Source organism: Schistocerca nitens, chromosome 5, assembly GCF_023898315.1.
Source record: "Schistocerca nitens isolate TAMUIC-IGC-003100 chromosome 5, iqSchNite1.1, whole genome shotgun sequence".
NCBI lineage: Eukaryota > Metazoa > Arthropoda > Insecta > Orthoptera > Acrididae > Schistocerca > Schistocerca nitens.
Window position 1 is genome coordinate 84,896,396 of NC_064618.1, and position 72,089 is coordinate 84,968,484.

Here is a 72,089-nt window from a genome sequence, read left to right on the forward strand (position 1 = left end):
TCATTGCAACATGCAATAACTGTTATTGTCTCTCCTCTTTCAGCAGAAGTAATGACGTGAACATCTCTGCTTCCTTTTACCGCAACAACCTTCCCATGCTCATTGTTTAACTGTAGACCAGTTTCGTCTACGTTGTAGATACTACCTGGTTTATCCAAAATCCCATTTTCAGTCAATGTTTGTGTTAACGCAACAAAGTAAGAATTGACTTCGTCTCTGTTCATTTCAATCTCTCTGGCTACAGAAAGCCCTTGCGCTTTTCTGATGCTTAAGCCTGCATTGCGTTCTAGAAATGAGAGAAACCAATCATTCCCTGCAAGTTTCTTTTCCTTGTTGAATTTGTTTTTCAGTCCCATCTGATCAGCTAAATTGAAAGCTGTTTGCCTGATGTCTGACGGTTTGGGAGCAAAGCCACATGATTGCAATTTCCTTATATGGGCAACTAATTTCCTTCTTCACCCAAGTATGATGATAGTTCACACCCTGCTTTCTTGAAATTGTGCGTAGCAATTCTTCTCCTTAATGTTCGTTCTGGTATATTTTTCATTCGAGCTGCTTTCGTTTTAGCATAACCTTCCTCTTCGATTAGTTTCACTGCCTCTAATAGATTTTCTGCAGTCGATTTCCTCCTGTCTGTTGTCCTAATGCGTTTTCTCGGCATTTTTCTGTAAAACAAAAACGTATGGACTTGTGGGTGTTGGAGAAAACAATTCCTTTATTCTCACATATATTTAGCAATAACTTAACACTACACACATGAATGAATTGTGTAGACATGAACAGCACGGAATAACTAACAAAAGCTAAGTCAAAGAATAACTATATCACTGCACGTAAATTAACAATTCACGGAATGTTTATGAAGCACTGTACAATTGTAGGGATCGATTGTCAGAAACAGGTGACTACATGACTCCCCCCTTTAATGCTAACGATACCGCAGATTAAATTTCACACGCCGTCCAGCTCTTGTAACTACTTCTTTCTTGAAACCGGGTGGTGCGTCACGCGTGTCAGTGGTTGTGTCAGGGAGTGGTGCAGTAGTCCTCGATGTCGGTCTAGGTGTTGCAGTGACTGGTGTTCGCTGACCGTTGTGGTGTTCGTGGGGTACAGGAACACATCTTGTAGCTTCTCCTGTCTTCTCTGGTTTGTGTTCAGTGGTAGCTGTGGCGTCTGTTGCGTCCAGAAATGCAGGCTTGATACGGTCCACTGCAACTGTGGTGGGTGTACCGTTAATCAAAGTATTGGTATCCCTACTGACTACCGGATATGGTCCGTCATATGGTGGCTGCAGTGGTTTACGCACAGTATCATTGCGTAAGAATACATGCGTGCACTTGTCTAGCTCCGCAGAAACGAACGAGTGTCTTCCAAGCTGGTTTCCCGCTGTGATTGTATCATCTGCCATGCTGTGCAGAGATTCTCCAGGTAGGCGTAACGTTTGTCCATACACCAGTTCTCCTACTGTTGCTTTCAGATTACTTTTGAATGACGTTCGTAGACCCAAAAGTACGATAGGTAGTGTCTCTGTTTAATTCGGTGTTGCGTGACATTTCAGTGCTGCTTTTAATTGTCGATGAAGACACTCAACCATGCCATTTGAGGCCGGCCGCGGTGGTCTCGTGGTTCTAGGCGCGCAGTCCGGAACCGTGCGACTGCTACGGTCGCAGGTTCGAATCCTGCCTCGGGCATGGATGTGTGTGATGTCCTTAGGTTAGTTAGGTTTAAGTAGTTCTAAGTTCTAGGGGACTAATGACCACAGCAGTTGAGTCCCATAGTGCTCAGAGCCATTTGAACCATGCCATTTGATGCGGGGTGGTATGCCGTGGTGCGTATGCGTTTCGTACCTAATAACGTAGCCAATGCTTTGAAAACGTGGGCTTCAAACTGTAGTCCTTGATCAGTTGTAATTCTCAGTGGAACTCAAAACCGGGCAATCCAACAACGAAAAAATGTTTGAGCTATAGTTTCTGCAGTGGTGTCCTTCATTGGAAATGCCTCAGGCCACCTAGTAAATCTGTCAATCACCGTGAGGCAGTAACTGTAGTCTTCCGATGTCGAGAGTGGGTCGATGATGTCAACATGCACATGATCAAAACGATGATTTGGTGGAAGAAATGTGCCTAATGGTGCCCTGACGTGCTATGTGATTTTATTCCTCTGGCACGCCAAGCATTGCTTCACAAATGTTTTACAGTCTGGGTGCATACATGGCCATAGAATTTTTTGTTTGACCAATCTGAGTGTGGCTCTTACTCCTGGGTGTGACAGATTGTGCATTGATGCAATTGCCTGTGTTCTGAATTGCTGTGGCACAAATGGACGTATCTTTCCTCTTGCTACGTCACAGTACAACTCAATGCTTGCTTCAGGAAATGTCACGAGCTGTAGCTTCAATCCTTTCTCTTGTTGCAATCAAATGTGGGTGTTGGAGAAAACAATTCCATTATTCCCACATATATTTAGCAATAACTTAACACTACACACATGAATGAATTGTGTAGACATGAACAGCACTAACTCACAAAAGCTAAGTCAAAGAATAACTATATCACTGCACGTAAATTAACACTTCACGGAATGTTTAAGAAGCACTGTATACTTGTAGGAATCGATTGTTAGAAATAGGTGACTACAGACTTCTATTGGCATTGCAAGCATTGCGGCATCTGTCCCATAGTAATGGTGCGTCATCTGTCCGTTTTCGTAGGGACAGATGCCGCACCCCCATTTTCACCAAAGATGTTGTCGGAAGAAGCCATTACTCCAGCGACATAACCTAAAATATTTCTACTGCACAATCTAAATACAAGTTATAAGCTACTAGGCGCGTATCTACTAGTACATACTATTAAAAAGGAATCGTGGAAAGTTTCCTTGACTTACCTTGGTCTCGAAATGCTATTTTCTTATATTTCTCCTCTATTTTCCGCTCCTGAAGTACAAAAACTTGGGAGTGAACTGATCTCACTAGCGGTTACAACAACAATGAGCGTCGCGCGCACAACAATGTCTGCTGAAATTTCTTGGAAGTGGGGCGGTCTGTCCTCCCGCGTCATCTGTCCCGCTTTTACCTTATGCTTCATCTGCAAACAAAATCTTGCTTGTAAACACCACATCGCCCTGCAGTTTTCGTAGACACCATCCAGAGAACGAATTTGAAAATCATTGCCATTCAGTCATCGACACGTAAGTCGCCAGGGTGGCGTCAACTAAAAGGACTCGCACCAGGCGACCGGTCTGCCTGACGGGAGGCCATAGCCACACGACGTTTCATTTCAGTTGTTGGTGGAGAGAAAGGTGGAAAGGATGAAATACGCTTGAATGAGCAGTGCAGCGATGGGGAACCTAGACCGATTTTGACATTAAACTTATATCATATTAATTGCACAAATTGATTAATAGTTCAATTAATTACCCCCAGCGCCTCATGACGTCATGGGTTATCCCCAACTGTCACATGGGTCCCTTCCCCTCCCCTCCCCCTACCATGGAAAGAGTGGGAAATTGAAATTTTGACGGGAAATTCAAAAAATGAGAGAAATTCAAATTTATTAGTGGGAATATTAAATTTTGTGTGTTCGTCTTGATGTTCAGAGACCGACTGACCTAGTTCACAATACCACCACCAGAGGCTGCTATGGCCCTGCCCCACTCCCCTCTCCCCACCCTTCTCTCCCCTCCCATACCTTGCCCTCCCCCCCCCCCCCCCACCATCCCACCAGCCCCCATCCAGAAATTGGAGGGAAAAGGATACAGTCTGTGCAGGGCTGCTGGATAGGACATGTGTACATCTTCATTGTTTTTTACACAGTGCGGAATACTGTTTATGTAAACAATTTGAGGTGCCATTGATCTATCACTAGATAGTATCTCAAATGGAGACATATAGGTAGTCTTTTTACCTCGCTGCATATGCAAGTGGAATAGGAAAAGTATTGACTGCTAGGGGTACAGGATATCCCCCGCCTCGCACCATATGATGTCTTGCAAAGTAAACTTACAGATGTAAATTAAGTACACTCCTGGAAATGGAAAAAAGAACACATTGACACCGGTGTGTCAGACCCACCATACTTGCTCCGGACACTGCGAGAGGGCTGTACAAGCAATGATCACACGCACGGCACAGCGGACACACCAGGAACCGCGGTGTTGGCCGTCGAATGGCGCTAGCTGCGCAGCATTTGTGCACCGCCGCCGTCAGTGTCAGCCAGTTTGCCGTGGCATACGGAGCTCCATCGCAGTCTTTAACACTGGTAGCATGCCGCGACAGCGTGGACGTGAACCGTATGTGCAGTTGACGGACTTTGAGCGAGGGCGTATAGTGGGCATGCGGGAGGCCGGGTGGACGTACCGCCGAATTGCTCAACACGTGGGGCGTGAGGTCTCCACAGTACATCGATGTTGTCGCCAGTGGTCGGCGGAAGGTGCACGTGCCCGTCGACCTGGGACCGGACCGCAGCGACGCACGGATGCACGCCAAGACCGTAGGATCCTACGCAGTGCCGTAGGGGACCGCACCGCCAGACACTGTTGCTCCTGGGGTATCGGCGAGGACCATTCGCAACCGTCTCCATGAAGCTGGGCTACGGTCCCGCACACCGTTAGGCCGTCTTCCGCTCACGCCCCAACATCGTGCAGCCCGCCTCCAGTGGTGTCGCGACAGGCGTGAATGGAGGGACGAATGGAGACGTGTCGTCTTCAGCGATGAGAGTCGCTTCTGCCTTGGTGCCAATGATGGTCGTATGCGTGTTTGGCGCCGTGCAGGTGAGCGCCACAATCAGGACTGCATACGACCGAGGCACACAGGGCCAACACCCGGCATCATGGTGTGGGGAGCGATCTCCTACACTGGCCGTAAACCACTGGTGATCGTCGAGGGGACACTGAATAGTGCACGGTACATCCAAACCGTCATCGAACCCATCGTTCTACCATTCCTAGACCGGCAAGGGAACTTGCTGTTCCAACAGGACAATGCACGTCCGCATGTATCCCGTGCCACCCAACGTGCTCTAGAAGGTGTAAGTCAACTACCCTGGCCAGCAAGATCTCCGGATCTGTCCCCCATTGAGCATGTTTGGGACTGGATGAAGCGTCGTCTCACGCGGTCTGCACGTCCAGCACGAACGCTGGTCCAACTGAGGCGCCAGGTGGAAATGGCATGGCAAGCCGTTCCACAGGACTACATCCAGCATCTCTACGATCGTCTCCATGGGAGAATAGCAGCCTGCATTGCTGCGAAAGGTGGATATACACTGTACTAGTGCCGACATTGTGCATGCTCTGTTGCCTGTGTCTATGTGCCTGTGGTTCTGTCAGTATGATCATGTGATGTATCTGACCCCAGGAATGTGTCAATAATGTTTCCCCTTCCTGGGACAATGAATTCACGGTGTTCTTATTTCAATTTCCAGGAGTGTATACGTATTAAGATGTCAGTCTATCCTTTTATAAGCACACAAAACTTAAGAAAGACTGTCTCTTGTTTATCTAGGAAAACAAAAGATGGAGCTTACGCTGCTGATTGTCTCTCCGTAGAAACCTCCGTATTAGCCCCTACTTCTCTCACTGCAGTCACTCCGCAAGACGTATGTGAGAGGTGTAATGTTTGCCCACAGTACTTAGAAGAAACGGTATAGAGCTCACCTCTCGACTCCTTCCGTCACAGTATCGCTTACGTGCCGTAGTCTCACGAATCTTCCAGTCTTCCATATGAGCAACTGAATCCACCTGATTTCGACGAGTGAGAGATGTCCCACACCAAGTTACAGACCCCTGCTACTTCTCTCTAAATACCATCATGCTCTGACACCGCTGTACCATTAGTCAGAACCGCACACACTGACTGGGTAGAGAGCTATCACAAAGAGAAAAATGGCACACTAACGTACAGGAGGAAATTCAAAATTATGCAGAATATACATGGACTGCACAAACAACTTTGTAAGCGTAACACCTATAATTCATCCATATCGATTGACTGACTATAAATATCTCTCCTGTACATGACCTATCACCTTTATGGTATTACTATGATTATAAGGGTAGAAAGACAACAGTGTAATGGTGTCTGAGTCTTCGTTCACAGCGCAGTCTCTCTCTCTCCTCGTTATTTTTATTACACACAACTGAATAAATAAAACTACAAACTATAAAAACTTCGCTAATGTCACCTGGTATAGAACTGAAGAAGATTTTAGTCTCTCTCTCTCTTCCGATATGTCTGCACGTCTGCACTTTGACATCGACCAAATGTGGTGACCCCATTAAATTAAGCTTACTTCCTAATATCATGCCGGATCTCCTACTGCCAAGCGTAGTGCAGTAGTAGATCGACGTACCATGGACTCAACAAGTCGTTGGAAGTCCGCTGCAGAAATACTGAGCCAGGCTGCCTCTACGGCCGTCCATGATGGAAAAAGTGTTGCCGGTGCAGGATTTTGTGCACGAACTGACCTCTCAATTATGTCCCATAAACGTTCAGGGGATTCATGTCTGGCGGTCTGGATGGTCAAATCATTTGCTCGAATTGTGCAGAATGTTTTTCAAATCAGTCGCGAAAAATTTTGGTCCGGGGACATGGCTCATTGTCATGGGAACATGGAGTCCATAAATGGGTACAAATGGTCTCCAAGTAGCCGAACATAACCATTTCCAATTAATGAGCGGCTGAGTTGGACCAGAGGACCCTCGCCATTCCATGTAAATACAGCCCACACCACTACGTTCGTCGTATAACCCACATTGGGTCTGCGATTATTTCACGCAGTTTTGCTTGCTTGTTAGCACTGACAACTCTAAGCAAACATCGCTGCTGTCGGTTGTTAAGTGAAGGCCGCCGGCCTCTGCACTGTCCGTGGTGAGAGATAACACCTGAAGTTTCATATTCTCGGCACACTCTGGACGCTGCGTATCTAGGAATACTGAATTCTCTAACGATTTGCGAAATGGAATGTCTCCTGCGTCTAACTCCAACTACTATTGCGCGTTTAGTCTGTTAACTCCCGTCTTGCGGCTTTAATGACGTTGGAAACCTTTCCAATGAATCACCTGAGTGCAAATGACGCCGGCCGGGGTGGCCGAGCGGTTCTGGGCGCTACAGTCTGGAACGGCGTGACCGCTGCGGTCGCAGGTTCGAATCCTGCCTCGGGCATGGATGTGTGTGATGTCCTTAGGTTAGTTAGGTTTAAGTAGTTCTAAGTTCTAGGGGACTGATGACCTCAGAAGTTAAGTCCCATAGTGCTCAGAGCCATTTAGTACAAATGACAACACGCCCAATGCACTGCCCTTTTATTCCTCAAGTACGCAGTACAGCCGCTATCTGTATTTGTTCGTATCACTGTCCCACTACTTTTGTCACCCCACTGTAGTTTATAACAAAAACAGAAAGTAGTTGTTCCGCTGCCTACGTCTTCATAATGTGCAATTATCTGCTTATGGCCCTGAGAAACGGACAACTTAACACAAAAAACAGAGTTTTCCAACCTTAGATTACACCAGCCAGCGCTTTCTCAAGTATGGTTCTCGGTTGCAAAGCGGTTCTTGACAATTTCAAAAATTCTACCCCTCATTAGCTTTCGAGAAAAGCAGCCAACGGTGGACGGACAGGATTCTCTTTTATTTGCCTATTTTATTTGATATTTTAATTCTTTATATTCATTCGTAGTAAGGTTTTCCTCTGCCTGACATCTTAGGGAATCACGCACACTAGGTTTCACTGATGTGCTAGCAGGCATTCGTAAATTATTAATGGAGCTTTCAGACACCAAAGATTTCAGGTGCTCCACAACTGAAGTCTGAGAGAGTCGTTTAATATTACCGGTATTTAAAAAAAAAAAAAAAAAAAAAAAAAAAAAAACAATGTAATATTAAACATTATTGCTTTTGCTGGTGGCAAGCTGCCAAAATGATAAAATGGTGCATAGAAAATTTTTACTTGTGGATAATGAAATAATACATTCCTCCAACCACCATCAGATTCCCATCAGACCGACGAGAACGTTGACCGACGGCATTGTTTAGAGGCCAGTGACCGATTTCAAAATTACGCAGTTTGCGTAATTACATTGCCCGGGTACTGATAGAAACGACCGGTAAAAGAGATTTCAGAGACGCTGAAATAAAATTTTGATAAAGTAAAAGCCGACTAACACTAGTAGCGTTCGCCTGTGGCCACCAAACAATTCGTCGGCAACTCCTTCGCCGCAGCCTGAAAAAGTTCTAAACTGCAGCATAATAATTTGATACGTGGAATCAGAGAAAAAGGAAAGTAGATTGTTAATTTAAACACGGCAATTTTAATTGAATTACCGGAATTATTGAACCAAGAGCGACTCTTACATTTTGTGAAACAGCCATATCGAAAACAAACGAGAGAGCTCACAGCTCCTTCTTTTATATAGTCCAAAAACAAATTACGGCGACTGCCTTCAACTTGCTTTACAGTTTCGATGCATAAACATTTCTCCCGATCTTTCTGTAGCGGAACAGCAAAAAAAATACATTCCTTACTTTCTCCTTACTTTACAGATTTATTTACACAGAAAAAATAAATTTTTAATGTATTTTAGCCATAATTAAAAAAATTGGGGCATATTATATTAATTATTCAAAAAAGCAACATTTCAGTCGTATAATTTTGGAATCTTGATGCGATGTCTACGTTTATTGTTGGAAATAACAGCAATGAAATATCGAAACTCACTTATTTCAGAAACCGTCCGATTTGAGCGGTTTTAACAGTCAGGTTAAAATGGAGATGAAAACAAAAGGTGTAACCGAGAACTAGTGTTTTCAGCGATAAATGCTATCCCTCCCGAAGCGGGATAATGCAACTGCTGACTCACGTCTCGTGTGTGTAACAGAGCCAGCCCAGACTTGCAGCGCCTGGCAGCTGCCCAGTAACGTCACGTACGTGCGCGCTCAGACCAGTTTCACGCGTATGCCGTTCCATTTGGTTCGGTTCAAATGAAACCCTTTCACACGTACACAGTTCTCACACGGTTCGTATTAGGTTTTTTCTTCTGTACACGGGCTCAGTGATCGTGGAGAGAGGTCAAGTTCAGCCATGTTCTTTTTTCTATAGAAGAATAAAAAAACGAAGGAGGAATGCTAGTAGTCATTGAGAGCGCATGTAGCGTTTCTCAATTAAAAAAATAGTAAGAGACAGAGATAAGATATTTTTGTTTGGTTAGATCGATATGAATTAATTAATTAAAATGGAATGTTAACAGATTTTGCCGGCCGAGGTGGCCCAGCGGTTCTAGGCGCTACAGTCTGGAACTGCGCGACCGCTACGGTCGCATGTTCGAATCCTGCCTCGGGCATGGCTGTGTGTGATGTCCTTAGGTTAGTTAGGTTTAAGTAGTTCTAAGTTCTAGGGGGCTGATCACCTCAGAAGTTAAGTCCCATAGTGCTCAGAGCCATTTGAACCAATTTAACAGATTTTATTTCCGCTAATAAACATGACTTTGAAGAAAACAGTGAATGATTAATAAATACTGGTTGAAAGCAATACATGAATGTTTCTAGCTTTGCTGGAGGCTGTGCTATTGAAATGTTAAAACACGGCACAGAAAAATTTTACTCCCTTTTCTAATTAACCTGAACTCTGCCTTCCAGCATTGTCAGTACAACAGACCCGCAAGTGCATTGGTAGACGACGTTGTTTGGAGGCCAGTGATCGATCTGAATATTACGCGGTTGGCGTAATAACGTTGGCTGGATTTTAAGAGAAAAAGATCGGTAGAAAATGATTTCACTCACGTATTGATTATAATCTGATGTATTAAACGGCGAATGACCACTAACAGCTTCGATGCAACCTGAAACTGGTTTAAAAAGCTGCACAATAAAATCACACGTAACATGAATACCAAGATACCAAGGAAAGGGATCTTCAAATGAAATACTGCTACCTAACATTTAATTAATGTAATTATTTAATAAAAACGTAGAAGTGACACGTTGTTGTTGTTGTGGTCTTCAGTCCTGAGACTGGTTTGATGCAGCTCTCAATGCTACTCTATCCTCTGCAAGCTACTACATCTCCCAATACCTACCGCAGCCTACATACTTCTCAATCTGCTTAGTGTATTCATCTCTTGGTCTCCCTCTTCGATTTTTACCCTCCACGTTGCCCTCCAATACTAAACTGGTGATCCCTCGATGCCTCAGAACATGTCCTACCAACCGATCCCTTCTTCTAGTCAAGTTGTGCCACAAGCTCCTCTTCTCCCCAATTCTATTCAATATCTACTCATTACTTAGGTGATCTACCCATCTAATCTTCAGCATTCTTCTGTAGCACCACATTTCGAAATCTTCTATTCTTTTCTTGTCTAAACTATTTATCGTCCACGTTTCACTTCCATACGTGCCTACATTCCATACAAATACTTCCAGAAACGACATCCTGACATTTAAATCTATACTCGATGTTAAAAAATTTTTCTTATTCAGAAACGCTTTCCCTGCCATTGCTAGTCTACATTTTATATCCTCTCTACTTCGACCATCGTCAGTTATTTTGCTCCCCAAATAGCAAAACTCCTTTACTACTTTAAGCGTCTCATTCCGTAATCTAATTCCCGCGGCATCACCTGACTTAATTCGACTACATTCCATTATCCTCGTTTTGCTTTTGTTGATGTTCATCTTATACCCTCCTTTCAAGACACTGTTCATTCCGTTCAACTGTTCTTCCAAGTCCTTTGCTGTCCCTGACAGAATTACAATGTCATCGGCAAACCTCAAAGTTTTTATTTCTTCTCCATAGATTTTAATACCTACTACGAACTTTTCTTTTGTTTCCTTTACTGCTTACTCAATATACAGATTGAATAACATCAGGGATAGGCTACATCCCCCCCCCCCCCCCGATGAACCATGGACCTTGCCGTTGGTGGGGAGGCTTGCGTGCCTCAACGATACAGAAAGCTGTACCGTAGGTGCAACCACGACGGAGGGGTATCTGTTGAGAGGCCAGACAAACGTATGGTCCCTGAAGAGGGGCAGCAGCCTTTTTGTAGTTGCAGGGGCAGCAGTCTGGATGATTGACTGATCTGGCCTTGTAATACTGACCAAAACGGCCTTGCTGTTCTGGTACTGCGAAGGCTGAAAGCAAGGGGAAACTACAGCCGTAATTTTTCCCGAGGGCATGCAGCTTAACTGTATGGTTAAATGATGATGGCGTTCTCTTGGATAAAATATTCCGGAGGTAAAATAGTCCCCCATTCGGATCTCCGGGCGGGGACTACTCAAGAGGATGTCGTTATCAGGAGAAAGAATTTTGTGGACTGGCAAGACAGCCAATCCACGAGGACGGGAGGCCGAAGGGCAAGCGTTTAAGCTCACGCAGGATGGCGTTAGGTCTGGAAAATAACAAGGAATTGAGTCTAGCAAAAAAGGTACATAGCTGCTGGAATACTTAACTTTAATCCATAATTGGCGAACATCGGTCTGACGGTACATGCATCACAAGATAAATAGCAATTGATAATGGCGCCTTGCTAGGTCGTAGCAAATGACGTAGCTGAAGGCTATGCTAACTATCGTCTCGCCAATTGAGAGCGTAATTTGTCAGTGAACCATCGCTAGCAAAGTCGGCTGTACAACTGGGCCGAGTGCTAGAAAGTCTCTCTAGACCTGCCGTGTGGTGGCGCTCGGTCTGCAATCACTGACAGTGGCGACACGCGTGTCCGACGTATACTAACGGACCGCGGCCGATTTAAAGGCTACCACCTAGCAAGTGTGGTGTCTGGCGGTGACACCACATTCCTCCACCGCAAATCGGCGTACGGTTGTGTTATAAGGCTTCCGCAAGCCGTGGGGAGGACCCCATGTTGAAGTATGCGACGAGGTGGGGAGCCTAACAACAGGCGAGGCTGTGCCACCCGCACCCGGCCATTCGGTCCGAGGGGAGCTAGGAAACGCCTGAAAACTTAGTCCAGGGTGCACGCCAACATGCGGTGTATGCGCCCGTAATGCGACAGGAGGGGCCGAAGGGTCGACCTTCATCGGGTCGGGGCACCCGACGGGCGAAGACGTCCTGTGGTCCGGAGCGGGCAAGAAGTCCATGGCGGAGGACAACGGGTCACGGGAAGCGATTGGCGGCGCGTGACCCAGGGAGGCGCCCGGCGGTTGCAGCGACGCGTCCACTTCGGGCGTCGCCGGCGGGAGAACAGGCGGCGGCGGCGGTGGCGGCGCGTCGCAATGGGGCAAAAGGGAAGGCATCGTCGGTAACACCTGGGGCTGAGGCGAGCCAGTAGACGGGTCCCCAGGGCGCTGACCGGACGGCACCGTCGCTGAAAGCAGACGGGGAGCGGCAGAACCCGTGCGACGACAGAGGCGCAGGTGATTGAGATGCCGACGCACCTCACCAGAGGCCCCCAAAACCAGATACATAGCGCGGCCGAGGCAGCGAAGAATGCGCCCTGCGAGCCAACGCCGTGAACCTCGATAGTTGCGATAGTAGACAACGGCGCCTGGAGCAAAAACAGGTGGCTGCCGCTGCACAGGAACCTGATGCGGCGGATGTAGCAAAGACATCAAGGTTCGATGAGGACGACCGTGGAGCAACTCAGCCGGCGAGCGACCATCTCGGCGCTGAGAGCGATACGAAGACAAAAAGGCAATAACGCGTCCTCCCGAGAATGCGACTCTTTCAAATTCAACATCTGGGACTTGAAAGTCCGGACCAATCGTTCAGCGGCACCGTTTTACTGCGGCGAAAACGGCGCGGACGGCAAATGTTGAATACCATTGGCCTTGCAGAATGACTGAAATTCTGCGGACATGAATTGTGGGCCATTGTCGGAAACAATAGTCTGTGGAAGACCTTCAATGCAAAAGATAGTGGATAACGCTTGGATGGTGGCAGGTGACGTCGTGGAAGACATCCGGACAACAAAAGGGAAATTACTGAATGAATCGACCACAACCAACCATCGAGCATTCCAGAATGGACAAGCAAAATCAATGTGTAAGCGTTGCCAAGGGGAAGTGGCTTTTGGCCATGCAAAGAATTTCCGCGGTGGTGCGGATTGTTGTTCGGCACACGCCATGCAAGAAGAGCACATAATCGTAATCGCAGCATCGATTCCGAACCAAGTACAGTGCTGACGAGCAAGTTGTTTCGTTCTCACTATACCCCAATGTCCTTGGTGGAGAAGCTTTAAGACAGAGGACTGTAACGAACGTGGGACCACGAGCCTGGACTGATCATTATCAGAACGCAACAGCAAAACACCACGTCGAACAAAAAGTCTCTCCTTGTGAGCAAAAAGTCGGCGAACCAACGGATCCTCGATCCGTGACTTTGACAAGGGCCATTGCGTAGCAACAAAACGCAGAACGGTAGCAAGGACAGGGTCAGCAGCTGTGGCTGTAGCTACATGACGAAAATCAATCGGAAACGATTCGACCACATCATCGGTTTCCGCATCAATGAACATGCAAGCAAGTTCGGAAGAATCGAATGCTCTATCCTCAGCAAAAGGCAAACGGGACAACGCATCGGCGTTTCCGTGCCTAGCAGTGGACCGATACAAGATATCGTAGCGGTACTGCGAGAGGAAAATAGACCAGCGAATGAATTTCTGCGCTGTACGTGGAGGTACAGGCTTGTTCGGATGAAAAAGCGATGTCAAAGGTTTGTGGTCTGTGATGATGGTAAAGTGACGACCATACAAGAAATCATGAAACTTTGTAACACCAAATACGAGAGCCAAAGCTTCTTTCTCGATCTGTGAATAATTTCTTTGTGCAGACGAGAGCAATTTGGACGCAAAGGCAATAGGGCGATCGTGCGATCCATCTTTGTGCTCAAGCACAGCTCCGATCCCGAAATCCGATGCATTCACCATCAACAAAAGGGGTTTCTGGGGATCGAATGGCGTAAGGCAAGTATTGGAAAGCAACGTCGATTTCAACGCGAAAGGCGCGTTCGCATTCTGTCGTCCAGACGAACGGAACACCTTTACGGCGTAAGCGATGAAGCGGAGCTGAAATGGAAGAGGCATGGCGCACATAGCGATGATAGTAATTAATTTTTCCCAGTACACTCTGTAGCTGCTTCAAATTCTGCGGCGAAGGCAAGTCTTGTATGCCACGGAGGTGCTCTGGACTGGGATGTATGCCTTGGGCATTGAGTACATGGCCCAGATAGGGTAAGTCACGAGCAAAAAACACACATTTGTCCTTCCGCAAGTGAAGACCATTTTGGCGCAAGACATGAAATAATGTTCTGAGATTGGCTAAATGTTCTTCTTCCGTCTTTCCGGAGATCACAATATAGTCCAGATAGTTTGCTGCAGTAGGGACCGACGCACAAACTGTTTGCAGATATTGCTGAAACAATGCAGGGGCGGATGCACACCCGAATGGCAGTCTTTTGAATCGGTACAAACCAAGATGCGTGTTAACCACTAAAACGCGCTGGGATTCGTCGTCCACCGGTATATGCAAGTACGCATCTGCTAGGTACAACTTCGAAAAATATTTACCCGGGCACAGTTTGTCAAAAATATCTTCCGGGCGGGGTCAAGGAAAAGTGGCAGTCACTAGTTGTGGATTCACCGTTGCCTTGAAGTCCACGCAAAGTCTCAATTTTCCGGAAGGCTTTTGCAAAATTACTAAGGGTGATGCCCAGAGAGAAGGCTGCACACATTCAATTACACCTTGTGATTCCAAATGGTGTAATGTTCTTGCAACCTCATCATGCAATGCGTGGGGAACATTGCGCGCTCTGAAAAATTTCGGTTGCGCGTTTACTTTCAGGTCCAAATGTGCTTTGTAGTTCTTAGCGCAACCAAGGCCCGGTGCAAAAAGGTCTGCAAATTCTTCACATAGACGAGAAACACTGGCTGCAGGCACAGTCTGGTTCACTGATAGGACCTGATTTACTATAGACAAGTTAAACAACTGAAATAAATCTAAACCAAACGAGTTCACTGAAGAAGAAGAACGAAGGACGTAAAATGACACAAGTTTTGTTTGTCCTTTGTATGTTGCAAGAAGGCTGCACTGTCCTAACACAGGGATTGCTTGTCCTGAATAACTACTGAGCTTAACATTTGCGGCACGCAACGGAGGTGTGCCCAGCTGCTTGTACGTGTCGTGATTGATCAGTGAAATTGCAGCTCTGGTATCGAGCTGGAATGGGATCACGTTGCCATGAATGTCCAAGTCTACAAAAAGTTTATTGTCCTGCTGATGACAAGAGCGACTGTCTCATGCAACGTGAACTGACACTGATACAGAATCACTTGCGACTTGACGGGATTTCCGGCGATGTCGACGCACACTATTTGTGGGACGAACACAGTCACTGTTAGAGAGAGTGGCACTGGGCGGAGTGGAATGAACTACATGAATTTCCATGGGCGAAGGTTCACGAGCCTGAGCATTCTGGGTTCGATTCCGATTCCGGCGCGAAGCAAAGGGCCTGGAATGGTTGTGAGTGTCCATTCTGAGCTTTTTCTGGCAAACACTTTGAACATGTCCCTTTTTATTACAGAAAAAGCAAATAGCCTGGCGTGACGGGCAATTCTCACGCGAATGTCTAGTAGCACACCGCGGGCGTGATTTTAGCACTGCATTTGCTTGCTTGTGCGGCAGCTGCGCGGATGGGCACGAGGGCTGTTTACCGTTCCGTGCAGCGCGCCCGGCGGCCCGGTGAGTGTGACACATGGCTGGTGAAGTTTGAAATGATTCCTGAGCAAAGTCAAGTGTGTCCTGCCGATCCAATATGTCTATCACTTGTTGAAGGGAGGGATTGACTAGTTTCAAAATTTGTTCCCGTATACGAACATCAGAAACGTTCTGTGCAATTGCATCACGTACCATAGTATCTGAATAAGGGAGTCCACATTCACACTCAAAAGCACAATCCCTAGTAAGGCCTTGCAAGGTTGAACCCACGCCCTATTAGTCTGACATGCCATACGTTTTGTATGAAAGAAGGTATACCTTTTTGCAACTACATTGACTGATTCTTTGAAATAAGCATCTAATGCAGACAAAATTTCTTCGTAGGACAGAGTTGCTACGTCGTGTCGGGGGAAACGATTTCACTATCACACGGTACGTCTGGACGCCTACGGATGCTAACAAAAAAGGCTGCCGCTCATTACCTTGAATTCTGTAGGCGGCGAGATGGAATCCAAATTGGCGTGACCACTCCGTCCAGCTTTCCAGTGCAGCATCAAACGGACGAAAAGGTGGTGCAACAGCGTGTTGTGGCTGCGGTAGCGGTGGAGCGACGGCTGCCGCATCGTTCTGCATTGCACGTTGACCCTGGACGAGCTGTCCAAGGGCATACAATAAGGCCTGCGTCTGCTGATTCTGCAAGCGATAAAATTCGGACAGTACATCTGGAGATTGTGGCGAAGCCATGACAAGTAAAGCAGGGCAATATCAGTATTGGTACAAACGCGAATTGGCTCGTCGCCAAACTGTTGTGACTTGGCAAGACAGCCAAGCCACTATGAGAGGAAGCCGAAAGGCACGCGTTTAAGCTCACGCAGGATGGCATGAGGTCTGGAAAATGACAAGGAATTCAGACTAGCAAAAAAGGTACATAGCTGCTGGAATACTTAACTTTAATCCATAATTGGTGAACATCGGTCTGACGGTACATGCATCACAAGATAAATAGCAATTGATAATGGCGCCTTGCTAGGTCGTAGCAAATGTAGCTGAAGGCTATGCTATCGTCTCGGCAATTGAGAGCGTAATTTGTCAGTGAACCATCGCTAGCAAAGTCGGCTGTACAACTGGGCCGAGTGCTAGGAGGTCTCTCTAGACCTGCCGTGTGGCGGCGCTCGGTCTGCAATTACTGACAGTGGCGACACGCGGGTCCGACGTATACTAACGGACCGCGGCCGATTTAAAGGCTACCACCTAGCAAGTGTGGTGTCTGGCGGTGACACCACAACGAAAACTGGCGTTCTACGGATCGGAGTGTGGAATGTCAGATCCCTTAATCGGGCAGGTAGGTTAGAAAATTTAAAAACTGAAATGGAGAGATTGCAGTTAGATATAGTGGAAATTAGTGAAGTTCGGTGGCAGGAGGAACAAGACTTCTGGTCAGGTGAATAAGGGTTATAACCACAAAATCAAATAGGGGTAATGCAGGAGTAGGTTTAATAATGAATAAAAAAAAGGAGTGCAGGTAAGCTACTACAAACAGCATAGTGAACGTATTATTGTGGCCAAGATAGACACGAAGCCCACGCCTACCACAGTAGTACAAGTTTATATGCCAACTAGCTCTGCAGATGACGAACAAATTGAAGACATGTATGATGAGACAAAAGAAATTATTCAGGTAGTGAAGGGAGACGAAAATTTAATAGTCATGGGGGACTGGAATACGAGAGTAGGAAAAGGGAGAGAAGGAAACATAGTAGGTGAATATGGATTGGGGGTAAGAAATGAAAGAGGAAGCCGCCTGGTAGAATTTTGCGCAGAGCACAACTTAATCATAGCTAACACTTGGTTCAAGAATCATAAAAGAAGGTTGTATACATGGAAGAATCCTGGAGATACTAAAAGGTATCAGATAGATTATATAGATTATATAATGGTAAGACAGAGATTTAGGAACCAGGTTTTAAATTGTAAGACATTTCCAGGGGCAGATGTGGACTCTGACCACAATCTATTGGTTATGAAGTGTAGATTAAAACTGAAGAAACTGAAAAAAATGTGGGAATTTAAGGAGATGGGACCAGGATAAACTGAAAGAACCAGAGGTTGTACAGAGTTTCAGGGAGAGCGTAAGGGAACAACTGACAAGAATGGGGGAAAGAAATACAGTAGAAGAAGAATGGGTAGCTTTCAGCAATGAAAGGCAGCAGAGGATCAAATAGGTAAAAAGACGAGGGCTAGTAGAAATCCTTGGGTAACAGTATAAATATTGAATTTAGTTGATGAAAAGAGAAAATATAAAAATGCAGTAAATGAAGCAGGCAAAAAGGAATACAAACGTCTCAAAAATGAAATCGACAGGAAATGCAAAATGGCTAAGCAGGTATGGCTAGAGGTCTCACTAGGGGTAAGATAGATACTGCCTACAGGAAAATTAAAGAGACCTTTGGGGAAAAGAGAACCACTTGTATGAACATCAGGAGCTCAGATGGAAACCCAGTTCTAAGAAAAGTAGGCTCGAAACGGCTCTGAGCACTATGGGACTCAACAACTTAGGTCATAAGTCCCCTAGAACGTAGAACTACTTAAACCTAACTAACCTAAGGACATCACATACACCCATGCCCGAGGCAGGATTCGAACCTGCGACCGTAGCAGTCCCGCGGTTCCGGACTGCAGCGCCAGAACCGCACGGCCACCGCGGCCGGAGCAAAGAAGGGAAAGCAGAAAGGTGGAACGAGTATATACAGGGTCTATACAAGGGCGATGTGCTTGCGGACAATATTATGGATATGAAAGAGGATGTATATAAAGATGAAATGGGCGATACGATACTGCGTGAAGAGTTTGATAGAGCACTGAAAGATCTGAGTCGAAACAAGGCCCCCGGAGTAGACAACATTCCATTAGAACTACTGACGGCCTTGGGAGAGCCAGTCCTGACAAAACCCTACCATCTGGTGAGCAAGATGTACGAAACAGGCGAAATACTCTCAGACTTCAAGAAGAATATAATAATTCCAATCCCAAACAAAGCAGTTGTTGACAGATGTGAAAATTACCGAGCTATCAGTTTAATAAGTCACAGCTACAAAATACTAACGCGAATTCTTTACAGACGAATGGAAAAACTGATACAAGCCGACGTAGGAGAAGATCAGTCTGGATTCCGTAGAAATGTTGTAACACGTGAGGCAATACTGACCCTACGACTTATCTTAGAAGAAAGATTAAGGAAAGTCAAACCTACGTATCTAGCATTTGTAGACTTAGATAAAGCTTTTGACAATGTTGACTGGAATACTCTCTTTCAAATTCTAAAGGTGGCAGGGGTAAAATACAGGGAGCGAAAGGCCATTTACTAATTGTACAGAAACCACATGGCAGTTATAAGAGTCGAGGGGCACGAAAGCGAAGCAGTGGTTGGGAAGGGAGTGAGACAGGGTTGTAGCCTCTCCCTGATGTTAATCAATCTGTATATTGAGCAAGCAGTAAAGGAAACAAAATAAAAATTTGGAGTAGGTATTAATATCCAGGGAGAAGAAATAAAAACTTTGAGGTACACCGATGACACTGTAATTCTGTCAGAGACGGCAAAGGACTTGGAAGAACAGTTGAACGGAATGGACAGTGTCCTGAAAGGAGGATATAAGATGAACATCAACAAAAGCAAAGCTAGGATAATGGAATGGAGTCGAATTAAGTCGGGTGGTGCTGAGGGAGTTAGACTGGGAAATGAGACATTTAAAGTAGTAAAGGAATATTGCTATTTGGGGAGTCGAAGCAGAGAGGATATAAAATGTAGACTGGCAATGGCAAGGAAAGCGTTTCTGAAGAAGAGAAATTTGTTAGCATCGAATATATATTTGAGTGTCAGGAAGTCTTTGAAAGTATTTGTATGGAGTGTAGCCATGTATAGAAGTGAAACATGGACGATAAATAGTTTGGACAAGAAGAGAATAGAAGCTTTCGAAATGTGGTGCTACAGAAGAATGTTGAAGATTAGGTGGGTAGATCACGTAACTAACGAGGAGGTATTGAATAGGATAGGGGAGAAGAGAAGTTTGTGGCACAACTTGACTAGAAATGTCTTACAATTTAAAACCTGGTTCCTAAATCTCTGTCTTACCAATATATAATCTATCTGATACCTTTTAGTATCTCCAGGATTCTTCCATGTATACAACCTTCTTTTATGATTCTTGAACCAAGTGTTAGCTATGATTAAGTTATGCTCTGTGCAAAATTCTACCAGACAGCTTCCTCTTTCATTTCTTACCCCCAATCCATATTCACCTACTATGTTTCCTTCTCTCCCTTTTCCTACTCTCGAATTCCAGTCCCCCATGACTATTATATTTTCGTCTCCCTTCACTACCTGAATAATTTCTTTTATCTCATCATACATGTCTTCACCCCCCCCCCCCCCCCATGGCCATGGACCTTGCCGTTGGTGAGGAGGCTTGCGTGCCTCCTCTGCGATACAGCCATACCGTAGGTGCAACCACAATGGAGGGATATCTGTTGAGAGGACAGACAAACGTGTGGTTCCTGAAGAGGCGCAGCAGCCTTTTCAGTAGTTGCAGGGGCAACAGTCTGGATGATTGACTGATCTGGCCTTGCAACACAAACCAAAACGGATTTGCTGAGCTGGTATTGCGAACGGCTGAAAGCAAGGGGAAACTACAGCCGTAATTTTTCCTGAGGGCATGCAGCTTTACTGTATGGTTAAATGATGATGGCGTCCTCTTGGGTAAAATATTCCGGAGGTAAAATAGTCCCCCATTTGGATCTCCGGGCGGGGACTACTCAATAGGATGTCGTTATCAGGAGAAAGAAAACTGGCGTTCTACGGATCGGAGCGTGGAATGTCAGATTCCTTAATCAGGCAGGTAGGTTAGAAAATTTAAAAAGAGAAATGGATAGGTTAAATTTAGATATAGTGGGAATTAGTGAAGTTCGGTGGCAGGAGGAGCAAGACTTCTGGTCAGGTGACTACAGGGTTATAAACACAAAATCAAATAGGGGTAATGCAGGAGTAGGTTTAATAATGAATAGGAAAATAGTAATGCAGGTAAGCTACTACAAACAGCATAGTGAACGTATTATTGTGGCCAAGATAGACACGAAGCCCACGCCTACCACAGTAGCCCAAGTTTATATGCCAACTTGCTCTGCAGATGACGAAGAAATTGAAGAAATGTATGATGAATAAAAATAGCGAAAGGCTATTTACAAATTGTACAGAAACCACATGGCAGTTATAAGAGTCGAGGGGCACGAAAGCGAAGCAGTGGTTGGGAAGGGAGTGAGACAGGGTTGTAGCCTCTCCCCGATGTTATTCAATCTGTATATTGAGCAAGCAGTGAAGGAAACAAAAGAAATATTCGGAGTAGGTATTAAAATCCATGGAGAAGAAATAAAAACTTTGAGGTTCGTCGATGACATTGTAATTCTGTCAGAGACAACAAAGGACTTGGAAGAGCTGTTGAACGGAATGGATAGTGTCTTGAAAAGAGGATATAAGATGAACATCAACAAAACCAAAACTAGGATAATGGAATGTAGTCGAATTAAGTGAGGTGATGCTGAGGGAATTAGATTAGGAAATGAGACAAAGTAGTAAAGGAGTTTTGCTATTTGGGGAGCGAAATAACTGATGATGGTCGAAGTAGAGAGGATATAAAATGCAGACTGGCAATGGCAAGGAAAGCATTTCTGAAGAAGAGAAATTTGTTAGCATCGAGTATAGATTTGAGTGTCAGGAAGTCTTTGAAAGTATTTGTATGGAGTGTAGCCATGTATAGAAGTGAAACATGGACGATAAATATTTTGGACAAGAAGAGAATAGAATCTTTCGAAATGTGGTGCTACAGAAGAATGCTGAAGATTAGATGGGTAGATCACATAACTAATGAGGAAGTGTTGAATGGGATTGGGGATAAGAGAAGTTTGTGGCACAACTTGACTAGAAGAAGGGATCGGTTGGTAGGACATTTTCTGAGGCATCGAGGGATCACCAGTTTAGTATTGGAGGGCAGTGTGGAGGGTAAAAATCGTAGAGGGAGACCAAGAGACGGATACACTAAGCAGATTGAGAAGGATGTAGGTTGCAGTAGGTACTAGGAGATGAAGCAGCTTGCACAGGATAGAGTAGCATGGAGAGTTGCATCAAACCAGTCTCAGGACTGAAGACCACAACAACAACAACAACATGTCTTCAATTTGTTCGTCATCTGCAGAGCTAGTTGGCATAGAAACTTGTACTACTGTAGTAGGCGTGGGCTTCGTGTCTATCTTGGCCACAATAATACGTTCACTATGCTGTTTGTAGTAGCTTATCCGCACTCTTTTTTTTTTTTATTCATTATTAAACCTACTCCTGCATTACCCCTATTTGATTTTGTATTTATAACCCTGTATTCACCTGACCAGAAGTCTTGTTCCTCCTGCCACCGAACTTCACTAATTCCCACTATATCTAACTTTAACCTCTCCATTTCCCTTTTTAAATTTTCTAACCTACCTGCCCGATTAAGGGATCTGACATTCCACCCTCCGATCCGTAGAACGCCAGTTTTCTTTCTCCTGATAACGACATCCTCTTGAGTAGTCCCCGCCCGGTTATCCGAATGGGGGACTATTTTACCTCCGGAATATTTTACCCAAGAGGACGCCATCGTCATTTAATCATATAGTAAAGCTGTATTCCCTCGGGAAAAATTACGGCTGTAGTTTCCCCTTGCTTTCAGCCGTTCGCAGTACCAGAACAGCAAGGCCATTTTGGTTAGTTTTAGAAGGCCAGATCTGTCAATCATCCAGACTGTTGCCCCTGCAACTACTGAAAAGGATGCTGCCCCTCTTTAGGAACCACACGTTTGTCTGTCCTCTCAACAGATACCCCTCCGTTATGGTTGCACCTAAGGTACGGCTATCTGTATCGTTGAGGCACGCAAGCCTCCCCACCAATGGCAAGGTCCATGGTTCAAGGGGGGGGGGGGGGGAAGTTGTGACATTTACACAGCCTATATCTAGAGCGGAAAAACGATAGAGAGAGTGGAAGGGGGGGGAGAGGGGTAGAGAGAGAGAGAGAGAGCTAGTCGCATTCCGCTTTCTTATATCTCTAGACTACATTTTGTTTCACAGATTTTCTTTACGCATTTTAACTCATAGATACTTTTTTTTACAGAATAATTCATTAATAATTAAAAATGCATCCTCTCATTACTACATCGTTTCTTTCTATTAAAATACTGTTGAACAGAATCTGTCAGAAGCCCTCGAACAGTTTGCCACCTACTATAAGAGGAAACATCTCAAACCTAACCCATGGGAAACCCAAACCTGCGTCTTCCACCTAAAGAACAGACAATCTGCAAGAAGACTACAACTTAACTTGGAAGGAGTGCCCCTGGAACATTGCGAAACACCAAAATACTTAGGCGTCACCTTGGATAGAGCACTCACCTATAAAAAGCACTTCATGAACACTAAACACAAAGTAGCCGCGAGAAACAACATTGTGCGCAAACTAACGGGCACCACATGGTTCACAGCCTGGAATAGTGAGAACCACAGCTCTTGCTTTGTGCTATTCAACAGCGGAGTACGCGTGCCCAGTGTGGTACAGTTCTAGCCCCGCCAAGCAAGTGGACGTACCGCTTAATGAATCCTGCCGCATCATCACAGGCTGTCTGAGACCAACCCCGACTGATAAATTGTACTGCCTGGCAGGCGTGGCCCCAGCAGATATTAGAAGGAAAGTAGCGGCCAGGAAGGAAAAGACAAAGGCGTTGACCTCACCAGCCCACCCGCTGTACAAAACACCAGCCAGCCCGCCGTCGACTAAAATCTAGAAAAAGCTTCCTGCACACAGCAGAAAACATCGTCGGGACACCGCAGCAAGTGAGGCTGGCAATGTGGCGAGAAGAAAACTCGCACTTTGGGGAATCGTTAGTCCCAAACGAAGAACTCCCTCCCGGCCATATGGAAGGATGGACGACACGGAAATCTCTTAATAGGCTGCCCTCTGGTGTCACACGATCCAAAGAGAATATGCGCAAATGGGGCCTCTCAAATGAACCGGCGCTGTGTGCTTGTGGGCACACTCAAACCACCACCCACCTCACGCAGTGTGTGCTGTGCCCAAGCACCTGCACCGTGAAGGATTTGATGAATGCCACCCCGGAAGCGCTGGACGTGGCCAGGTTCTGGTCCAAGACTTCATAAAATAAAAAAACTACATGACCCTGCTTATATATCTGTATACTTTTATACTCTTTTTGTATTTGTTATACTTGATATGTATGTGTTAACTATTCTGATTTTATGTGCGATGCTTCTGAGACGAGTAAATAAATATTAAAATACAAATTTATCAATATATGTAAAATTTACAGGCGTTAATTAAAATTGGAGCAGCTTTTTATTCATTTATAAAGTAACGTTTCACACCCTCTCATCACTTTACGGCAGGAATATGGAGCATTCTACACCATTTTCCCGAAGCTACGAGAGCAGTAACATAATTTTTTATTAATTACTTCAGGATGTCAACTAAATTATTTACTGAATTACACATGAAGCTAAAGGACTGTGTTCAACGCCAAGATACATATGAGGAGGGAATGTATCCAACCGATTCAGATGCTGGCCCTAACTTTGACGCAAGAGAATACAATCAACACAGATTTTTAAGGAATCACTTTTTAGTTAGATTTCAATAAAAAATTAACATAAAAGAGGTTTACAAATAATAGATTAGATTAAATGCAAGGAAAAGTGAAGTTAAATGATATTTTACAAATTGTGAAACGCATCGGAAGGAGAACTTTGGACATTGTTCATGCCAAGGTTGTGTGCGCCCTCGTAGAAATGAATAGCGGACACTTGCGACTTAATTGGCTTCTTGTAGGCTGAAGCACTGTGCTGCGGATTTGGCTTGCGTTGTATGTATTGATAAAGGACCGTCGGTGGAGTACAGATGGAGAGACCATCGGTGGAACACTAGGTGGAGAGGCATATGCTTGTATCGGATGTGGAAGGAAGAGAATGCTTCCGCCACCTGATTTTCTTTACAACTTGCAGCATCTACATACATTTGAAAATCAAGGTGTCAAATTTATCGAAATCTTCTAGAGAAAAGAGTAATTCTTTGAAAAATGAAATGTGCCGATCTGGTATTTACTTCAGTGCTGCAATCATTTCCAGTTCAACAGAAGCCATTTTCCGTTTATTTCTTTCTTTTATGCAGGTTTTTGAAAGACGATTCAGATTTTTCAGCTGCTGCACGGGATACGCTTAGGACTGACTGTGTAGGATTCTAATCATTTTAAAAAGTTATATCCGCAACACCACCATCACTGTCATTAATATTTTGTGAGAGTGTGTCGTCTGTTTCTCTTTCTTCAGATATTTTGTCGAGGAACTGCAAATGTGGTGAATAAATGTAGGCTTTTGCTTTTGACATCCGTGCTCCCAATTTCGCCCCAGTTTTTCCAGACGATTTTTGGTAGAGTCTGTCACCTGCGTCCACTTTTTCAGAACACGTTTACCTAAAAAAAAATATTTATTTCATTAATCACAAGAACTATCAACCTCTCATTTGTTGTTTTTGTAACAACTTGCTTTGCAGTAGTTTAGTCTAGTGGCTTTGATTTTCTGTTTTCGATATCTCGCAAGTAGTTGTACTTTCTCAGATTTGCATTACGCTTATCTGTTTGGGATTTCGACTATAAACAAGATCGCCAGAGAAGTTTGTTGTGCAATCTGGGCGGTAAGAAATGGGAATCAGTTGTCCAGAAATTTGAAACTACCGCTAATTTCCCGATCTGCTTGGGCGCCGTTGATAGGAAACATACATATAAAGACCGTCCACCCTCTTAACTCGATGCATATCAACTATAAAGAGTATTTGTCCATCGCTCTGATGGCAGTAGCTGATGCAGCATACTGATTTGTTTACGCTAATGCTGGAGCATATGGAAGGAACTGCGATTTTAAAGTTTTTCAAACCTGTCAGCTCTGGAGATGTATCATCAACTGCACCATGGACCTACCTGAGGACAATTGCTATCCAGGCGCGCAGAATCCCAAAATGCCTGCTGCCTCTTAGCGGGTGTTGCTTTTGGCTTACATAAGGATCAAAAATGGTTCAAATGGCTCTGAGCACTATAAGACTGTAGCGCCTAGAACCGCTCGGCCACTCCGGCCGGCTACATAAGGATCTCCTCAAATCATACGGTGGGTACATTTTGTCAGTGTGGAGAAAAGGATCTATAATGTGTGCAGTCCTGGCAGATACGTGGACTGTACTTTACGAATACGCAGCAACAAATGGGGAATCTTCCATCCTACCTACGCTACATATAAAGTGAAAGGTTGCGTAGTTTTACGTAATTTTGTACGAGACCGAGATGGTCTCGAGTTTTGAAGATGTCACTTCGGGTGAAATGAAGAGAAATCAGGCAACTACGTTAGCCAAAAATGTATGAGATTTGTTCATGACTGAAGCAGGTTCGGTGTGTTCGTAGTTTTCTAGGACCGAATTTGCCTTAAAACCCACCAAAAAATGGTATAATGTATCATAGTTAAGAACTAAACTCCGCCCGAACTGGCCATGAAGGCCCAACGGTGCCGACCGGCCGCCGTGTCATCCTCTATCCACTGGCTTCACTGGATGCGGATATGGAGGGGCATGTGGTTAGCACATCGCTCTCCCGGCCGTATGTCAGTTTACGAGACCGGAGCCGATACTTCTCAGTCGAGTAACTCCTCAGTTTGCCTCAAAAAGGCCGAGTGCACCCTGCTGGCCAACAACGCTAGACAGACCGGACGGTCTCCCATCCAAGTACTAGCCCAACCCGATAGCGCTTAACTTCGGTGATCTGACGGGAACAGGTGTAACAGCTGCGGCAAGGTTGTTGGCCAATGATAAATGGATATGTATTTTAAATAAATATCATTGGTTATTTTCTTAATTTTCAAATCATTTATTTTAAATTTGTTCAAAATCGCGGTGAGTTTACCAGTTGCCCTAATGTACTACGTCTCTTACCTGACAAAAATGATTTTTTCACTACTTACTCGCTTCCATTTCTTAATGAAGTCAAATTCATGAAATTCGTTAAAAATTTCGACTCAAACATCCTTCTATCATCCCCGTGTCTTAAATGTGTCCTTATATTTTTCGCGCGTTTTTCCCACGGCACTGGTGTAGACTGCGATGTACAAATCGGCCGATTCACATCAACATCTGGTGAAGCGCTCATTATATCAGACAAATTGCAACTCGCTATCAGGTTATAACAGAAACTGAACCGTGAGTATGTGAACGCCTAGATCAATTTCCGCTCCCTGGACACGTTCGAACCTTATAGAAACCTCACGAAACCTGTTTTTGTCGAGGGAGTATTCCCTGCTCTACTGTTTCTAAAAAGGTATCGAATGCAAACCGAAGCACCGTGTCACACTTTGTCGGCAGCGACCGAAAAGAACTGAAAACGAACCTAAACGAATGGAACTGCATACGTGTGAAAGAGGTCTTACGATTAGCCTTTTCTATCTTCTTCCTGCCCCCTCCTCACTCCTCTCCTCCCCAGCAGAACCAACCCGTCACACCCCCGATCTTACAAGCCTTTCTTGCGGCGCCCCATGTCGTGGCAGATTAGGATTGCTTTTCAGAGCACCTCGTTAACAGAGGAATGTTTGGTGTTGCAAGTAAAGGCGCACGCTTCAGAGTACAATATCTTATGGAAATTGGTTTACGCAAAAGGCTATTCTTACGATGTTTTAACATGAAGTATCTTACTCAGAAGACGAGCGTTCGAACTTAAATAGAGGCAAGTATTGCCGGTCGGAGTGGCCGAGCGGTTCTGGGCGCTACAGTCTGGAACCACGCGACCGCTACGGTCGCAGGTTCGAATCCTGCCTCGGGCATGGATGTGTATGATGTCCTTAGGTTAGTTGGGTTTAAGTAATTCTAAGTTCTAGGAGACTGATGACCTCAGAAGTTAAGTCCCATAGTGCTCAGAGCCATTTGAACCTTTTTTTTTTTTTTTTTTTTTTTTGGCATCTATTTATTCACAGCCGATACAAATTCCTTCATCTTCGGGATCAAATCAAAGTCACAAGGACTTAAGTCCGGAGAGTATGGTGGATGGTACAGCACTTCCCAGTCCCATCGACCGAACAGTGGAACCATAGCTTGCGCTGTATGTGCCCGCGCATTGTCGTGCAAAATGATGGGTGGGTTGCGCAAAAAGTGTCGCTGCTTCTTTCGCAAAGCTGGTCGCAGGTGTTGCTCCAAAAACGAACAGTAATACTGTGCACTGACGGTTTGCCGTGGAGGAACGTAATGCGCGAGGATAACACCATCACCATCGTACACGAGAATCACCGCAACTTAAGACCGCTCCATTCGCACCATCCACAGAACAGGCTCTGCTAACGGTATACTACGCCTTCGACATCGCTGGCAACTGGTTCTACACAACACTGGTGACTACTCTGAAGGACAGTAACAGGTGCAAACATGTAACTCTTTTGTATTGGTTGTGAATAAATAGTTGCCACTATTTAAATTGCAACCCTCGTAGTTTGAGACAACATATACACTCAGAGGTCCTTATGCAAAAGAACCATAATTCGAGTCTCCATATACCAGTTCCTAATTTAAAAATATATATACATATACATAAACTGCGGAACCACGCGGTGGCGGTGTACACGTATGCAGATGGCGGTAGTATCACAAGGCGTAAAAAGGCAGTGACTTGGCGGAGCAGTCGTTTGCACTCACGCGATTTATGTGAAAAAGTTGTCTATGTTATTTACTCGGCACGACGGGAATCAACAGACTTCGAACGCGTCATGGTAGTTGGAGCTAAATGCATGGGACATTCCGTTTCGGAAATCGTTAAGGAATTCAGTATTCTCAAATGCACAGTGTCAAGAGAGTCCCGAGAATACCAAATGTTAGGCATTATGTCTCACCACGGATAACACAATGACCGATGGCCTGCACTTAACTACCGAGAACAACAACGTTTGAGTATAGTTGTCAACGCTAAAGGACAAGACCACTGCTTGAAAGAACCACAGAAATCTATGTGGGAAATACGGCCAACGTATCCATTAGGATAGTGCGGTGACATTGGGCGTTTATGGGCTGCAGTAGCAGAAGACCGACAAGAGTGTCTGCTAACAGGACGACATCGCCTGCAGCGCCTCTCCGGGTCTCGTGACCACATCATTGGACCCTACACGATTGGAAAACCATGGCCGTCAGATGGGTCTCGATTTCAGCTGACAAGAGCTGATGGTATGGTTCGAGTGTGGCGCACACTGCAGGAAGCCATGGGCCCAAGTTGTTAACAATGCACTGCGCAAGCTGGTGGTGGCTCCACAACGGTGGGGCTGTGCTGACGTGGAGTGGACTGGCTCCTGTGGTCCAACTGAACCGATCGTTGACTGGAAATGCTTATGTTCAGCTACTTGGAGACTAAACAGCGATGGATTTTTTATCGAGATAATGCCCCATGTCACTGCGCCACAACTGTCCGCAATTTATTTGGATAACTTTCTGAACAGTTCGAGCGAATGATTTGGCCATCCAGATCGCCCGACATGAATCCCATCGAACATTTATGGGACATAATCGAAAGCTGAGTTCGTGCACGAAATCTTGCACCGGAAACGCTCTCGCAATTATGGACGGTTCCAAAGGCAGGAAAACTCATTATTTCTACAGGGGATTTTTCAGCGTCCATGTGACGTCGAGTTGCTGCAGTCCGCCGGGCAGGAGCAGGTCCGGTACGATACTAGGAAGTACACCAGGACTTTTGCCACCTCATTGTATAATGTATATACTAAAACGCACAATATACACTCCTGGGAATGGAAAAAAGAACACATTGACACCGGTGTGTCAGACCCACCATACTTGCTCCGGACACTGCGAGAGGGCTGTACAAGCAATGATCACACGCACGGCACAGCGGACACACCAGGAACCGCGGTGTTGGCCGTCGAATGGCGCTAGCTGCGCAGCATTTGTGCACCGCCGCCGTCAGTGTCAGCCAGTTTGCCGTGGCATACGGAGCTCCATCGCAGTCTTTAACACTGGTAGCATGCCGCGACAGCGTGGACGTGAACCATATGTGCAGTTGACGGACTTTGAGCGAGGGCGTATAGTGGGCATGCGGGAGGCCGGGTGGACGTACCGCCGAATTGCTCAACACGTGGGGCGTGAGGTCTCCACAGTACATCGATGTTGTCGCCAGTGGTCGGCGGAAGGTGCACGTGCCCGTCGACCTGGGACCGGACCGCAGCGACGCACGGATGCACGCCAAGACCGTAGGATCCTACGCAGTGCCGTAGGGGACCGCACCGCCACTTCCCAGCAAATTAGGGACACTGTTGCTCCTGGGGTATCGGCGAGGACCATTCGCAACCGTCTCCATGAAGCTGGGCTACGGTCCCGCACACCGTTAGGCCGTCTTCCGCTCACGCCCCAACATCGTGCAGCCCGCCTCCAGTGGTGTCGCGACAGGCGTGAATGGAGGGACGAATGGAGACGTGTCGTCTTCAGCGATGAGAGTCGCTTCTGCCTTGGTGCCAATGATGATCGTATGCGTGTTTGGCGCCGTGCAGGTGAGCGCCACAATCAGGACTGCATACGACCGAGGCACACAGAGCCAACACCCGGCATCATGGTGTGGGGAGCGATCTCCTACACTGGCCGTACACCACTGGTGATCGTCGAGGGGACACTGAATAGTGCACGGTACATCCAAACCGTCATCGAACCCATCGTTCTACCATTCCTAGACCGGCAAGGGAACTTGCTGTTCCAACAGGACAATGCACGTCCGCATGTATCCCGTCCACCCAACGTGCTCTAGAAGGTGTAAGTCAACTACCCTGGCCAGCAAGATCTCCGGATCTGTCCCCCATTGAGCATGTTTGGGACTGGATGAAGCGTCGTCTCACGCGGTCTGCACGTCCAGCACGAACGCTGCTCCAACTGAGGCGCCAGGTGGAAATGGCATGGCAAGCCGTTCCACAGGACTACATCCAGCATCTCTACAATCGTCTCCATGGGAGAATAGCAGCCTGCATTGCTGCGAAAGGTGGATATACACTGTACTAGTGCCGACATTGTGCATGCTCTGTTGCCTGTGTCTATGTGCCTGTGGTTCTGTCAGTGTGATCATGTGATGTATCTGACCCCAGGAATGTGTCAATAAAGTTTCCCCTTCCTGGGACAATGAATTCACGGTGTTCTTATTTCAATTTCCAGGAGTGTATTACTCTAACTGCTGTGTCTCCTTGGGCCACCAAGTTTAAATCTGTATGTCAGTTCCTTTTAAGTAGTCTATTAACAAATTACACTTGTCTACATCGAACTTGTGGATTAAGGAGGTAACACTTGCAGGAAGAGGAAAAACCCTTACAACCAATTTTCCGTACAGTACTGTCTTATGCTTCCTTATATTTAGTGCACGTCAGGGTCATATGATTCAGATCGGCCACGCGAGCTTGATGCTGGTCTTACTGTCCAGAAGACGGAACTTCTATTTGATGTAAATGCGCGGCGTAACACTCGTGTCCCACCTTCGTACGAATGACGGTCGTCATATGACGTTTACGTAACTTCACGTAGTGGAATCACGGTCGAGCAGAGACGTCCGATTATATGGCCGCTGGGTGTCTGCCCTTATATTGCTGAGACACGTGGCATTTAGTTTTCCGGTCATTGTAAAGAGCTTTTTTGATCATAGGTTTGAAAACAGTATGAGGGATTGGTGGTCGACGAAATTTTACTTCAGCAAAACCCCTCTTTTCCAGCTGGTCGACTATTTCTTCATGTAGTATTCCACTGTGTCGTTTTACCCATAATAAACAAAGTCTATGTCATTTTTCCTTGCTTCTAAGATGGTCTCCAATATATAGGGTATTAGTGGTACAGCTACAGATATTGCAATCATTGGTACATTAATATGTACTCATTTCTCTGTGTCAGTCGATTTTTTCTCTGTATATAACAGTCTTCCCACAAACACGTCACATGATTAATTACTGCATAATCGTAACTGTGCCACTAAGTGGACTACGACTGTCATTATAGATAATCAGGAGCCCAAACCTCAGTACTTGACCTCTGCCGGCCAGGGTGGCCGAGCGGTTCTAGGCGCTACAGTCTGGAACCGCGCGACCGCTGCGGCCGCAGGTTCGAATCCTGCCTCGGGCATGGATGTGTGTGCTGTCCTTAGGTTAGTTAGGTTTAAGTAGTTCTAAGTTCTAGGGGACTAATGACCTCAGAGGTTAAGTCCCATAGTGCTCAGTGCCATTTGAACTTGACCTCTTGTCCAGGAGAAAATAAACATTAATGGCTTGCTTTTGTGAAGTGTACTTAGAGGTACTAACCAACCTAAAACCATAATAATCCTACTAGGTATAATTATTAGTCTGCAAATGAAGTACATGCTGATGTAATGTTGTTGAGTGTACTGTCATCTGACACCAATAAACATATTTGCACTTATACTCCTCACACCTTGTGTGTTTCTTCGTCTGCGAGTCGAATTTTTGATTTTGTAATTTCCGCCGCAATGCTTTGGGAGTATGTGAGTGCTGTTGTTTTGGTTTGATGCAGCTCTTCATGCTGCTCTGTCCTGTGCAGGCCTCGTCATCTACATCCTTCTGAATCTGCTTACTGTTTTCATTTCTTTGTCTTCCTCTACGGTTTTTAACGCCCAAACTTCCCTCCAGTACTAAATTGGTGATCCCTTGATGCCTCAGAACGTGTCCTGTTAACCGATCATTTCTTCTAGTCAGATTGTGCGACAGCTTCTTCTTCTCCCCAGGGATATTCAGTAACCCGCCATTAGTTACGTGATCTACCCATCTAATCCTCAGCATTCTTCTGTAGCACCACATTTCAAAAGCTTCTATTCTCTTCTTGTCTAAACTGTTTATCGTGCATGTTTCACTTCCATACGTAGCTATACTGCGTGTAAATACCTTCAGACAGGACGTTCTGACACTAAAGTCTATACTCGATGTTAATAAATTTCTCTTCTTCAGAAACGCTTTTCTTGCCATTGCTTGTCTGCATTTTATATCCTCCATACTTCGACCATCAGCAGCTATTTTGCTCCCTAAAACTCATCTACTACTTTTAGTGTCTCATTTCCTAATCTAATTCCCTCAACATCATCTGATTCAATTCGACTACATTCCATTATCCTCGTTTTGCTTTTGTTGTTGTTCATCTTACATCCTCCTTTCAAGACACTGTCCATTCCGTTCAGCTTCTCTTCCAAGTCATTTGCTGTCTGTGACAGAATTACAATGTCGTCGGCAAACTCCAAGGTTTTTATTTCTTCTCCATGGAATTTAATTCCTACTCTAAATTTTTCTTTTATTTCCTTTACTGCTTGTTCAATATATAGATTGAATAACATGGGAGATAGGCAACAATACTGTCTCACTCCCTTCTGAACCACCGCTTCCCTTTCGTGCCCCTCGACTCTTGTAACTGCCATTTGGTTTCTGTACAAATTGTAAATAGCCCTTCGCTCCCTGTATTTTACCCCCTCTACCTTTACAGTTTGAAAGAGTACTGCAGTAAATATTGTCAAATGCTTTCTCTAAGTCTACAAATGCTATAAACGTTGGTTTGCCTTTCCTTACCTATCTTCTACAAGAAGTTGTGCGATCAGTATTGCCTCCTATGTTGTTACATTTCTCCTGAATGCAAAGTGATCTTCTTCGAGGTCGGCTTCTACCAGTTTTTCCATTCTTATGTGAGTATAATAACAGTAATAATAATAATGTACGACTTAAAGGCCTGGTGCAAGTCTTTCAATTTGACGCCACTTTGGCAGCTTACGTGTCCTTGAGCGTACGGCACCTGGTGTTCCCTGGCTATCACCAATCCACGTTGCGTAACTTCTGTGGTAGGGGAAGAACAGGTCTATCGAGCAGGGCAGGGCAGTTGACCTTGATTATCAGTATGAGCTTAGTTGTCTGTATTGCACAATAAACCGGTTCCCTTATTGCCAATAGTTCCGTTGTAGTCACAGAAGTTACAGGTGGAAGTGCAATCTTTTGACAGGTGCCGTTAGAGGGGCTGATAAAGGCATAGCGCTTTCCCTCTTTTGTTTCAAAACCACTAGTGTGTGTAAAACTGGTTCATAAGGTGTAAACAGGAGCAAATGCGCTATAAGAAAACGGATGCTCTGCTGGCCCATTTCCACGATGACAAAACTTTATGTGCAGTGAATCTGGCTCTTACTTGGCTGTGCGGCTAGTCCCGGCGGAGGGTCGAGTCCTCCCTCGGGCATGGGTATGTGTGTTTGTCCCATAAGATTTCACACACATTTGAACATTTTTTCTTACTTGGCGATATTTACGAACAGTGGAGGACAGAGCAATTTAAAAGCTGAACAACATTGGTGTTTGTCTGAACTGCGAAACTGGGAATACACGTTTTCCATCAATGATAGTGGGTTTTCTCAGACACACGTCTGCTCCGCTTTGCTTTAATGTTTTCGCGTCAGCCGAACGGCGCCAGACAATGTCGCCGATGCCGTAAGCGTTCGGACTGCAGGATGGTGGAACGTTCAGAAGCTGTTGTTATCGTCCAGCTTCACTAAAAGAGTGAGCCAGCCGAAGAGCGACCTGGTCGGCGGCCTGTCGCGAACTGAAGCGTCGCGCGAGCCGAAATGAAAATTTTCCATTAAAAAATTGGCTCTGAGCACTATGGGACTTAACAGTTGAGGTCATCAGTCTCCTAGAACTTAAAACTACTTAAACCTAACTAACCTAAGGACATCACACACATCCATGCCCCAGACAGGATTCGAATCTGCGACCGTAGCGGTCGCCTGTTTCCAGACAGAAACGCCTAGAACCGCTCGGCCACCCCGGCCCGCAAATTTCCATTCAGGAGTATCGCAAAAAATCGGAGCGCCTTCTGCGGACATGCCGAACGCTGCTTATCGAATTCCGGTACTTCGTGTAAAGTCTGCTACACACGCTTGTTGAAGAGCGATGCTTTGCGCAGTTGCGACACCTGCCATCCTATCGGCTGAGCAACAGAAGTTCTCTTGTGAACAGCTTGTCATCTAATCTGTACCTTGTGTCGCGAATAAATTGCAGTGGGCTACAAATTAAGCTGTCGTTGTGCTACAGAGAGGTATGATATTGTAACATCGCGGTGGAAGTTGCCGCTGGATGGGTTAATGTCTTTTGGAGGCCCGGAAAGCTTCCACACACAACAGGGCTGTGGATCAGAAGATGAGCTGCATGGCATGTTATAAGAAGTAAGATTCCACAACCGAGAGACTACGTGACAGGATAAAGGGTGGAAGCGATACCAATTAACACGAGTTTCCCCAGAGGCTGGGGTAACGTCACGGTCGCGTATATAACCGACAGCTTAACCACGAATGGAGATTCCGTTTGGACTCCACCTCCGACGTCGTCTCTCGGCTGCTTTGCCCTCGGGCTGGTACTTTTGTCCTCGGGCCGGTACTTTTTGCCCTCAGGTGGTGCTTATAATTTCACGTCATCTAGTCGCACAAGGTAATGACGCCATTCCCTGTTTTCTCAGTTTATCATATTCTCAGTAGCTCGTAAGCTTGCAGTACATCATAATCCTTTCTTTGTACGAGGGTCACTCCAATAGAAATGCACACTATTTTTGTAAAAATACAGTTTTCATTCTGCATGTGTGAAAGTTTTACCGTGTGTAGATACATCCTTCCCGCTTGTTTTCAAACTTAGTTCAACCTGTTCCCGTGAGTGGCGCCATAACAGCATGTCTTCAAGATGGCTGCTACACTTGACTTTCGTCAGAACAAACGTGCTGTCATAGAATTCCTGTGCTGTGGAAAAGAGACAGTGGGAAACATCCACAAGAGGTTGAAAAATGTGTATGGAGATGCTGCAGTCGATCGCAGTACAGTTAGTCGCTGGGCAAGCAGGTTACGTGTTGAAAGCGGGCACGGCAATATTGAGGATAGTCCTTGCAGCGCCAGGCCTCGTACTGCACACACTCCAGACAATGTGCAGAGAGTTAACGAATTGGTGACTGCTGACAGACGCATCACAGTGAACGAATTGCCACGCTACGTTGGGATAGGGGAAGGAAGTGTTTGCAGAATACTGAAAGTGTTGGCGTTAAAAAAGGTTTGTGCCAGGTGGGTTCCCAGGATGTTGAGAGTGGCTCACAAAGAAACAAGAAAAACGGTATGCAGCGAACTTTTGCAACAGTACGAGAATGGTGGAGATGAATTTCTTGGAAGAACTGTGACAGGTGATGAAACGTGGCTCCATCATTTTTCACCAGAGACGAAGAGGCAATCAATGGAGTGTCATCATGCAAACTCAGCCAAGAAAAAAAAATTCAAAACCACACCTTCTGCTGGAAAAGTTATGGCTACAGTGTTTTTCGATTCCGAAGGACTCTTGCTTGTGGACATCATGTCAAGTGGAACCACCATAAATTCTGATGCATATGTGACGACACTGAAGAAACTTCAAGCTCGACTGAGTCGTGTTCGACCACATCGGCAATTACAGGATGTTTTGCTGTTGCACGACAATGCGCGGCCACATGTCAGTCAAAAAACCATGGAAACGATCACAAAACTCGGATTGACAACACTGAAACACCCGCCTTAAAGTCCTGACCTGCCTCCATGTGACTATCATCTCTTTGGGAAACTGGAAGACTCCCTTCGTGGAACAAGATTTGAAGATGATGACTCCCTTGTGCACGCTGCCAAACAGTGGCTCCAACAGGTTGGCCCATAATTTTACTGTGCGGGTATACAGGCGCTGGTTCCAAGATGGCATAAGGCAGTTGAGAGGGATGGAAATTATGTGGGGAAATGAAAATATTGTTCCTAAAGGATGTATCTACACACTGTAAAACTTTCAAACATGTAGAATAAAAGATGGATTTTTAAAAAAATAGTGTGCATTCCTTTTGGAGTGACCCTCGTACTTCCTTTCCAGAGAACCCCACGGAACTACGACTTGGAAGACCCCACGCTCTACTTCTCGAAACTTAACATCAAGGTCCGTCACTCCTTATCCGCTCAGCCCGAAGTTTAGACGAACTATCTTCTTAGACGAGGAAGGGGAAAGAAGTTTAGACGAGGCGGACGTCGGGAGGCAAGGCGAGCAGAAGACAGGAGAGAGTAAGGGGGTCCGCCAATCGAACGAGATCGACTACACGACGGCCTCGACAAGTACGGGCGTGAGGGCGCGCCGCCGAAGGAAGGGGACCACACTGCTGGACCGAGCCAGCAGCAGCACGCGGCCATCAATTAACGACGCACCGCAGCGGAAGGTGAGAGAGAGATTCTGCAGTAAAATGCGGCCTAACGAGCAGCAGGTATCTGGTAGTCAGGGAAAACCCTCGGCACAGCAGAGACAATATTTTAGTTTAAGTGATGCAATGAAATTGTTCCAACATTCTTTTGATGCCGATAAGGTGCAACTCAATGCGATAGGGTTTCGACCTCTTAGTATTGTCCATGAACAGAAATTCTTTTTCCGGAGCTGTATATGTGAACAATCGTTTAGTGCTGTCTGTTTCGACTTATAAACATGAAATACAAAAAAAATGTTCAAATGTGTGTGAAATCTTATGGGACCTAACTACTAAGGTCATCAGTCCCTTACACACTACATAACCCAAATTATTCTAAGGACAAACACACACACCCATGCCCGAGGGAGGACTCGAACCTCCGCCGTGACCAGCCGCATACTCCATGACTGCAGCGCCTAAGACAGCTCGGCTAATCCCGCGCGGCCATGAAATAAACTGGTGTCAACTAACGGGGTGTTTAAAACATAACATATTTTCAGCAATAAATACATCTGCGACAATTATCTTCATTGACTAATACCTTTTTTTCAGTAAGTGCTACTAGATATTGCTCATCTTTAATCTCATCTTTCATTGGTTCCAGATATTTACACTACTGACCATTAAAATTGCTACACCACGAAGATGACGTGCTACAGACGAGAAATTTAACCGACAGGAAGAAGATGCTGTGATATGCAAATGATTAGCTTTTCAGAGCATTCACACAAGGTTGGCGCCGGTGGCGACACCTACAACGTGCTGACATGAGGAAAGTTCCCAACCGATTTCTCATACACAAACAGCAGTTGACAGGCGTTGCCTGGTAAAACGTTGTTGTGATGCCTCGTGTAAGGAGGAGAAATGCGTACCATCACGTTTCCGACTTTCATAAAGGTCGGATTGTAGCCTATCGCGATTGCGGTTTATCGTATCGCGACATTAATGCTCGTGTTGGCCGTCTTAGGTTTTTTGCACATGATGCTGTCGTTTATCGTCTAGTAAAGTCATCAGGAGATGAAAACAATATACAAAACTACACTCCTGGAAATTGAAATAAGAACACTGTGAATTCATTGTCCCAGGAAGGGGAAACTTTATTGACACATTCCTGGGGTCAGATACATCACATGATCGCACTGACAGAACCACAGGCACATAGACACAGGCAACAGAGCATGCACAATGTCGGCACTAGTACAGTGTATATCCACCTTTCGCAGCAATGCAGCCTGCTATTCTCCCATGGAGACGATCGTAGAGATGCTGGATGTAGTCCTGTGGAACGGCTTGCCATGCCATTTCCACCTGGCGCCTCAGTTGGACCAGCGTTCGTGCTGGACGTGCAGACCGCGTGAGACGACGCTTCATCCAGTCCCAAACATGCTCAATGGGGGACAGATCCGGAGATCTTGCTGGCCAGGGTAGTTGACTTACACCTTCTAGAGCACGTTGGGTGGCACGGGATACATGCGGACGTGCATTGTCCTGTTGGAACAGCAAGTTCCCTTGCCGGTCTAGGAATGGTAGAACGATGGGTTCGATGACGGTTTGGATGTACCGTGCACTATTCAGTGTCCCCTCGACGATCACCAGTGGTGTACGGCCAGTGTAGGAGATCGCTCCCCACACCATGATGCCGGGTGTTGGCCCTGTGTGCCTCGGTCGTATGCAGTCCTGATTGTGGCGCTCACCTGCACGGCGCCAAACACGCATACGACCATCATTGGCACCAAGGCAGAAGCGACTCTCATCGCTGAAGACGACACGTCTCCATTCGTCCCTCCATTCACGCCTGTCGCGACACCACTGGAGGCGGGCTGCACGATGTTGGGGCGTGAGCGGAAGACGGCCTAACGGTGTGCGGGACCGTAGCCCAGCTTCATGGAGACGGTTGCGAATGGTCCTCGCCGATACCCCAGGAGCAACAGTGTCCCTAATTTGCTGGGAAGTGGCGGTGCGGTCCCCTACGGCACTGCGTAGGATCCTACGGTCTTGGCGTGCATCCGTGCGTCGCTGCGGTCCGGTCCCAGGTCGACGGGCACGTGCACCTTCCGCCGACCACTGGAGACAACATCGATGTACTGTGGAGACCTCACGCCCCACGTGTTGAGCAATTCGGCGGTACGTCCACCCGGCCTCCCGCATGCCCACTATACGCCCTCGCTCAAAGTCCGTCAACTGCACATACGGTTCACGTCCACGCTGTCGCGGCATGCTACCAGTGTTAAAGACTGCGATGGAGCTCCGTATGCCACGGCAAACTGGCTGACACTGACGGCGGCGGTGCACAAATGCTGCGCAGCTAGCGCCATTCGACGGCCAACACCGCGGTTCCTGGTGTGTCCGCTGTGCCGTGCGTGTGATCATTGCTTGTACAGCCCTCTCGCAGTGTCCGGAGCAAGTATGGTGGGTCTGACACACCGGTGTCAATGTGTTCTTTTTTCCATTTCCAGGAGTGTATTTAGAAAAGACATCTGTATGGTACCTAAATTCGCAATTCAACCTGAATAACGAAATGTCTGGGGTCATCCACACGAGTGCTAAAAGGAATCGTTGAACTCACACGATAAATCTAAAGACCGTCAGCTCAACTAAATACTTAGGAATTACAAATACGAACAACTTAAATTGAAAGAAACACATAGAAAAGGCTGTGGGGAAGGCAAACCAAAGACTGCATTTTATTGGCAGGACACTTAGAAAATATAACAGATCTACTAAAGAGATTCCTACACTATGCTTGTCCGTCTTCTTTTAGAGAACTTCTGAGCGATGTGGGATCGTTACCATGTAGGATTGACGGAGTACATCGAGAAAGTTCAAAGAAGGGTAGCACGCTTTGTATTATCGCGAAATTGGGGAGAGAATGTCACTGAAGTGATACAGGATTTGCGGTGGACATAATTAAAACAAAGACGTTTTTCGTTTCGGCAGAATCTTCTCACGAAATTGCAATCACCAATTTTCTCCTCCGAATCAGAAAATATTTTTCTGACGCAGACCTACATAGGGTGAAACGATAATCATAATAAAATAGAGGAAATCAGAGCTCGCACGGAAAGATGTAGGTGTTATTTTTTTCTGCGTATTGTACGAGATTGGAATAATGGAAAATTATTCTGAAGGTGGTCCGATAAATCCTCTGCCAGGCTCTTAAATGTGATATGCAGAGTCTCCATGTAGAAGTAGATAAATTAAGCGCAGTTCCAAGATATCCTTCTCGGGATCTACTATTGCTGTGATTAATAAGTCATACTCTCGTTCTAGTTCACTAAATATAGATGTTAACTGCATAAGTTGATCATTTAGAGTAACTGGATATCAGCCGTTCGCAGCTGTCAGTCAGTGGTATTTTTATATTCTGCAACGTGTTGTTTTAACTTCGGCATCCCTTCTGTAATGATCTTTTCGTTCCTTGCAAGTGAACTAACCGTGTGATTAAAACTGTGTAAAGTGGCCTTGACGATCGTTAGATCTTCTTTTGATAATGTTAATAATTCTTTTTGCTCCCCTTCTAGGATGTTGATCCTATTCTTAAAACAGGAAGCGTTATGTTCATCCAGAGTCCTAAATAATATCTTGTTTATTTCTCCAACAAAGTTTACAACTCAGCTCTTTCGAATCTTGTGTTCATATCGAGCTAATTGCCCAATTAGGCCTTTTGAGTTTTCTGTCTTACGTACATGGCAATTTAATACTTGATTTCCACTAGTACGTTCGAAGGTGCTCATATTAAGTTGTAATAATTTCTGATGGCAAAAATCTACAACTCTCGATGCTAAATTTTATGCTTCTAATAAAAATAGCTTACAGTTCTCCTGGTGACATTGTACAAGCTGACTGTACCTTCCTTATCACAATATAAATCTGGGGACGACTGGAATTTTGTCACTTGCAGGTCTTGCTGTAATTCCAAAAACCAGCATGGACAATACATTCTTGCGTGTGTTGTTATCACCCTGTATGTCAAAAGAACGCCTTTAATATGTTACCATGTTATTTTAAGTATCCATTTCGCCTTAATTCTGTTAAGTGTTCGATAGGTTCGCTCTAATGCTCCATTTGCTTGTGGATGATAACTGGCGGTATGAATCTTGCCAATATGTAGTAATCCGCATACCCAGCATATGGTTTCACTCATAAAATTACTACCCATGTAGCATAGTAATGTCCACGGTACGCTACAATATTGTCTTCTCTGCCATACTCTAGCGACTGTTCCTGCATCTTGCTGTTCGATCGGTTCTGCTATTAAAATGTGATTAAGACATCTTGAAAGGTAAGTGTATATTTATTACCTCGATCTGAGTTGATGGGCCTACAATAGCCATGTCACGAAGTTCGAATGTCTATCCTAGGTTTATGGTTACTTCTATATGCATCTGCATTCTATTCTATCTTATCTTATTCCTTCGAAAGCTTTCGCGTTTGTGAATATGCTGCTCGATATCAGCTTCCATACCATCTAACGCACAATACTTTTAGATCCGTTTATAGGTCCTACCTACGCCTTGGTGTCCAGTAATCGCTGAGTTAAAATATTGTTTAAGAATTTTCAATTTGTCCTCCTGACTCGAACTATCTTCAAACTGAATTATTGTCGCGCCATGCATATCTAAAGCCCTGGAAACAAATATCACCGTCTCTTGATCATTCATGGGCGTGTACGACTTGACATTATCACTTGAGTCATCTTCATTAACATTCTTCGCGGGCTCTTTCATATCATTATCTTCGGTCAGTCCAAGATACCATATTCTTAAGAGGGCTGTGAACAAGTTCAAAAATGCCTCTGAGCACTATGGGACTTAACTTCTGAGGTGCCGGCCGCGGTGGTCTCGCGGTTCTAGGCGCGCAGTCCGGAACCGTGCGACTGCTACGGTCGCAGGTTCGAATCCTGCCTCGGGCATGGATGTGTGTGATGTCCTTAGGTTAGTTAGGTTTAAGTAGTTCTAAGTTCTAGGGGACTGATGACCACAGCAGTTGAGTCCCATAGTGCTCAGAGCCAACTTCTGAGGTCATGAGTCCCCTAGAACTTAGAACTACTTAAACCTAACTAACCTAAGGACATCACACACAGCCATGCCCCAGACAGGATTCGAATCTGCGACCGTAGCAGTCGCACGGTTCCAGACTGTAGTGCCTAGAACCGCTCGGCTACCCCGGCCGGCGAACAAGTTCCTTTTACTGCTTTTATAGATAATTTGGTAAACATATTACTCCAATCTCAGCCATAACTGGGATGATGGATTTGAGATACTGCTGACCCACATTAGTTGCTTATGATCCGTACAAATTGTAAACTTGCACCTGAAGAAATAGGGTTGGAAATGTTTGACTGCCCAACAAATGGCCAACGTTTCCCTCTCTACGGTACTATAATTTCTCTCTGCTTTATTTATAGTTCGTGACGCATAGGCGATAGATACATCACTACTAAGTTTGCCCTAACTTAAAACGGCTCCAAGAGAGCAGTGGCTCACATCAGTTGTGACTATAAAATCCCTACCAAAATCAGCATATTGAAGTATTGGAGGATTCAACAACTTTTCCTTCAGCTGTTGATGTGGTGTCACCGCCAGACACCACACTTGCTAGGTGGTAGCCTTTAAATCGGCCGCGGTCCATTAGTATACGTCGGACCCGCGTGTCGCCACTGTCAGTAATTGCAGACCGAGCGCCACCACACGGCAGGTCTAGAGAGACGTACTGGCACTCGCCCCAGTTGTACAGCCGACTTTGCCTGAGATGGATTACTGACAAATACGCTCTCATTTGCCGAGACGATAGTTAGCATAGCCTTCAGCTACATTTGCTACGACCTAGCAAGGCGCCGTATTCAATTGATATTGAGATTCTGTAATGTATCATCAAGAGCGATGTTCTACAAATGTGGATTAAAGTTAAGTATTCCAGAAGCTACGTACTTTTCTTTATAGCATTCATTACGTATCCTGTTTCAGACCTCACGCCAGCCTGCGTGAGTTTAAGCGCGTGCCTTTCGGCTTCCTCTCATTGTGTCTAGGCTGTCTTGTCTAGACACAACAGTTGAAATGGCTCTTCTTGTTGTATTCCCCATTTATAGATTGCTCCCCTTTTTCAACAGGTCGTATAATGGTTTTGCCATTTTACTGTCATTGCTTAAAAATTGACGATAATATTCACTTAAACTCAGGAAGAACTTCAACTGTGTTGTAAACTACTCGTTGTGGATATTGCTGTATTTCCACTTTCTTTGGATCCGGCTTTAAGCAATCAGCAATAAGGACATGTTCTAGAAAGGCAACTTCCTTACACAGGAATTCACATTTGTCGATTTGTAACTTTAAATTGTACTTTTGGAGTCCTCAAAGACCTCCTCCATCCTGCAGTTGTGTTCTTCTAATGAAGGTCCAAAGACAATGATGTCATCTAAAAGACAAACACCTTCTCACCTTGAAGTCCCATCAGGACAGAGTACATTAATTTTTGAAAGGTGTTTGGGGCTGTCTTTAATCTCAAACATTCTTTTATGCTCATTGTGCCTATAGGGAATGCTAAAAGCTGTCTTTCCCTGATCTTTTTCGTCTCATAAGACCTGGTAAAAACCCTTGGCGAGATGAAGACCTAATATCTCATCTATTCTGGGCAAGAGATATAGATTATTAACTGTCAGGTGCCTATAATCCTCTACTACACGTCACTTTTGCTTTCCACTGGCGTCCACTTTTTTCGGAATTAAAAGGAGAGGTGAGTTCCACTCACTGTAACTACGTACCACAATTATATCTTGTAACACTATTTCAGCTCGCAAAATCTCTTTTTGTGCGTGTGGTATTCTATACGGTCTTAAATTAATTACCTTTCCTTAAGCCTCTGAAATCAACGGAATTTCATGTCTGACGACGTTGATATAAGTTTGGTTGTCTCCCTGCACATGGAAGACTCCTCTGTAAGATCGACACAGTTCTAAAAGACTTTCCTCTCTTTATTATTCAAATGATCAACTCGGAGGCTCTCTTTCAGTTTACTAGCTCTTAATTTCATTTTCAAGAGCACAATTTTCACATGTTTTACGGTCACTTCTTCCACTAATTGTAATATTTCTAGTCTTAACTGAAGATAATCGATTTCAACCTTTTCTTCTGTAGCATTTAAAAAACGTATCATACACATACTGTCTTTCACTGCGAGTAACACTTCGGGTGTACGTACACCTAGTTTCAACCCTCATTTTGGAACTATCGCTTGTGATACATTCTTTAATCCAATTCGCACTATTGCAACTTTTTCTTCCCTGGGGCCGATACTTATCTTACAATTCTATTGTACTTCTCGTCTCCTGGCGTGATTACCCTCGTAATAAACTCTTAAGTCTGCGGCTCCGACTGCACTCAACTCGCTGGACAATTTCGTGCTCTTTACCACTTCTGAATAACTACATTTACACCCTTTTGTGTATTCCACTGTCACCTCATCGGCTCCTGCCAATTTTGCTTTACCCGCCTTGGCTCCTACCGAGTTTAAATTATCCTCGTTGTCTCCTACCGATCTTGTATTGTCACGTCTTGACTTTGACTTTATAGTGTCAATTACAGGTAAACAACAACCACAACACTGTTGGTTCGTAGGTCTTCTTGTCCTCTCATTAAAGTTTCTTTTTTGTATTGCCTCTGCCACCCTCGAAGTAGTCATTACTGCCTTCGACGTACCTTGATGTCATCAGACTGCCCCGATCATGGACGGATAAGCACATTGCGGTGCTTCAATCGTTAAGACACCCATGGCACTCTTTCCGTTACCTAAATTGCTCCTTAATGCGTTCTTAACAACGTTCTCTAGAAGTGACCCATGTGCCATTTGCAAAAAAAAAAAAAAAAAAAAAAAAAAAAAAAAAAAAAAAAAAAAACCTCATTTCCCACAAATTGCGCCATTCCTCGAACAGTGATCTACAGGGTGAAGCGAAATTCGCGCACTCGGACTTCGCAGCGCGACTCCACATGACAGCGATAAAAAAATGTTTGTCACAAAACTTTGTCTGGCGAGTACATCAGGCAGAAAAAGAACGTTAAACCGTAGTAATCTCGCAACACTGGTAACAACCTCCGTACATTTGGTGCTAACGTATTGTTAAAAAAATAAATAAATAAAAGGTGCAGGGGATAGAGTTTTGGGTTAGTATGCACGAGGTCGAGGGTTCGATCCTGGGTTGGGGAGCATTTTTTTTTTTTTTGATGATTTCATTCTGACCTTTCATACTTTAATACTCACCGTTTACTAGGTCACATGTATCCTAAGTTTACAACATTGTGTAACGCTGAACTTAACAAATACTGGTTAGACAAATAAGAAACAGACAGTTGAAACAAATGACCTGTCATAGGACAGAATAATTACAAAAACATCAATTTGGAGATGCTAAAGATGACAGCATAGTACAATAACACGACATCCGCTTGTCGTTTATACTACGTGTAATATGAGCGCTCAGATGTCGTACATTAGCAAACAGTTATAATAATAATGTTCTTCAGAACAGAATACGTTGTCCTCAGAATAGCAGATGCTCAAAGCGACCTCCCTGCATGTCCAAACATTGCGCAACCCGCTGGATCATACAGCTCTAGACTCTTTGCAGCAAAGCTGCGTGTACAGTAACAAGAGCAGTATCAACACGCCCTACCAAATCTCCCACATTCGTCGGCAGAGCGGAGTACTTGTGCTCCTTCAGGTGTCACCACACGAAGAAATCCGTGGTCATACAACTTGACTCCACATCTGAGCCATTTCCCTGGAAATTTTCTGTCTAAATACTGTCGCACATTGATTCTAGAGTGTGGAGGTGCACCATCATGTTGAAACCCTATCCTCTTCCGAACACGTAGTGGAAAATCTTCCTGTGCATCAGGCAGATAGATTGAGAGGAATTCATGATAGCCGGCCGCGGTGGTCTCGCGGTTCTAGGCGCGCAGTCCGGAACCGTGGGACTGCTACGGTCGCAGGTTCGAATCCTGCCTCGGGCATGGATGTGTGTGATGTACTTAGGTTAGTTAGGTTTAAGTAGTTCTAAGTTCTAGGGGACTGATAACCACAGTAGTTGAGTCCCATAGTGCTCAGAGCCATTTTTTGAATTCATGATACCTTCGTACAGTCAACCGGTCAGGCAACATATAGAGGCCCAAACACTTGTCGCTCAATATTCCAACCCAGACGTTGATACCAGAGCGAACTTGATATACACGCCGGTCGGGGTGACTGAGAGGTTCTAGGCACCACAGTCTGGAACCGCGCGACCACTACGATCGTAGGTTCGAATCCTGTCTCGGACATGGATGTGTGTGATGTCCTTAGGTTAGTTAGGTTCAAGTAGTTCTAAGTTCTAGGGGACTGATGATCTCAGACGTTAAGTCCCATAGTGCTCAGATCCATTTGAACCATTTGATATCCACGGTCAATCCCACACCAATGGAGGGGCATTGTGCATATTAAGATACCCTCACTAGTGAATGCCGCTTCATCCGACCACAGGTGCAGCTCCAGACGACGAAACACATTTTTATCTGGATGGCGTCGACGAGGATATCTAGTAGCACATTCATGAGCGGTAACACCAGCCCAGTTATCAGATGCACGAAGGACCAGAAGCTTATCCAAATATTCATTGTTTGTATATGCCATACGTATGTCACATTAGTTTAGACCCTGTAAGGGTCTAATTCGTTATGTGTACGCACATACACTCCTGGAAATGGAAAAAAGAACACATTGACACCGGTGTGTCAGACCCACCATACTTGCTCCGGACACTGCGAGAGGGCTGTACAAGCAATGATCACACGCACGGCACAGCGGACACACCAGGAACCGCGGTGTTGGCCGTCGAATGGCGCTAGCTGCGCAGCATTTGTGCACCGCCGCCGTCAGTGTCAGCCAGTTTGCCGTGGCATACGGAGCTCCATCGCAGTCTTTAACACTGGTAGCATGCCGCGACAGCGTGGACGTGAACCGTATGTGCAGTTGACGGACTTTGAGCGAGGGCGTATAGTGGGCATGCGGGAGGCCGGGTGGACGTACCGCCGAATTGCTCAACACGTGGGGCGTGAGGTCTCCACAGTACATCGATGTTGTCGCCAGTGGTCGGCGGAAGGTGCACGTGCCCGTCGACCTGGGACCGGACCGCAGCGACGCACGGATGCACGCCAAGACCGTAGGATCCTACGCAGTGCCGTAGGGGACCGCACCGCCACTTCCCAGCAAATTAGGGACACTGTTGCTCCTGGGGTATCGGCGAGGACCATTCGCAACCGTCTCCATGAAGCTGGGCTACGGTCCCGCACACCGTTAGGCCGTCTTCCGCTCACGCCCCAACATCGTGCAGCCCGCCTCCAGTGGTGTCGCGACAGGCGTGAATGGAGGGACGAATGGAGACGTGTCGTCTTCAGCGATGAGAGTCGCTTCTGCCTTGGTGCCAATGATGGTCGTATGTGTGTTTGGCGCCGTGCAGGTGAGCGCCACAATCAGGACTGCATACGACCGAGGCACACAGGGCCAACACCCGGCGTCATGGTGTGGGGAGCGATCTCCTACACTGGCCGTACACCACTGGTGATCGTCGAGGGGACACTGAATAGTGCACGGTACATCCAAACCGTCATCGAACCCATCGTTCTACCATTCCTAGACCGGCGAGGGAACTTGCTGTTCCAACAGGACAATGCACGTCCGCATGTATCCCGTGCCACCCAACGTGCTCTAGAAGGTGTAAGTCAACTACCCTGGCCAGCAAGATCTCCGGATCTGTCCCCCATTGAGCATGTTTGGGACTGGATGAAACGTCGTCTCACGCGGTCTGCACGTCCAGCACGAACGCTGGTCCAACTGAGGCGCCAGGTGGAAATGGCATGGCAAGCCGTTCCACAGGACTACATCCAGCATCTCTACGATCGTCTCCATGGGAGAATAGCAGGCTGCATTGCTGCGAAAGGTGGATATACACTGTACTAGTGCCGACATTGTGCATGCTCTGTTGCCTGTGTCTATGTGCCTGTGGTTCTGTCAGTGTGATCATGTGATGTATCTGACCCCAGGAATGTGTCAATAAAGTTTCCCCTTCCTGGGACAATGAATTCACGGTGTTCTTATTTCAATTTCCAGGAGTGTACACTGGAGTCTGTCTCGGGCGCGTTACTCCGCTCGCAATTAGAACCTGTACCTGTCAGGTGGACAGCGCATACAGTATAAACACGCCGTCAGTCCTGATCGCTGTTACAACTAATGCGCATTACCCATCTGATAGATACTGTTCTGCATGATTCACCCCGATACCGCTAATTGTGAAATGTTGGGTTTCGAATTACACTGTTTCCCTAACGGTAACAATCCCATCGATAGAATAATAATAATAATAATAATAAATAATAATGATGCATTGACATGCGTACTAAACAGCATGTGGTTACTAGACTCAACGTTGAAATGTATAATTAGTGGGACCATAGTGATAACACACACAAATAGTAACCGAATTTCAACATTATTTGCAAAGCACGTTGCTAGTCCTATTGATAACATAAGGCCCTAACGAAATGTTATGGACGTGAACGAGGCAAGAATAATAGTTGTACTTATCTATCGGACCACTGGCGGAGGGTACAAAGGAAACAGGTTTTGCATCTAGTAGATGAAGTGGTGTGAATAAATTCACGCCCACGACGTGGAAATGGCTTCTTTCAAAGCTGACCAATCTTCCATTTCTACGACTGCAGTATGCAACTGCAAATGTTTTCTAGAGGACCCGCTGCAATCGCTGTTGACGAGTAAGATGCCAGATACCGTACCGCCTGGACTACATTTACCAAATAAAAAACATATGCCTCAAGCGAACAACGAAACATCGGCCCTTACCCTATCCGCCGCACCAAATGTACAGCACAATAAATACGTGCTGACAGAGGTCTTTATCATCCATGTGATTAAAGTGTTGCCAGACTGCCACTCTTTAACGTCCTTTTTCTGCCGGATGTACTCGCCGGATGCAATTTTGTGAGAGACATTTATTGCTGGCAAGTGAGGAGACGTGCAGCGAAGCCCGAGTGCGCGGATTTCGGTTCACCCTGTACAAAGATTTTATGCTTCACAAGGAAATCTCTACCGAGAAGCCCCTCAGATGGCAAATCTATATCTGCCTCGATTATATAAAACTTGTGTCTCACAGTTGGGTATCTTTCAACCCCTAATTCTATCTTGAGGACGCCTTCTGTTGTAACAAAATTAGTGGTAACCCCCTTAATTCTAACACTGTCAGCAGAATCGCACTTTTCTGCCCCTCGTGCACTATCGCTCATTAAAAGGCTTATTTGAGCACCACTATCTACCAAAAATCTCATGGATACCTAACGCCTCTTTTACACCTAATGTTAATATATTCAGTCTTGTTGAAAGGGTACAGTACCGCCCGACATTGGAAATAGGTACAACATTCTTCGTTATTCTTGTCAGAACAACATATTTTTTGTAATAATAACTCAATTTCACTTAATACACCGAAGTCGGATACCAGTGTAGGAAGTAATGACAATTTATTTATCTAATTGATCCCTACATCCCTACATCCAATTTGGTGAGATCTGCGAAATGAATGAATGTATGGTCGTCTGCTAACCACAGATAGTGAATGTTCAATATATGATCATCTTTGACACGGTCCTTTGGTCACCTTTGGTGGAACCAAAGAGATGAAATTTACCTGAGCTTTGAGCGCCTGAAATGTGGCTGACCAATGGGTAGCATAGTCTTCCCCCACCTCTACAGAGGTGCGAGATGACCTGAAGAATGGCCATGTTTTCAGCACTCTGGCGCTGGATCTTGTGTTGGTAAGACCTGTCTTAGTAGTTTGGAATAATAATTTTCTATTTCAGGAACTTTTGTGGGGAGAATTAAATGCCAGGCAGGTAATATTAAGGGGATCGTAGTAATCTTCAGAAGTGACCAACGGTCACAATGAAACCACGTGTAGCAATAAGTTGAAATACTTCCGAGTGCATAAGTTAAACTGAATTTCTGGCGTGTGTACTATAAGTTGGAAATATTTAAGAAATGGCGTGTGCAGGACTTGAAATTAGAGACGAGTACTTCTACGTGGTGAGTACTGTGTGAGTCTCAATCTGTGTGTGAGACAAAGGATAAAGAGAAGTACTCGTCCATGGTATCAGTTGAGGACTCGCGTGCGTGACGAATATGTTCTTAATATTGCTTTGCGTGTTATGTTTCCGTGTGACGCATGATTCAAACTATAATACTCTGAGAGAGAAGCAAGGTGAGTCAGCCGTCTATCCAGCAACGCCACTTGGCTTGCATTGCACAAGGAGACGTGCATATATCCTCCAGAGTTCATAGTAGGAAAGAAAAGTTACGAAGTGGGGCAGTGTCGTGTGAAACTGGGATGAATACTAATTGAAGTGGGAAAGCTGAAAGTGATGTCATTATAACGTTGTGACTATTCCTTGTGTTGCATTCCATGTTGCCAGTGTGGTGTATTTCATGTAATTTAAGTATGCGTGGTTTGCATGGGAGAGTAGCAAGATAGTTTCAGAGGCAGTGGGCTATGCATGTTCCTTTTTGTACCGCTCAGTCTGGAGGAAATTTTCGTGATGATGGGTGTGAGAGTCGAAGTGTGAGATGTAGCAAAAGATCCACCATCCTATCCAGAAGGTGCACTGTAGTGTTAGATAATTACGAGACCATAAGATAGAGAATCACCAATGTAAAGCCAAGCCCACTGGGCAGAGTTAATTGTTGTAGAAAATGTAATGGTGTGTTTAGGTTATAGAATTTATCGGAATAAATAAGATAGTGAAAAGAACAAGATTGGTGGCCTTTTCCTTCGAAAAGTGTGTAGTCATGATATCCAGAATTTATAATATGTGCGCCATTCATATTCAGTGCGATGGCCAAGTGTCGATCAAAGCCGTTGGGTAAGAAAGAAAATGTGGTATTGCCAGTGCGTAGTGAACAGTCAGAGTTGTGTAAATTAGTAATAGTCAGATGGGCGTTATCCATTTCCGTTGCGTAATATTCAAACAGGAGAATAATTTGTAACTTAATTGTGCGTACTAGAGCTCATGTTAATTGATAAATAAAAATGAATCCACTCGCTTGGCAGACCACTCATCTTGCAGGCCTGACTGCTTGATGCCACAGTATGAGCAAGGCATGTGGGTGCCTCTCATTGTTTGTGAAGTCCACTTTCAATATTTTCCCCGAAAGGACGCATTGTGACTGCTTCAGTGGGTCTCCCTTTAGTTTCTCGGTTCTCTAGGTTCATTCGTTTTAGTGGGCCAGTTCTTACACTACAAAGCATATTGACCTTTCTGATTACAATTGAAAACAAGTAACATTCATCATTGAGGTGTGGGATTACTCTCCTTCCTTAAAATCCCTATGAGTGCTCTCTACATGCTCTTTACTTTCTTTATCTCCCTTTCTCATTGTCATCCTGGCTGATACCATTTTTACACTTCGTATTCTCCTACTGTTAGGACAGATTTTCGATATGAGTCCCAATTTTCCAAAACTGAAACAGTTCTGGCTTTTGTGATGTTCTGTCCTAGTGGTGTGTGCTTTGAAAAGTTTTTCTTTTACAGAAGCTATAGCACTTTCCTCTGTAGAGGCAATATCTACCAAGTTGGAGAGAGCTATTGACTCTTTCCTTGTTCTTCCTACTATCTTGATCTCTTTGTCATACGGGGTGCAACAATACAGTAATGAGACTGATTTTCTTTGCAAGATGTGGCAACCCTGCGGACTTGCATAGGCACAATATCTTTGACCTTGGTCTATAAGCTGCTTCTAGTCCAAGCGGCACATCGATGCAACTGCTCAGTTGTGAGTTGTGCTGTAATAAGTTAACACGTGTTACAAAAATGGAACTGCATAATACTGCCCAACGGTATGCCATTTCTTTTTGCGTTAAATTGGGTGGAAACGCGACGACAACTTACGGTAAGCTTCAGAAGGCTTCTGGAGAGGAGATTATGTTAAGAGCTCAAGTTTTTCTTTGGCATAAAATGTTTAGTGAAGGCAGAACGAATGTTGAAGATGAAGACCACAGTGGACGACCATCAACCTCACGGACGGATGTCAACTTCGCCAGGGTGCGTGAACTCGAACAATCTGATTGAAGGTTATCTGTGAAAATGATTGCAGAAGAACTGAACATCAATCGAGAAAGGGTTTGTCTAATAATAACTGAAGATCTTGGTATGGGAAAGATTTGGATTCTGCATCACGATAACGCGCCATCCCACACTCTTCTGTCAGTTCAGCAATTTTTAACCTCAAAACAAATTTCAGTACTACCACAGCCACCTTATTCACCAGATATCGCTTCGGGCGACTTTTTTCCATTTCCAAGAGTCAAATCGGCAGTCAGGGGACACCATTTTCGAACAACACAAGATGTCCAAAAAGTTGTGACGAGGGTCTTGGAGGATATTACAGAAGATGAGTTCCAGAAATGTTACCATCAATGGAAGAAGCGCTGGAAAAAGTGTGTGCAATCAGAAGAGAACTACTTTGAAGGAGACAATACTAAACTTGAGTAAAACGGTAAACAACATTTTATTTTTCACATCAGTCTCATTACTTTATTGTCGCACCTCGTATAACCCTTGGATGAAGGCAGCTCTACCCACCTTGAAAATTAATTCAAGGTTACCCACTGCCGTAACTCCCTTCACCACCTCCCTGAACTGATGCTGAAGTGAATCTATTCGAGAACTCCATTGGGCAATGCTTTCTCCTACTTGCGAACATTTTACATGTGGAGTAGTCAAGGGTTCTTTTGCAACAATAATTTTCTACCAAAATAGTACATACTCAAGGCCAGGTAGCAGTCAAACCTCTAGCAATTTACTTCGTGTTGCCCCTACTACTCGCACCGTTACAAGTTTCAATAACATGTTGTGCTGAGTAATAGCAAACATTATGTAAGAAAGAACAAAATCATAACATCTCTAAGCAAACCTTTGCTTGTTATCCACCTATGATCGTGAAATGTGTGAAGTACGAGTGTTTCAATCTGTTACAAAGTTTCCTGTCGATTGTATACAAAAATATATTGCTTTAAACGAAAGCGTATGGACACAGATTAGAGGCAATGAATGGCTATTTGTAGCAGCTAAGGATGATGGATTTACAATTTTGTGCAATGATCAAGAGCCTGCGTGACAGGATAAAGTGTGGAAGACATACAGATTAATAGGAGTTCCCTCAGAGGCTGGGGTAACGTCACACTAGCGTATATAAACGACTGTTTAACCGGAAATAGGGATTCCGTTTGGACTCCACCTCACACGTCGTATCTGCGCTTCTGTGCCTTCAGCGCGGGTCAGAATTTCGCGGCATCTAGTTGCACTGGGTAGCGACGCCTTTCTTCGTTTTCTCAGTTTCTCAGTTATATTCTCAGTACCTCGTTAGCTTGCAGTACATTATAGTCCTTTCTTTGTACTTCCTTTTTAGACACACACACACACACACACACACACACACACACATACATACACACACCGAATTCCCTGATCTGAAATTTTTTCAACTTGCAGTTCTAACCCCAGAGAACTATGAGTTGGAAGAGCCCACTCTACTTCTAGAAACTTAGTATCAAGCTCCCTCATACCTAATCTGCTCGCAAAAAGCCACAGACGAGACAGTTGAATCTCTTCCTTGATACTCTTTCAAATACATCTAATATGTTATGACGTACCTTATCAAAAACTATATTCATAATAAAACAGTAAACCCATCATGTCTGCCTGCTTTTCTATTTGAACACCCTATTCTTTAAAACTACCAAACGAATTTTCATGGGGTTTTTACAGGTAACTTAAGCATAGCCTGGAAAAACGTATAGGCATTATTTCATTAAAATCGAATCACTGAAAAAAATATATATCGTAATTTAAAGTTTTAGGAGCTTGCTCAACGTAGTAGTTTGCCATGAGCATCATGGCATAGTACACCAAAGAACCAATAGATAGTGCTTTTATTTATTTATTTTATTTTTTTGCCTCAGTGACAAGTTTTTTCGGGAGTTTGTCAGTGACAGAATTCAGTGCTGCAATCTTATCTTTATGAATAGAAACTAACGTTGAATTTACTTAGCTAAAATATACGAATTTATTGATTTCGCTTTGTACATTAAAAGCTTAACGAAATTGCTTTGCTTCTTGCGATAGGTTTCATTTATATTTGACTACTTGGCTGGGAAAAACGAATTTATTGGCAAAGTGGTCGTATAAGAATTTCATTTTTACCGATTGAGGCACTGAACACCAAGAAGCGACGGCATGCAAATGTCCGTCTGTAACTGCTCTTGCGAAGCATGGTTGTAGACCCAGTTTGTGTACAAAGTGCTGTCCAGGCGCCTCTGCACAACTGCGCTTTCATTTGTAGACGCTCGTCAGGATAGAACAACAGCTGGAGCTGCCAGTTTCTGGTTTGAGCTGGTAAATCAAAGTCTGATTACCCACAGCAATATCAGGAACGCGCGCCTAGAGTTTGTTTCCTGGAATATGACCAGAATTTCCGTGCAACGTTTGACATGGATGTCCCATAGCTCATGTCAGGGCGTAGCATCGACTGGGCTGAAATTTTCCTAATTCCGAGATAGTCCTGCTAGCTAAACAATCCATAGCGTAATAACTATGTTCTGAAATGCCTCTCTGTTATGCTCTCCATCATTTTTTCCACAACAAAGAACAATTTCTCTCATTATTCAATTAATTGACGCCCTTTGTAAATTTTTTTCAAAGAAAATTTTCACATTGGAAGGGGAGAGTTTTTAACAGTCTCACTGCAACCACTCGATGCTTCCAGAGTCGCTTAATCCACTTTTGAAATCGTCCAATACCGCCGCTCGATAGTTGTCGCTTCCCATCTCGATTGTGATAGCTACTGTGTAACGCGCAGAGGTAATCAGCAAAAAAAAAAATGGTTCAAATGGCTCTGTGCACTATGGGACTCAACTGCTGAGGTTATTAGTCCCCTAGAACTTAGAACTAGTTAAACCTAACTAACCTAAGGACATCACAAACATCCATGCCCGAGGCAGGATTCGAACCTGCGACCGTAGCGGTCTTGCGGTTCCAGACTGCAGCGCCTTTAACCGCACGGCCACTTCGGCCGGCGGTAATCAGCAGCAATAATAAACCGAGATAACTAAAACTTGCATGAATTACTCGTGACGAACGCCACTGACGGGTATCTTCTTGGGAAGTGGAATAATGAAACGTTAACACAGTCTGGCTGAAAAGTTCCACAGTGACCGTCCTTGTTGCGGACGCCTCATCGCCCAGTGCCCAGCGCTGGCACATGTTTACCATTTGGGTAGGTCGACGCAGGGTACGGCGACCGATGTTCAGTGACCAGTTTTCGCCCAAAGCGCTGGGAGAGTTCATTCGTTTGTTTCGAAGGGGAGGCCGACAGTGTTTACAATTGTTCGGCCGGACAGCGAGGACACAATGGAGGTGCACGCCCTGCGACATTTCTCAAACGATTTTACACAAACTGTTCGGTAAAAAAAATCATTTTTGCGTCACTTGAAGGTTTATGTGTCAGGTTCATGATAAAGTGACCATCCTTTCGTTAATAGCCATAGCCCTTGCGATATTTACATGGAAGTAAGACACTGCGCGAAATTTGAAAAAGTTTGCAATGAAAAATAGGGATCGCTATGATTTTGTGTTTGGTGCATATTACCCAATGTGCTGCTGTGTACGAAACTTATCTAACATATCAAATTTTTCTTTAGACTCGGGTGGAGATTTCTGTCAGCAATCTCGAGATAATTCATCTGATGTAGCACATGATTGGAATCGCGCTGCGTCAGCGATAAAGCAAGAGTGAAATAGCCACAACATTCTTTATATTTCGTAAATGGTTTGAGATATCGAAATGGGATTTTGGCAAATGATAGCACACAGAGACGAGAGTATTTTTCTATATGATTATTACGTAAAGCTCCATTATCTGCCATGTTATTCGACTAGCTACAGACTTTTCCGATGACCCTAAATAACGAAAAGTGTGAGGTCATCCACATGAGTGCTAAAAGGAACTCCTTAAACTTGGGTTACACGATAAATCAGTTTAATCTAAAAGCCGTAAATTCAACTAAATACCTAGGTATTACAATTACGAATAACTTAAATTGGAAAGAACACATAGAAAATGTTGTGGGGTAGGCTAACCAAAGGCTGCGTTTTATTGGCAGGACACTTAGAAAATGTAACAGTTTTTCGTTGCGACGGAATCTTCTCACGAAATTCCAATCACCAACTATCTGCCCCGAATGCGAAAATATTTTGTTGACACCGACCTACATAGGCTGGAACGATGACCACGATAAAATAAGGGAAATCAGAGCTCGTACGGAAAAGTATAGGTGTTCATTCTTTCCGCGCACTATACGAGACTGGAATAATAGAGAATTGTGAAGGTGGTTCGATGAACCCTCTGCCAGGCACTTAAATGTAATTTGCAGAGTATCAATGTAGATGTACTGTAGATGTAGAAAGAATGTAATTTTTAAGAGCCATCGATAACTGATGAAACGAGAAATGCTACGGGTTTTGGAACAACGTAACTGAATGCATTAAACGTTTACTTTTCCTCAGTTCCTCACTTAACGAACTTAATCAGCTAGTGTTCCAGAATTCTGGCGCAGTTGCATGTCTGTGACATGTTGGTGAGGTGACACTGTGTAAACTCAGCCATGTTTAGTCAAAAGAAGCAAATTCTAATGTGGCAACAAAATAAATGTGTAGGTTTTACTCAAAATTCGCCACTAGTGATCCTCGTTACAAATGGTTAGCAAGCCAGGCCAAAATAAATTGCTGCATTTCCAGCCGAATTATTTTTAGATACTAACCAAAGGAGAGGTGACAGGTGTTTTTGATTGGTCATGATGCAAGTTTGGGAGTGGATGGGTTCCACCTAATATCTACAAAAAACGTGAGAGCAGGCTTCGGTTTAGAATGGCACTTCGACTCCAGCGCTCGTCATTTCCCCTACATCGTCTGCCTGTAACCCCCACCATTACCGCTGTCCTCACATGTGCCCTTTCGACTCCGCATCTACCAGCTACGATATGCTGTGCAGACTCCTCCAGTGGTTTCTGCCTGGTGGCATAAAACCACCTATGCTGCTGCAAGACAGACACATTTACGCGTACATTGTGGTACTCTTACAAACGTACTGCGTTGTACCACTCACTTACAACGTTCGTAACTATAGCCGGCGTGGAGACTGTGACATGTGCTTGTAGGAGATTGTGACATGCCGTTTTCTTATAATGGCCATAGAGTGAAGATCACTGACAGTGAAAATAAGTGACTGAAAAATAATTGTAACGTAAATTTGAGTTTGTGCTATTCCTTTTATGACTGGTTTCAGAACAAATGTACTGTGGCAGTATGTAGTTTTTATGCAAAATTTATTAAATTTTAGTCCCATTTCTGCATGTTATTTAGGACTATAATTCGTTTTAGGCATTATGGAAGTTTCGAGATGTGGGACTGTTACTAGGAAAAATGCGAATTTTCTTCCAAATACATCACATATGAAATTATAGGTGCTTGAAAACTGTACGTTCTTTAGCTTCCAAAATGAAACCAACTTAAAACCCCTGAGCTTCACTTTTTGCCAATCTCTTCTGGTATTCGTTGTTTGCTGTGATAATAAAGGCTACTTTTGTCAAAATTTTTGCACACACGTAATAACACGTCGCTAATCTTGTTGTTGCAGAACTATATTTCTGATATGTCTACAGGGTGGTCCGTTGATCGTGACCGGGCCAAATATCTCACGAAATAGGCGACAAACGAAAAAACTACAAAGAACGAAATTTGTCTAGCTTGAAAGGGGAAACCAGATGGCGCTATGGTTAGCCCGCTAGATGCCGCTGCCATAGGTCAAACGGATATCAACTGCGTTTTTTACAATAGGAACCCACATTTTTTATTACATATTCGTGTAATACGTAAAGAAATATGAATGTTTTAGTTGGACCACTTTTTTCGCTTTGTGATAGATGTCCCTGTAATAGTCACAAACATATGGATCACAATTTTAGACGAACACTCGGTAACAGGTAGGTTTTTTAAATTAAAATACAGAACGTATGGACGTTTGAACATTTTATTTCGGTTGTTCCAATGTGATACATGTACCTTTGTGAACTTATCATTTCTGAGAAAGCATGCTGTTACAGCGTGATTACCTGTAAATATCACATTAATGCAATAAATGCTCAAAATGATGTCCGCCAACCTTAATGCATTTGGCAATACGTCTAACGACATTCCTTTCAACAGCGAGTAGTTCGCCTTCCGTAATGTTCGCACATGCATTGACAATGCGCTGACGCATGTTGTCAGGCGTTGTCGGTGGATCACGATAGCAAATATCGTTCAACTTTCCCCACAGAAAGAAATCCGGGGACGTCAGATCAAGTGAACGTGCTTCAACGACCAATCCACCTGTCATGAAATATGCTATTCAATACCGCTTCAACCGCATGCGGGCTATGTGCCGGACATCCGTCATAGTGAAAGTACATCGCCATTCCGTCATGCAGTGAAACATCTTGTAGCAACATCGGTATAACATAACGTGGGAAATCAGCGTACATTGCACCATTTAGAAGGCCATCGATAAAATGGGGGCCAATTACCCTTCCTCCCATAATGCCACACCATACATTAACCCGCCAAGGTCGCTGATATTCCACTTGTCGCACCCATCGTGGATTTTCCGTTGCCCAATAGTGCATTTTATGCTGGTTTACGTTAACGCTGTTGGTGAATGACGCTTCGTCGCTAAATAGAACGCGTGCAAAAAATCTGTCATCGTCCCGGAATTTCTCTTGTGCCCAGTGGAAGAACTGTACACGACGTTCAGAGTCGTCGCCATGCAATTCCTGGTGCATAGAAATATGGTACGGGTGCAGTCGATGTTGTTGTAGCATTCTCAACACCGACGTTTTCTAGATTCCCAATTCTCGTGCAATTTGTCTGCTACTGATGTGCGGATTAGCCGCGACAGCAGCTATAACACCTACCTGGGCATCATCATTTGTTGCTGGTCGTGGTTGACGTTTCACATGTGGCCGAACACTTCCTGTTTCCTTAAATAACGTAACTATCCGGCGAACGGTCCGGACATTTGCATGATGTCGTCCAGGATACCGAGCAGCATACGTAGCACACGCCGGTTGGGCATTTTGATCACAATAGCCATACATCAACACGATATCGACCTTTTGCGCAATTAGTAAACGGTCCATTTTAAAACGGGTAATGTATCACGAAGCAAATACCATACGCACTGGCGGAATGCTACGTGATAACCACGTACTTATACGTTTGTGACTATTACAGCGCCATCTATCGCAAAGCGAAAATAGTGATCCAACTAAAACATTCACATTTCTTTACTTACTACACGAATGTGTAATAAAAATGAGGGTTTCTGCTCAAAAAAACGCAGTTGATATCCGTTTGACCAATGGCAGCGCCATCTAGCGGGCCAACCATAGCGCCATCAGGTTTCCCCCTTCAAGCTAGACGAGTTTCGTTCTTTGTAGTTTTTTCGTTTGACGCTTATTTCGTGAGATATTTGGCCTGGTCACTATCAATGGACCTCCCTGTATATTGTTGGGACTCAGAGCGCTAAGACGACCAACCCAGCTCCTGCCTCGACTTTCAGCGGTTCACCACCCTTAATCGTAGCTCATTCTTCCATCGCTTCGCCACTTTCGATACACTGTACGAAATACGCCATCTGTCGAAGAGTCCGGCCCTCTGGATGTCCGTAATAGATCGTTTGTGAGTCACTGTGCGTGTACAGGAGGCGGGAAACGTGGTGTCTTGAGTAAACGCGGCGCTGTTCCGTAGGCCAAGGTCACTGCACTTACCAAGCTCGCTCAACGTGTGCTCGCGAAACCAACAGCGCTTGGCACCCACGCCTCCGCGCTCCTGGGTGCTAATCCGCGCCCAAAGCACTGAGTATTGGCTGCAAACACGCCACACTCCAGTAATAGCAACACAAAGACGCAGCAAGTCCATCTGCAAGTGCCGCGAGCGGAATACCCCTTGTTCACTGCATCCATCGACCTAAATACGAGATTTGACACTCTCAGCTTTCCTGGTGAAGACAGGTCGTCTTCCAAGACATCTGAAGATGGATCAGGGCTTTTCACGGCGGTGTAAAGCGAGTTGTGGCATCTGGCGGAAGCACATCTGATATGTTTGCAGTGCAAGGAGGAGTTCGTGAAGGATGTGACTCCTGTCTTGTCTGGCATATTCTTCTCGCTAATTCTCAAAGTTGCTTTTTTCATGGAACGAACCTGGGCGTCCATAACATACCACAGCTGGAGGGAAACTTAATATCTCGCTACCCAGATGCAAGCACTATCGCGAGGAGTTACTTGTAACCAACCTTTAGTTCGTTGGCGATGCAACAGTCGTAGCACATGAAACCTTCCCGTCTCCTCTATATCTCTTTTGTTTTTTCTATCTCTTGCTTAATAATGACAAATGAAATCTTCCCTTTGAAATTAATTCTCTTCCTCGATAATAATAAGTGCAATCTTTGCACACAAATTTAAATGCTGCTTATTAAAAGTAATTTGCTGATTATTTCGACGAAACTTAGAATGTGTAATCGTCGTGGCCCTCGGTCGTTGCCTGCAATAACCCAAAACTGTTCCTTACCTTTTTTACTGTCACTGGATCGCCATCTGACTGCTACATCGAACTGCGACATGAATATATTTACTCTGTTCTACTATACTCTATCAGCCGCTGGTGGGCTGTCATAAAAAGTGGCTGTATTTATTACCAAAGCTGACGTTATTCTTTAATAGCAAACCTAACGTTATTCTTTAATTAATTTGACTGAAGTTACGTAATTCATAGTTAAACTTTTTCTTGACAACAGTAAAATTTTGCAAAGTTTTACGTTGATGGTTTTTGGGATGGATTATAATCAGTAATGCAATATTGTAGACAAAAATTAATTATATTCTGAAAACGATTCTTCAAATATTTACTGTTGGCAATGAAATGATTTTACAAACGTTCAAATGGGACTCACTTTTTACAATAATCTTACAACTACCATTGCGCAAACATACCTTTAGTAGCCTTGAGTTTCTAAAAAAATAAATTCAACAATATTAGTTTCTCTTATGATAATAGTTATCTGATGTCTCTGTACATCCGTTTATAATCTCTTGTAAATCTTAGCTGGTGGCTGGCAGGCACCCCGCTCCTCTCAACCTCTCGCTTCAGACCTGCTACCGACCACCACCACCTAGAGACAAGGCCGCGGCGTGAAATTCATAGCAGGTCGTGACGTCACTCCTAGCGGGCCACCATGTTGTGTTTCGAAGCGTTTGTTTATCTACACGTTTGTTGGATCGAGTGCTACATTCGTGCTTAAAACTAGCGATTACAGTGTTTACGTGTAGTGAAGCTACTGTGAACATGGTTTACAAATTTTGTTTGCCAAGGTGTCGCGGGAATTACGGAACTGGACCGAAAGTAATGTTGCTTTCCTTTCCGAAAGATGCGAATCTGCGTTGGAAATGTCTTTCAGCGATTCATCGGGACAATTTCCAACCTACTGAGCACACGAAGGTATGTAAAAACTATATACCCAGTACAATTATTATTTTTTTCTGGTGGAATATCTTGCATTTTGGATACATTTGACTAAAACTGTGAGCAAAAGTTCCAAATAAATAGGCCTTGTATTCGTTATCAAGTGGCTTTATTTTGATTTTGAAAACTAAATATAAATTTGTGGCTCGTGTTACTTTTTATTCGTGTTTAAATTTCTCTGCAGTTCGTATTTTGTTACGCATTACCGATACGTTTTATTCTCTATTTGTGAGTGGGTGTTGTTTTTCACTCTCGCATTAGTTAGCATCAGTGCTAACGAATGGTGAAACTGCTGTTTCATGTTTAAAAAGCGATCTCTCTGTATGAAGCATATCTGTGTTATTTTTCGATGTGTCAAACAATGGAACATTAATCTAGAAATAGGTTAAATTTATTATTGACGTTTTTAGCTTGACACATTGTCTCATTCCAACTGCTGCAAATGTCTGCTGAAGGTTTGTAGATTTTCACTGTTGACTTATGCTCAAAATCTGCCATATTTTTACTGGAAAGAAAATTTACATTACAATAACAACGCATAATTGTTTTTGTGAGGTGAGTTAAAAGTGATTGGTTGCTTGGGGAATGTACTCACATTTCCTGAGGGAGCTCTATAAACAGTTACACAATATTTATTTAGCATACTGAAGGCAGAGGAATTTAATATTATACACTGTATTAGTGTAGAATTTTTCAAGTGAGTGTAAATAATAGTTGTCTGGTCCAGAAAGAATGTACTTTATCACAGTGCATTTTTCACAAATGTACCTTGTTTTATCATGTATATCGCAATATTATTTACATCCCGCACTCGTACGTTTTCACTGGCTATTGATAAGTCTTAAGCAATTACATTACCGGTAAAAAAAGAATTATAAACTATAGTTTCTGCTATATCGCGATTGATAAAGTTACTTATTTTAACCATTCGGCAAAGTACTCTCCTCTTTGCGTGGTATCATTTGCCAAAATCTCGTTTCGTTATCTCCAGCGGTTTACGAGATATGACAGGCGTTATGAATATTTCATTCCCGCGCGTTGCGATCGGAAGTGAAGTTGCTGCAGATGCTCAATTTTTTCGAGATTGGAAGCAGATATTGATCCAAAGTTTTACAAAAATTTCAAAACCTCATCTGTATTTCATACTCAGCAATAGAATGTATAATATGCATCAAACACAAATTCATAGCGACCCCTATTTTTGATGGCAACGTTCTCAAATTTGATACTCATCTGTGAAATACCACAATAGTTATGACCATTATCGAAATGATTGGCACTTCATCATGAAGCTGCCATATAAAGCTAAAAGTATTTCAGAAATTAATTATTTTTTACGGAATAGGTTCTGTAAAACCGTTTGACGGCCGTTTGACGATGTGCCACTGCGTCAGTCGTTAACCTACTGGCAGGCCGTGCGTCTCGATTCTTTAAGCGCAGCGCCAAGCCAACCAACCCTGGCCCGCTTTGCGTGACGCCACAAGAGGGCGCCGCGCCCTTCTCTTTAGGTGGTGGTGAACCGACTCGCTTCACATCTCACTTACTGCTGACTTCCTACGAACACTAAAGTGCAGTCTCTCCCGCCAACAATGCTTTCTGGTGCAGACAATCCCTACTACCATTACAAAATGTATCAATGCGCGGTCTTTCCCGCTCTTTTCTTAAAATGCATCCATACGCCGTCTCTCCCGCCCTTTTTAAAATTATATAAATGTGCGGTCTCTCCCGCCAACAATTCTTTGGTGCAGACATTCCTTGCTACCACAATTATTTCCAAAATGACAAATATTAATTATTCCTACGTAATCCTATTAATAAAATATAAACATCTTTCATAAATTGTAGTTTGACAATAGAAATATACACGTTGTAACTAACCGTGAGGTATCGTGGGCAAGTTGCAACAATATTACATCACACAATCATGTTAACATTATCTAAAACAAACATGCGATCGGACAGTTAGTGATGCCGGTAGCCCAACAACTATAACGTTCTACCACGTGGTTGGCTCCCCACGGACGAAAGACACATGAAGCAAGGAAAATTTACGAGAAGGCAAAGCTCTAAATATTTAGAAAGGTGAAAGCTTATGCAGGCACAGCTGAAGGCAAACAGACATTCATACAGAAGCGAGTGCTCACTTCTTATCGACACCTTTGTGTGGCGCTCTTCCGGCAGATCCAAGTCTGCTACAGAAATTTGCTAAAAGAAAAATCTGCCAAAGTTTTACAGTCCTTGCTGCGACAAGGCAAAGCAATCTTCCAGATTTGAAAAGCGAGACCAAAAGCTAACAGCTCTCCCCTCGCCAAGTAACAGCGCGCCACGCGGTCAGTCTAACTCACCCTTCTTCGACTGGAGCACAGCTGTGGACGCTTCCCGTACCGGCGGCAGACTGCCTTCCGCTTCTCCAGCCTCCTCCACGCTCCGCGTGGACCGGAAAACCCAAAGATGCCATTTCCGCCACCAACCTAACGCAGGTGGATTTCTCACAAGTAGCGGAAACCTCTTTGCCGACTTGACCACTACGAGAGTTGGCTATTCTGTACAACTCCTGCTGAATATGTACAACTATCGCAGACTTTCTGCAGCAGACTACGCCACCGTCTAGCAACGTGACACACAACCACATTCATTCAATCACACTACTATGAGAGTAAAGAGAATAGAGAAACGAGGAAAAGAAAGAGAAATGGTAATGAAAATGGGCTACCGGACTAATGAAAGGTGGCTACAGGACCCTTTCAACGTCTTACAAACATATTGCAGACGACCTTCAGTGGCTTATTGATAAATTTACTACTGTGTGCAAGCTCATGTGTCTGCGGATGTAAATAATACTGCTATTATGGCGTAAGGATACACGGATAGCCGGCCGGAGTGGCCGAGCGGTTCTAGACGCTTCAGTCTGGAACAGTGCAACCGTTACGGTCGCAGGTTCGAATGCTGCCTCGGGCACGGATGTGTGTGATGTCCTTAGGTTAGTTAGGTTTATGTAGTTCTAAGTTCTAGGGGACTGATGACCTCCGCTGTTAAGTCCCATAGTGCTCAGAGCCATTAGATTCACGGATATGTCTAGTATCAGACATCTCTGGACAACAAAATGATGCCAGAATTGGCGAAGAGGAGAATACTTTCGGCAAGCTACGCGACAACAGACACCTTACTGTGGCGCTGACCACAAAAATACTCGTCTACCGAGCATGTGTGCTGAGCACCCTCATCTGGAACTGAGGGTTGGACATCATACGATAATCAAGGACGTAAGTTAAACTCCTTTCATCTGCGTCGCTTACGAAGTATTCTAGTCATAACATGAAGGGACCGTGTGACGAACGAGACGGTTCTGAATGCTGCAAATCTACCAAGTACCGCTGGCGGTGCGACACTTAAATCATATGGGCACCGCGACCAATACTACGCTCGTCGGCAGCAATTCCACGTCGACCCATGGCTCAAAGGCTTAGCTGCGAAACGAGCATGTAGACAAGAATACTCTGAAGTGGGGAGGACTAGGCTGAAAAGAGGGATGGACAACGGTAACGAGCGCGTACAGGGACACGGCTAACGTTAATTGTTGCTTTGGTAGATATGTCATTGCCTGTCTTCTGAAGCTCGAGATTTTTTTATCTCGTTCTCCAATGTAATGTGCGGGGTTGTTCCACAGTCAGGTTTCTGATTCTGCGAAGAACTTCGAGAAGATAGCTATGAAATGTGTAATGGTAGTGACATCCGTTGTAGTTGCTACGTATTTTATTACAGTCAAAAGCGTTATAAAATCACAATCACAATAATACAGGAGGCTGCCTTACAAGGCCAGATCACTTGGACAAGTAACAAATAAATTTCTTTAACCAGAACAAGACCCATAAAACTTGAAATTTGAATATGACTAGGTAAATATACTCAGATGAAGCTGTACTTAAATAGTCCAAATGTCCATACAATTCCCATCAGAACTCTCATTACTTCCAATCAGCTGAGGAACAGATTAAGGGTAAGAACACAGATCTTTTAAGGTTTGGCTAGCCAACTTTCCTAAACAAAACTACAAACAAATGACTAAAACAATTAAGGAGATGCTTTAATTTCAACCAAACCAATCTACAAATTTACTTACTCAGTTGATTAATCAACAATATTCTTAGAATGATTACAAGTAGAATATAACCATATGACAATACCCCTAAAATGAGGTTGCTTCAATATTGCGTGTGAATTAGCGAGCAGACCAAGGATTCAAATCAGTACGAGAGATCCACCAGACATTAAATGACATAGAAATGTACTCAACTTTGCACTGCAATTGAACTTCAGATGCTGTAATTCTCCACCGGAAAGATGGAATCACGCAACAGTGGCACACTGGACTCGCATTCGGGAGGACGACGGTTCAATCCCGCGTCCGGCCATCCTGATTTAGGTTTTCCGTGATTTCCCTAAATCGCTCCAGGCAAATGCCGGGATGGTTCCTTTGAAACGGCACGGCCGACTTCCTTCCCCGCTCTTCCCTAATCCGATGACACCGATGGCCTCGCAGTTTGGTCTCTTCCCCCAGCAACCCAAACAACCCAAACGCAACAGTGACAACATAACGCAAGATGTAAAGGAGAGGACAGGGCCTTAAATATCTCTCTGCCCCCATGGTGCTCTGCTCCCAGTTTGCTCGCGTCGACCGCTGCCAATTATCTGTAACACAACACACATAAATGGCAGACAATATTCTGAGACATAAACTACACAATCTTATCTAGAGAACAGGTGATCAATACAACTGAATAGAAACAAATTAGCCTCCGTGAGTTACTAGGCCAATGCCAGCCCTTAAATTTTGATTAATAAGTTCACTAAAAATCATGCTCTAAAGTTAAAATGACAAGAATTATCTCGGCGCACATTTACACGCCAGACTACCAAATGAGCTACAAGGTAGAATAGAGGACGTATCTCGGCGTGTCTTGAAACGCCAGAGACGGACTTACTTACTACTCGTTGAACTTCTAGCTACGTTTTTAACCACGCTTCATGTCGGTTGCTTGGGCGTAACCACACTTCCTCAACTACCGTCAAGATAGTTAGTCACGACACCAAGGTAAGTGATAAACAACTAAAACAATTCCAAAGGATTTTTAGTACCCTGGCAAATTCAATTAAGCCGCACGCAACGCACCCGGCGACTCCAGTTCAATCGGCTGGCGTAGCTTGTAACGAAGGAGTTTATCCTTACAACCTGTAGGAAAACCATATCACCATGGGCGGTGGATCTGCCCTCACGACTCAACACGCCGTAGGCGCTGGCCCCGCTCCTTCGTTGGCCGACTCGTCCTCTTGCCGTCCTGCCTACTTACACAGTCCCACGTGACTCTCGCTCACCGCCGATCCCGACACACCTCTCCGACAGAGCGCACGCGTTGCCGTTAAATCCGCGCCGCCAAGATTAGCAGAAGACAAATAAGCATCGAAGTCAACTCAGAGATCAAAATGACCATCGATGTAAACTGGTGGCAGAAACGCACCAGCTCAGGCTGAATAACGGAGAGGGGCACAAAGGTGATGGTGGTAAGTTCCTGTGGGACCAAACTGCTGAGGTCATCGGTCCCTAGACTTACACAATACTTAATCTAACTTAAACTAACTTACGCTAACGACAGCACGCACACCCATGCCCGACGGAGGACTCGAACCTCTGGAAGGGGGGGGGGGGGGGGGGAGCCGCGCGAACTTTGGTAAGGCGCCCCAGACCGCGCGGGCACCCCACGCGGTGGGACAGAAAGGATTTTCCTCTGAAGAGAACGGGTGTTCAGAACAAGAAGGTCGAGGTGAGATATGGGGGACAGTGTTCTTTGATAAGACAGAACAGAAGACGGAGGGTATGGAAACCTATGCGCATATCCGCTGGTGGCCAGGGTAGCTGTCTGTGCATATGATGGTGAAATGTGATCAAACAGCCGAACGTCACAGATATAACGAACACAGCCATTCATAACCAGTTCCTGGCGCCATGAGCTCTCCTGAGAAAGGCCATGCGGGATAATATCGCTGTAATCAATAACTGGAAGTGTTTGTACAAGTCTCTTATTCAGGTCGTGAGGGAAGGGCTTTTTATGTTTCTGTACGGTATGGAGGGATGCTGATGCCTTGTTACACATTGCAGTTATGTGGTGCTCAGACCAATTTAGATTTTCGTCTATTATTAGATGTCGGCCGTTGCCTCGCTGCAGCAAGTGAATACTCGGCCCGGCGGGCAAATCGGCAATCGTATCCCGTCTACGAAGATTACTGTGCGCCAGTTCTTGAATGCAATTGTTTCCTCAAATTTCTGAATCTGTGTTTCGATTTACAACTCTGTGTGTCTGTTTGTGTGTGTATGTGTGGTCTGTCTGTGTGTTGTTTCTGTTGTTGCTGTTGTGTAAGACGAATGTGACTTTGTCCACGGGTGCTGATTTGGGCGCTTGTTACGTCGTTATCTCGGCCAACGGCTTGTCGTCGATCTTGTTTTCGAGATGTAACCTCGTCCACAGGAGCCTGCCCAATTTTTCCGTTTACGACACAAAACAAACAACATTACTGGGAAATTCTTTTCCCATTTTATTTCCGTCACCGTTCAACAAATGCGACACTCTTCACGCACACGGCTTTCTCACAGTTTGAGTAGTTCATCTTGAACGACATATTTCTATGCCGCCAAAAATGATGGAACAAAATCCTTACGAACTTTAATCATTTACAGATGAAATTCCATTGGCGCCAAACCGTTCAAAACAATGTTACATGCCGGCCGCGGTGGCCGAGCGTTTCTGGGCGCTTCAGTCCGGAACCGCGCGACTGCTACGGTCGCAGGTTCGAATCCTTCCTCGGGCGTGCATGTGTATGATGTTCTTAGGTTAGTTAGGTTTCAATAGTTCTAAGTTCTAGTGGACTGATGACCTCAGATGTTAAATCCCATGGTGCTCAGAGCCATTTGAGCCAATGTTACATCAACTTCCAGTGTGTCCATTGAGAACATGAGCCCTGTTTGGACATGTACAAACAGATCAAGTTGATACTTGACTCGACTTATTACGTATCATCTGCCAGTATGAGAAAGTAATATGAAGTCGTTAAGCAGGGTAGAGTTCAACCCTGGCTTATTCTCTAGCCGTCTGTTTCAAACCAGAGCATTAGCACTCATCCTTGTAAATGTGCTCGAATATCTAAAGCATGTGTTTTTTCGCCTTGCAGATGGCGTAATAACTACTAAAGAGGACTAGCTGTCCCTTTGACTAAAATGTGCAGACTGGTTACCAACACCACTCCACTGCTCACTGTCTGGAAATGATATGGCACAGTATACGATTATAGCTAAATACTTGTGTAAATGCACCCTAATTATGTAATGTAAACTAACAGTACAAACATTAAAGTAAACGCTGTGGTGGCGCATAAATGTCAGAACAAATACTTACGCATATTTCCACACTTTTCCTAGGACACTTTAGCTTCATGTAGAAGTAGGGTTACCAAATCATCTGGTTTATCCGAATTCCACCCGGTTTTGAATGCTCTCTTTAAATCCTCAGTTGCAAATTTATAAAACAGCAAAAAAGATCCTGATTTATGCACTTCCATGGCAAGTTGTTGTTCGGTGATGTCAAATGTCATCTGGCAGACTGTAATCGAAACTGGACTTAAATTGGGAAAGATCAACACTTCAGGGGATCGTAGACTGTCGTAGCAGGGCGACTCGATTTTCTAGTGTGGTTCCGTGCACCGAGCCGTGACGCTGGCAACCTTGATGGTTAGAAAGACGACATCACATTTACAGATGGTCTGCGTATACCAGTTATATTGGCCATTGATGCTTCGTATATATATGGGTAGTGGTAAACCCTTCAGCGTCAACTAAGGCCTGGAGATGGCGCACTGAAGCGCTGAAACTGGTAGGTACACAATGAACAAGATGATAAGGACGGCTGTAGCCGTTTCGTTTTGGCTGTGGTCCCCCAGACCTCCAGTCAAAAGGATGGACATATAAAAGCTTAATATTAGGTGTTGCGATTGTAGAGAACGTTTCGAATATGCCTACAGATTGAGGAAGTAAATCGCCTAAAAATGTTTCTAAGTGAAAAGCTCCAATCGGAAACAGATCAATATTTTTAGAGAAAACTGTGTGTTGTAAAAGTTGTGATTTCATGAACACTCCACTCAAAGTTGAATATGCAGAACTTTCAAAACTGTGTATTACTTTTTTGGAATCCCTGACCTCAATGCAATTGTGGAAAGGATATTTTCCTTATGAAATATACATTGGAATGACGGAAGGAATAGTCTCTCTGTACGATGTGTAAAGAATTTGTTGGTTGGTTGATTCTGGGGAGGGGACCAAACAGCGAGGTCATCGGTCGCATCAGATTAAGGAAGGATGGTCGAAGGAAGTCGGTATTTGCCTAAAGCGATTTAGCGAAATGACGGAAACCCTAAATCACGATGGCCGGACGCGGGTTTGGACCGTCTTCCCCCCCGAAGTGTGTCCAGTGCGCTAACCACTGAGCCACCTCACTCGCTGAATTTGTTGATCGTCAGCAGTTGTAACTGTAAAAGATCTCACTTGTTCTCAATGCTAAGAACGTCAAAAAGGTACGAGGAAGCAAGAAATGTGTTTATGTAAAAAAAGTGAGCTATTGCGTTCATTTACAGATTGTCTGTAATTCGCCCCCACCCTTTTTTTTCATTTAGAAATACGACAACCAAATGTAGAAGGAACTTTCTAGTAATCTCGTTCACGGTGTTGCATTGCACGTAGAACATAAACGAACGACTCATTTACCATGTTTAGAGTGCCTTAGTGTCCCGAGAGAGAGAGCGAGAAAACACGGGGGGGGGGGGTTGCACATGCTCTGTGAATTTGTCGCGCAGTGATTACTACGTCGAGCTGCTGCGCAGTTCTGTTATCACCAGGCGGTGGAGAGAGAGACAGAGAGTTGTAGGGATGAATCAGCGCAAAACGTCAGCTAGTGGAATGTTGGCGACAAGCGACAGGAGCTGCCTAACTGATGACCAGTGTCAGTGGTCTGTAAGAATTAGTATGTAATCTATGTAAATGGAAGTCTCTTATTACACCAGTAAATCGTATCTGTGCAGCATGTACTACACATGTCAGTTAACAATTATTGCAGCCTACTCATTGAAAATTGTTTCAATAAAGACATATTGCTGTTCAATAGTACATCGTCTGACGTGACAGTCTTTGCCATTCCACTTTCGCAACAACTTCATTAGAAAGAAGCCTGCTGCCACATCTTTGGACTGGCGTTTATCCTCACCATGGCAACCACTAGTTTGCCTATCGACTTAACAATTTCAGTGGAAAGAAGCCTGCTGCCACATCTTTGGAACGGCGTCCAACTTCACCATGGCAACCAGTGGTTCCAAATGGTTCACTAACAGGCCTTGAGAGGACAACCCATGTACTGTCAAAACGAAGTTCATTAAATCCTACATGTTTAAATACTTTTGTTGTTGTTGTTGTGGTCTTCAGTGCAGAGGCTGGTTTGATGCAGCGCTCCATGCTACTCTAACCTGTGCAAGCTTCTTCATCTCCCAGTACCTACTGCAGCCTACATCCTTCTGAATCTGTTTAGTGTATTCATCTCTTGGTCTCCAACTACGATTTTTACCCTCCACGCTGCCCTCCAGTACTAAATTGGTGATCCCTTGATGCCCCAGAATATGCCCTACCAACCGATCCCTTCTTATAGTCAAGTTGTCCCACAAATTTCTCTTCCCTCCAATTCCATTCAATACCTCCTCATTAGTTATGTGATCTACCCATCTAATCTTCAGCATTATTCTGTAGCACCACATTTCAAAAGCTTCTATTCTCTTTCTGTCTAAACTATTTATCATCCACGTTTCACTTCCATACATGGCTACACTCCATACAAATACTTTCAGAAACGACTTCCTGACACTTAAATCTACACTCGATGTTAACAAATTTCTCTTCTTCAGAAATGCTTTCCTTGCCATTGCCAGTCTACATTTTATATCCTCTCTAATTCGACCATCATCAGTTATTTTGCTCCCCAAATAGCAAAACTCGTTTAATTTTTTAAGTGTCTCATTTCCTAATCTAATTCCCTCAGCATCACCCGACTTAATTCGACTACATTCCATTATCCTTCTTTTGCTTCTGTTGATGTTCATCTTATACCCTCCTTTCAAGACACTGTCCATTCCGTTCAACTGCTCTTCCAAGTCCTTTGCTGTCTCTGACAGAATTACAATGTCATCGGCGAACCTCAACGTTTTTATTTCTTCTCCATGGATTTTAATACCTACTCGGAATTTTTCTTTTG